Here is a 72,089-nt window from a genome sequence, read left to right on the forward strand (position 1 = left end):
GCTTGGTTAGATGGAGCAAAAAGTAACTAGAGCAAGAATGTATCTTAATTAGTGAACATTTTCTGCTAATTTACTCAGTCCAGAAATTGTTCTTTTTTCCGTCTGTAAGTCAGCATGGTTTATACTACACCCTGCCCGCTAAAACTGAACAAGACTGAACCCAAACCCTGCACGCACAGGAGAAACACTCCCAGACACACTTCCAGCAAGTGAACGCTTTACCAGGGTCATGCTTGGGAACTGTGGGACACCTTAAGGTACAGACAGTTTTTATTTAGTAGCACAGTGGATAAAACCAACAGCATAATCTGCACTCTGTGAATAATTTAGCTGGTGATGATTCTTTGCAACACACGCTGTGTCAGCTACCCATAATCAGCAGAGACAAAAAGTGACTGAAAAGTTGGATCCCTTTAGCTGCAGAACCATGGGGGCAAGGCACAGGAGACAGGCAGTGGCTTGTGCAACTCCAGTGCTGTGGCGTGGAGCCTGAATGTTCCCCAAAGCCAAGGGTCAGGGCCATTTTGGGGATGGTGAGAACGTGAGAGCATAATGGAAAGTCACTAAGATGTTGGAACTGTGCCCTGAGGGTGGACCGTGAGACCTCTTCTTTTCCTCTTTTGATTCCCTGACATGTGCTTGGAATCCCACATCGCACCACCATGTTCCCAGGATGCTGAACAAGAGACCGAGGACTTAGCATTTGCCCTGCTAAGCATTCCTCTTGCCCTGGGCTCAGCCTTCCTTTGTCTCTCATACCCTGATTCCTCTCTTTTGGACGGGGAGTGCAAACCCCGTGCCTCTTCCACCACGGAGTGTCAGAGGCGCAGAGCTTTCCCGTTGACCTCTGCATGGGCTCACAGATGAGTCTGCCTTGTCTTTCAGAGGAGACTTTGGCTCAGACCTTGAGAAACGTGGGGGACCTGAGGGTCAGAATGAACGTGTTCTCCATTATGGATGAACACGAACCATTGGAGGCCAGGACAGAAATCTCCAGGAAGGCGCCGACTGTGCCCAGGGTCCCTGTGTTAAACCTGTGTCCTAAAGAGGTGTTATGAGGAGGGATGGGACTCCTGAGAGGTGGGCATTGTGGTGGGATGTCTGCAGGGTAAAGGACCATGTCTCTGACAATGGAACCTCCAAAACGGAGACATGAGCCTCCAAACCTGTGAGCTCTCACGGCAAATCGCCTCTGGTATTTCGTTACAGTCACAGAAAAGCTGACACGTGCAAAATGACAATGGAGCAAACAGACTATGGCACATGTTTCCTTCACTGCCCCTGAGCGGGAGCAGCACATTTCAGCAGAGTGTCTGTGCCTCCCACCAAAATGCCACCTGTCACACTTACTGTCCCCGGGCCACACAATGACACACTGCTTTGGAGCATGGCTCTGAAAGCAGAGAGGCCTGTGTTTAACCTCATCCTGCTCTTCATGGCTGCGCCAACTGGAGAAGTTAACACAGACTCCGCAGCTTCCTTTCCTTACGGTGTCTTGGCAGCGATGAAGCAACCCGCACAGCCAGGACTGGAGAGTTCAAAGCAGGGAAGGAGTCTCAGGGCGGCAGCACCTGGCCGCGGCCTCAGCTGTGCCCAGCAGCACCTTTCTCCTTACATGGGGGAGCAGTGGCTGACTGGGTGCCTTGTGATGTCCCCCTTTGCATCAAGCTGATTCTCCCTAACTGTCTGTGTTCTCATTTCCGGCAGTGGTGGTTTTATGATGAGGCCTTGACTTACACGAACTCATAGAATATTTTAAAAAGAGGGCTGAAGTGAAAAAAACAGATGGCGGATGAGGTGCCTTCCCCGCACAGCTGCAGGCGCAGCGCTCCCTCCGGCCTGCTCTGCACGTGCCCGCAATCGAAGGGAAACGTGCTTTCCCCATAAAATGAACAGAGCCAGAAATTCACCATCTCAGCACCAACAGCGATCTAAATCCAGGCTGGTGCTAGGTGGATGGTCTCTCTCGTGTTTCTTATTTATTATAAATGATGCAAATTTAGTTCTGTAAGTATAGATATGACAATTAATTATGTAATTGTCATATGGGTTTCATATCTTAAGATTAACAATGGGAACGAACAAACAGGATCACCGACAGCCTTCCAGGAACTTCTAATAAGCCAATCAGGGTTGGGAATGGCTGTAGTCCAAACTCATCACACCAGAGGTCAGGCAGATGGGGAGGCGCAGGTTGGCCCTGTGAGCTTTTGACAGGGGATGTTTGACTGGGAATCCCAGGTAAGCCACCTGCACACTGATCACATCACAGAAATAAAGGCCATTTATGACTATGGGATGGCTGCTCTTTATTATCGTATATCAGGTGTCACCTGCGTTTCATGTCTCTGGCAATGTGACAGAATCCATCTGTCACCTGGCCATGAATCTTAGTCAATTTTCTCTGCCCTTTGGAAACAAGGTCCTACATTGTGAGGAGTGAGCCCGTTTTCTGAGACTGGCTGTGAAATAAATAGGACAACAGTTCAAGGAAAGAAGCTGAGGGTCTCTGCCCGGGGCCTGTTTCACTGCAGTTTTACTGTACCGAAGTGCAGGGGTTCAGGTGCGCAGGGAGGCCGTGGACTGTGCCCAGCCTGGCGTCCAGACAGTCCGGAGAGGAGAGGTTTGTGTGGAGGCTGCCTGGGAAAGCTCTTGCACTTCGGAAAGGCCTGGTAGAGCGTGCCTCCGAGGATGGGCTGCAAGCCAGACAGGCACCGCATTGTGAGGCTTCCAGGCAGTTAACTTCCCACGAGTGACACATAACGACTAGAGATACAAAGGCAAAACTTACCCTGAGTGAGGTACAACTTTTATTTCCCCTTCCGGTCCCCTCCACTCAGAAATGTGCAGAACACGGCTCTTCCTGATCCTCGAAACTCTGTTCAGAGCCTCCTCTCTGTACACACAGGAAAATGGCCAGAGATTCGGGAATCCAAAGACTCAGGAAATGTTCTACAAATGGCTAATTTGAAGGGGGAAATCAGGAGCAAACTAAGAATTATTATGTAGACAGAAAGTGAAATCTGTGTATACAAGAAATGTGTGCTGTGGTCTTGGAAAAAAACAATAAAAGAACCAATGAAATGACTGAAATGATTTTCCTCTCACTTCAGATTTGGTGCTCGCTAAAGGGAGGACTTCCCTTGGGATGAGGACAGTAGTGTAGTGTGCAGGCTTTGAAGAGAGGGAGTGGCCGAGAGCTGTATCCATTCACAGGACACGATGGTGGCCCCACTGGGGGCAGGAAGAGCTCAGGCTGCGTTGGTCCAGGGACGTGGGGTGCACATTTAGGAGGCTCACACGACTCTGGGCAGGAAGAAAACTATAGATTAACCTCTGAGGCTCCTTCACTTTACCAGGCGAGGTGGAGACGGTGTTATTAAGCGAGTTGGGGTAGAATGGAGGGCAGAACATGTTTTTGCTAAGAGCAGACTCAGGATGGGCCGCACCTGGCTGCAAACCTGCAGCGCGTGTGTGGTGATGTGGCCCAGTGGCGGCGGGCTTCACTCTGCAAGGACCGCTGCGTGTTTTTCCACTCCAGTTCCGGCAGGCTGTGCCGTGCATCCTGATGACGATCGGATGGGTGTGGTTGACAGAGGGCAGCCTGAAACCGTGTCCCTGGACAGACCTCGGGCAGGACGCAAAGGAACTTGGGTTGTGAGATCAAAATCACCCCGCTCAACAACATTCCGGGCCCTAAAACCCACACAATTGAAAGTAAACCCCAAGACACGGAATCAAGGAATGCTTGAGCAGAAGGTCCTAGTAAAATACCCAGACAGAGAACGAAGGTGTCAGAGAAAGGGAAAAATTAGGAAAATCCATTAAGGAGATAAAATTTTAGATACTAAAAGCCAATCACTGATCCGAACCATGGCCAGCATTTCCTGTGGGGTAAGTTTTATCTCTTTATGATGGATTTCATTGGGGATAATAGTAACCATTGTGTCATCCTGTCTACCTTTCTACTTGGGTTTGATGCCCAGCACTGCCAAAGCAATGTACACGCACACACACACCCCATCACGTGCAAGAAGTACAGACTTTTCATACGTGAATTCTCAAAGCCGGGCTTGGCAAACATTTTACAATGTAATACATCTGTCAACGAATCTGTAATATTCCCGTGAAGTGTATACGAGACTTCGTTCCCGATCCTCCAGCCTAGACAGAAAAAGCAACAGGTCAATCGTTGTCACAATGAAACCAGTCGTATGTCCCTGTCAACCCCAGGCATCCTAGACTGGCAGGTGCCCTCTCCCTCAGTCTGGCTGCTAGCGTCCCTGGGCCCTGCACCTCTGAGGGGTCTTCTGTTCTAGGTTTCTCTTGTTGGGATTTTGGACTCAGCCTCCACTGCCAAGACTGCTGCTCTTCTCTGGCCAGGAAGCTGGTGTGCTCCTTGAGAAACTTCCTGACCCCCACCCCACCCCGGACTGCAGGCACCATTTTTTCCATATTGAGGGGAACAGGGAAACCTTCACCAGCGGTCACCTGGGACAGGGCTGTTTCTTGCATCAGTGTTGAATTTCTCCTGGTTTAGCAGAAGCTCCGTCTTCTGCAAGCTTCTAGGTCTCCAGCTCCTTTCAGTTCCCTTGCCCCCTCCCGTTCATCAGTAGCACTGGATTTGACCACAGATGGATACGGAGGGAGGGAAGGAGGGAGGAGAAGGGGAGAGAATCCGGGAGGGGAGGCAGAAGACCAGAGAAACTTTCAAGATTTAGAATAAAAGCAATTGCTTCCCTTTGGCGGACAAAGGGCATTAACCTTCAAGGCTGAGTGCTGCTTTCAGCTGCAAATAATTTGTTTTCTCAGGAGAAAAAGATGTTGCTTTATTAGAATCTCTTTTCCCTTTCTTCTTGTGGAAGGTTGTATAATGGGAATCAAAATACATATCTTAATGAATGCTCTCTTAATAAGGGCGCCATGTTTGTTAACTGGCTAAGGTACCTGCACGTTAGTACTAAAAGCAAAGCGAATGCCTTAAAATGTATTAACACATTTATGCCTACTATAAAATGCTGTATTTGTCATTTTATAGTGTAACGTAATATAGAAACCAAAAAAAACGCTATTCATGATTGCTGTCACCATGATTAAGGGTCCGTGTTGTTTTGGTCCAGTAATTTCACTTTTAGAAATTTATGCTACAGGCAGCTCACACAGGTGACACAGATAACATGACAAAGAATGTTCCTTGCAATGTAGTCTACAGGGAAATGTCACATGGGCAGCCTAATGAGGAAGAAAAGGTAGATCTCTAGATGCAGCGCTTCATGGAAAGAAGTTTAATGAATATTTTTCATGGAAAGCAAATTCCAAAGCATTTATTATGTCATGATTCCACTGCGTACAAAAAGTATGTATACTTACATGTGTAGATATATATCTAAAGCCGTATCTCAGATGCTTTTTTAACTGGCTTATGAATGCCATTGGACAAATAAGGAAAACTATGCTTACTTTTATTTTTATGCTGTTTAAAATTTTGATCACAGGGTAAGCCGTGGAAGCCATGTGGGGCCCAGGAGGAGAAAAGCCAGATAGTGCCACCTGTGAGCCTACCAGCACGTGGGCTGAGAATCAAGACCCGCCTCTACCTCCACCCCAACATGGGCAGCCAGCTGGTTCAGAGGATGGGCTGAGATGATAGTAACTGAGGTACAAAAGTGACTGCATGCTGGTATTGTTTGGTTGTTTTTGTAGGCCTGGGGCCGGTGGTCTGAGCATCTACAGGGAGGATAACAGTACGCAGTACAGCAAATATGAGAGCTTCCTTCTGTCTTGTTTTTGAAGTCCAATATTGTTCACATTGTCTTGTTTTGCTTTGATTTGTTTTTTGCTTTAGTCAATGTTCTGCTTTGATTGGCTTTATTCAATTTTGTTTGGTTTGATTTTGCTATGTCTAGTGAAATGCACAATTACTGTGATGATAACAAGATCCACTATGGTGGCCATGGTCAATCTCCTGTTGTCCTGTACCAGTTTCACTACTTTGTTTTGACTGGCTTCATTCTGTTTTTTTTGTGTGTGTGGGGGGGTTATTATCCTTAAAATTAAGAAAATTGATCATAGGCATGTGTAATCTCGCAGTTCACATTAATTAAATAAAACATAATAGTAGTTTTCTTTCGGTCGCATGGCATTACTATACTGGGAGAGACCCCTTTGCCTGCCATGGCTCCGGGGTACAGAACACTTTGTTTTGTGTTAACAGAGGTGACTTCCTTCGTTTTCTTGTGATAAGCTCATGTGACAGGCACTGTGGCTGTGGCTTCCAAACCCTTCAATCTGGTTGCTCTCAGACCCCTCGATCCTTGCCCTCACCCCTAAAGGTCGGCTGTTCCTTCACCTAGCTGTCATTTCTCGCCAGCTAAACCTTTCTAAGAATAAAAGAAATTGCTGAGTAACTTAGAAAAAGATGCCCATGTGGGAAACTAGACAGAATGTGAAACCAGGCTGGATTTGAGCCCCTGTACTCCAGTTCTAGTAAGGCCTGGGGTTATTGTGCAGCAACCCCCACCCTGGTTCCCAGGATCCACCTTGATCACATCTGAGAGGGACAGGCTCCTCCTGGGGCCTCCTTCTGGGGCCCTCCTGAACTAGGGCCCCTCCCCAGCATCACCGAGGAACCTAGCAATCTCACGTGCTGCTCGGTGTCAGACTGGATTCCCACTGTGTAGCCTCCTTTTCCTGGGTTCCTCTCTGGTGCCTGCAGGGTCCAGGCCACCCCTCTACCCAGTTCCTCACCCAGCCTGGGTCCCACCCCAGCCCCCTCATGTCCTGGCTTCCAGGCAGGGCCCTACTGCCTTGTCCTCAAGCCTCCCATCACCAAGGACTCCGTGTCTCTGTGTGTGTGGTGGGGGGTTAATACACAGTCCTAGCTCACCTACCACCCACTGGCCTTCAACTGCTTTATTTCACCCATTTCTAGTATAAACAGGCACTGTGACAGCATGGATGACACCCTGGGAACCACACTGCCCTGTTCTCAAGGAACATTGCTTTCTGGCTCATTGGTGATTAGCAACAACTTCCTCCTCCTGCTCCTCCTCCTCCTCTTTCTCCTCCTTTCTACTTCGTCTGATCCTTTGTCTTTTTTCTTTTTTCTCTCCTCCTCTTTCTCCTTCTTTTCTTCCTCTCTTTTCTCCTAGCTTTTATTTCTCCTACTTGTTCTTGAAGCAGAATTCTGTATTTTTTTAAGTGAAGTCTTACAGAACTCCAAGGAAGAGTGATGCCAGAGTCAGACTGCAAGCCCACTCCTTTCCTTCTCAAGTGCATGCTCTTTTCCGCAGCACTGTGAAGTTCCCCGAAGAAACGCACCCCTAATCGTACACCTTTCCCTCCAGACTCAGTTTCCATGCCTGCGAATGCTCTCCTGGGTCAGGCAGCCATAGCAGACAGCTCTTGCCTTACCTGTCCCCCTCCTCTCTCAGTCACCGGGTGCCCACTACACTCGTGCACCCCTCCCTGCTGAGTCCTGATGTTAGGCTGCTAGACCAGGGTGGGGGTGAAAGGGCTGGACTGATCCTGCCTACAGACCAAAAGATGGAGGGGCTGGGGAAGGGAGAGAACAGAACGAAAGAGACTGCAGATGTGTCAGGCACAGGCGCTGGCTCACCGTGGCCGGTGTGTAATTGCACACTGCAAACAGGAACTGATCAATGCAACTTTTTAAACTGAAAATTAAGAGTAAAATGCTTTATTGAAAGATTCCCATTTTTGATAACACAAATAGAAGAATGCATATTTATTCAATCAAGAACACAGAGATCATGGAAATATGTAACCAGGAGGTCCTGAGAAGATGGCAGATCAGTAAGTAGCAAAGCAAAGAGCCTAAGAGAAACCACAGATGCTAGAATTTACCACCATGAAGAAGGCCGGATGAAAGGAGAGGGATTCTCACCATCAGGAAGAAACTAAGGAAAAAGAAAAGAAAAGAAAAACGTGGACAGAAGGATGGAGGCAGACGTGATGTCATCGGAGCCGGTCGACTTGCAGTCCCACTAAAGTCAGGGGCTGGAGAGCCCAACACCCTCAGTGGGAGGATGCATCGCAACAGAGAACAGAGCTGGTATGGAGACATGCACTAACCAGCCGTGAGTGCTCCGAATTTGGTCTCCCCATGGGAGGAGGGATGGCTGGACAACATATTGGAATTGGGCAGGATGGGCCTGAACCAGGAACCACAGTGGCTTCAGTTGGCTGCTCCCCACCCAGGGCAGATTGGTGGGATCTGCTTGGGCTGGGTCACGCCCCTGGTCAGGACCCATGGCCAGCAATGAAATTGCTCCCAAAGTTGTCCTGAACCGGCTTCATCTGTACAGCATACTCTATTGTGATGAAGGCCCCCACTGGCTGACTGGCTCAGAGGGGAGGGTCCAGCTTACACCACCCTTGCTTGCACCTCAGTGACCAACAGCAAACTGGAGATGGCAGCAATCCCTAGTCAGCATGCTTCAGAAGAACCATAACCAATATGGAAAGGAACTGGGACCTCCACCTTACACCTGTATGTAAGAATGGACTCAGGGAATATGGATCAAGGAGAGGTAAATATAGAAGAGATCAAGGGCAACAAACATGCAATATTGGACATAGCATCAGCTGATATAAAGAAATATCCTTGTGACATTATAGATGAACTCAAAGCTGAAATACTAATACAAGTAAAGCAAGATATAGGAAGATTAATAAAAGAAATACTAGGCACCTCACAAAAAAGACACAGATGAAAGAACAGAAGAACACAGTAAAGGGAGAGAAACTTTCAGTGAAGAATATTTTAAAAACCTAGAATATGTGAACCAGCTTCAAAGAGATTACCAGGAAATTAAAAACTCCATTGAAAGCTGGCAAAATTGTCTGAAAGAAGCTAAAGATAGATTATCAAAACTTGAAGATAGGTTTGCAATGTGTGATCATGAAAGGAAAGATCTCTTAGCAGTAACAATACAAAGGCTAGAAGACAACAAGAGGATCTATCACTTAAGAATAAAAAATGTGAGTGAAGAAGTAGGGGTAAACACAAAGGACATACAAAGACTATTCACAGAAATAATTAAGGAAAACTTCCCAAGCATAGGAAAAAGAAATGATATTCAAATATATGAGGCATACAGAACTCCAGCCAGCTACAACCAAAACAGACCTACACCCAGACATATAATAATCAAGATCCCAGAAATTCATCACAAGAACAGAATATTAAAAGCTGTCAGAGAAAAGAAACAGATCACTTTTAAAGGAAAATCCATCAAAATCATGACAGACTTCTCAACACAAACCATCAAATCAAGAAGATCTTCGAGAAAAGTATTCCAAGTCCTAAAAGAAAATAACCTCCAACCCCGATTGATGTACCCTGAAAGACTGTGTCTCAAAATTAATGGAGAAACAAGATGCTTCCATGACAAAGAGGAACCAGGGGAGTTAGTAACCACCAATCCAACCCTACAAAAAATAATGAAGGACATTCTAGAGAGAGAGAGAAAAAAACAGGATTTCAGAAACATTGTCACTGCCCTCAATGAACAGGGAAGACAGTGGAATGAAGGAGGAAAGTAGACAACCAATGGCAGAAAAATAGCATAGCAGAGATGAGGCAGAGAAGGTTGGCTGTAATCTCTAACATAGATGGCCTTGATACACTAACAAAAAAGAAACACAGGCAGAGTAGATCAGGAGATAGGTCCATAGGGATGCTCTGTGTAGGAAATATAATTAATATGAAAAAGGGTTTATGGACTGAAAGGCAAATATGAGAAAACAATGCTCTATGTGACAGGGAACCTGAGAGAAATAGGGGCAGCTCATCCAGCACCTGCAGATAGGTTGGAAAGACATGACACTTTTGTGCAGTGGAGAACTACTCAGCTATAATGAAGGAACACCTTGAGGCTTTTGTAGATAAAGGTATACAACTTAAGATCAAGCTCAGGGGTAAAAACATTCAGAGCCACTTAAGTAAATAGCAGGTTGCCCCTCTAATCTAAAACCTAAAGGAGTTAGTGGGACCCAAAATGTACAAAGCACCCTGTGAAAGTGAAAGGGGAGGAATTTCTAAAAAAGGAAGGGCAGAGGACATTGTTAACAGTGTATCAGGATTTACAATCCACATTATTCTCACTGCTCTGTTTAGTTTGATTATATTCCATTCTAGTCTGTCTACTTGTACTAGATATGAGGGCACAGATAGCTATTCCAAAAATAGCAGGATATACAATAGTAACCATCCTTAGTTTCTTACTAACTTCATATGAAGCCCTGTATAACTTACACTGTCTTATTATTGACTGATCTTATTTGAATCTGGTTTGTTAGATCACTGTTTTGTCTTGACTGATATTATTCAAATCTGTTATGATTGATAATATCAAGTCTGGGAGTACAGGCAAATACTCTGAAGATGACAAGATTCACTAGGATACCCACTCTGGTTTGACTATTACCTGCTGTTGAAGTCTTACAATGTCTCCAATGTTTTGTTTTTATTAGTATTGTTATGTTTGCTATGCTCAATTATATTGTGCCTGATGATATAGACAATTCTATTGAAGATAACAAGAAACATAATAATCATAATAGATCACCTGGTATTGTGGTTTTATATGTCTTTTTCATTTTGTGTTTTTCTAGGAATTTGTTTTGTTTTTTGTTTTTCCCTCTAATACAGAAAGGATAGGTATACATGTAGAGACTCATGCATGCATAGAACTTCTAAACAGTTTATGAAATTCGGTAATATAATACATGATGAAATGAACAACTACTTTGAAGAAAAAGAGACACTAAGGTACCCAGTGCTGATTCTGTAGTGTCATGATGTGAAATCCAGCAATACTATTATTCTTTGTTCAGAGTGATTTTAGTCTTTTTTTGTTTTGTTGAAATTCGATATATATGAAGGTATGCACAGCTATTTTGAAGAGAATGAGAGACACTATGGCAGCCATTGTTGACTACCCTATGGTCTGGTCTTGAAGACCTAAAATGCCTTCAGCATCCTGTTGTGATCAATTTTATACTATTTTGTTTTGTGTGAATTCATTGTGAAAATATGGACAACTATTTGGAAGAAAACGACACAATATGATAGTGAAGATCTCTGGTTGTCTTGCTTTGAACGCTGTGTCTCTTACATTGTTTTTCTTATGATCTGTTTTGTTCTGTTTAATTTTACCCTCTTTAAAATAAAATTTAAAAAAAAAAAAACCAAATATGTAACCAAATGCAACACAGACGCCGAATGCTGTTCGGGCTCGGTGTGTTTTTTTCTTCTTTACATCCATCTAAATCACACAGAAAAATATAAAATGTGACAGAAAAACTTGCACTGCACTGCTTTTGTCTCATTCAGGACTCTTTCTTCCATTGAAGAGATCTTCTAAGAGGATCTTTTGCAAAAAGGAAGGAGAACAAGAGATGGACGGAGGAGGGTGGTAAAAGGGAGGAGGCCCTCACACTCCTCACCAGGAACGCGCTTGTTATGTGATTGCTATGTACAAAAACATGGACCAATGAAAATTTGAAAAATCTACTACTAGCATTTATGAAGCTCATAAATATAAATATTCCTCCTTCAACACGGTACCTGAACATTTTCTCTTTCTAGGTTTTGACCTTTTTCTAAGAAACTGCTGTTACCCTAAGTGTAGTCCTGTGTTTGGACTACTCTAGCTTTGCAAACAAAGGAAGGCAAAGTGAAAGAGCCAGGTTCCAGTGAATAGTCCTTGTCCCCACGGAATACTTTCAGATGCTCCTGGTAAGCAGTGCCCATAACTGTGAGCCTAGTGAGGGTTACAAAGGTGCGACACCCAGACAGGAGCAGGTGTCCTATCCTCCAAGTTACACTGAGAACAATCGAGAAACTTGGGAGAAAATACCGTAACTAACAGGAGCTCAACCTCGGCATTCAATTTTGAATTTACTTGTGAAGTGTGGTAAACTTCTAGATATGTCCCTAGAGTTAGGAGAGAATTCAATCACCAGACAAACTTATGAACTGTTTCCTCTTCTCTGTGGCTATACAGATGCTGAGTAACTCAGGGCTCTGGTCCCTAAACTTGCGTCGATCTTCACCTACTCGTGGGGTGAAACTCAGGGCAGAATGAATGACAGTGGTCACAGCAACCCGTGACAAGGAAAGCACTAAACCAGACAGAATGATTGTAAGCTCCTCAAGCCTCCAACCCACAGCTCATCAGACGCAGAGCTCGGACTGGCATCTGATACACGCTTGACGGATACAGGTTGGGAAGAATGAATTATGATGGAATAATAAATAACAGGGTTGGAGAATGAATTGTTACTGGAAGGGAACTTTGAAAGACGAATGAGTAAGTAAACAGGATGACAAGAGAAATGTTTTCCCAGTAAATGACCCAAAATTAATGGGGTGGATTCACAGGCACAGTGCTGACCCACGTGATTTGAATGCACTGGTGTTTGTATTGTTTCAATGAAATATAATTCCATGCGTCAGATTTGCTGGGCACTGATGACAGAGAAAGAAGCAAAGCAAACCCAGCTGAAGTTCCTGATGCTCTGTGTTGACACTAAGGGGACTGCGGGTGCTCAGCAAACCCAGATTAGAGGACCTTCAATGTCTAGGTCGGCAGCTTAGATTTCCTGACTCTGATCTGTTTAACACGGGAACTGTTAGTGTACAAACACATAACGAAAGAGCACGAGCATGATCTCTAAGCTAAAGGAAGGACAAGAGAAACACCGGCCCACCGCTGCCGCCCTGCTTTGGAGGGGCAGATTGTGCACTGCCACATCCTGTACCCCACTTCTGCTGACCGACTGATGACGCACTACGAGGCAGCTGCCCAGTGCTCGCTTCCTGTGGGACCTGTGCACCCAAGAGGGTCTTGTGGAGCTTGAGCCAGACTTCTGGGCCCCACAGGCCCACAGAGGACCCACGTCACTCTGTCTCCACTCAGGTATCCCAGCAGGCGTAGAGAGGACAAGGCAAACTCTTCATCGTACTCTATCAGAACCCGTCACTTGATGCAATCTGTCATTTCAGTTCTTAGTTGTTTGTTAGACAGCAAAGATAGGTGAAATCACCAGCTGCTGGAATCACTCTGCAAAGGCTTCTGTTTCTTCACCTCTAAAGTTCTATATCAAAAGAAAAAACTATTTTCCAGATTCCCCGCATAGGCCAACAAAGCAGCGAGCTTTAGTCTGTGACAATTATTTTGAACAAAAATCTGGAGGGAAGCGTTATTCCAAGGACAGGAGTTGATGACCTGCATCTTGCGGCACATCACAGCAGACACCGTGATGGTGGAGGGGCCTTAGGGGCCACGCACCCAGAGGTGCAGGGCTGAGTCCACTCACCCAGTCTCATCCCGATTGTCACCCCTGCGTCTGGCGATAGAGAGCAGGTGGCATATCGGAAATGTTGAGGAAAGACAGGGCAAATCTGGGAAACTTATAGATGGGCCGGATACTGCAGGTGAGTCTGGACTGGCCCCTCAGCTCCCCGGCTTCACCGCTAAGGACAAGTGTGTTTTGAGGGTGACTTTGAGGCCTGCTGTGACCAACAATAGTGCTCTGTCCTAACGTAAAGGTCCAGTGAAAGTCCTGGTGACTATGGCAGAAATATTAATTTGTAGAGCAGAAGTTATTCATAATTGAAGACTTCTTTCCCCATTTCCTAATTCCTAATGGGGTTTCCTTTAAACGGGGTGTGATTCTTTTGTGCTGTGGTTGTTTTGCTTTGGCCTCAAGCATAGTCAGAGTCAGGTGTTTGGATGAGAGGTTTGGGTCCCTCCACATCCACATGAATGAAGGTGATTTCCCTGACATCACTCTTTGTCCCGGCCTCGGCAGCCGAGGGCTTTAAAAAGGCGTCGGGAAGGGAAGTAGACCTGAACCCACGACAGGCACTTCCTTCTAGTCTGCAAGTCTGCTGGGCTCATCAACAAGACAAATTTAGCTTCGCAACAGTGACAGAGTTCTGGTCTGTGGTGCACGACCAGCCAGCGTGTGTGACCAAGAGCGCGGCTGACTGGAAACGAAGGTGTCACCATCGCTTGGCAGCACATGTGGGGTCCCCTCTTCCGCCTCGGGAACGTAGACATGAGAGCTCGTCCTGATGCCACTGGCCTGGCCCTCGGCCAGAGCACAGGAGCGGCTGAGGTGAGCGGTGGCTTGTTTCAGAGCTGCCCCTCTGATGACCAAGAGGCGGAATCCTCGGCAAACACCCAATTCTCCTTCCCAGGGCTTCCGGAAGTCGTAAAATGCTGCCATCTCTGATGCCCTTAACTGTTCAGGAACTGATGGAACTTAGACTCCTCTCCCTCCTGGCTGTGTCCCTCAGGTCTGCCCGGCCTGGCCTCCTGCCTCCTGAGATGAGGGCTTTGCTTTTCCTTCCGGGTCTCCTTTCAAAACTGATGCCACCTAAGCTGGTGCCGAGAAAATCACCCAGCAGTCTTTCAGTGGAGGGTAGTCACTACTTTTTCTGCTGAAAATCGTTCGTGCTTTCCACCTTTGAATCACATTATTTTAGATCTCAAGGAGAATTTTGCTATCAATTATCCTGCACTTTAGTAGTATTTGATTATGATTTGCTTCTGTGGGCATTATAGAATCATGTGATTAAATTTGCTATGGACCCTAAAGAGAGGCACACTTCAGTTATAAAAATATTTCTTCCAGAAACAATAATAGTTCAATGATTTATTTCAGGAAGCTATTATAACATGCTTATTCAACTGGAATCTGAATGCAGTTGAGTTTAAACATATAGTATTTGGGGTCAAATGCACAAGAAATGAACAGGGAGTACTTTGGGGTCACACACAGAAGTCATATTTACATGTATTTTCCATCTTTGCTTATTAGTTCACTTATTACATCTCAAGAAGGAACTTAAGGCAGAAAGCCATGAAATAGTGTATTATTATCTCTTCAAAAAGTTCATTTTTGGACAAGTATCATTTGGATGGGGATTAACTTAATCAGAGATTTTGAATCTTCCCTACTTTAATTTTAATCTCTCTCTCTTTTTTGAAAGTCTGAATCTTTAAAAGACCTAAACCTGTAGTCACAAAGCACCACTTCAAAAAAGGGAGAAAAAAAAAAAAAGAAAACGAAGAAGAGAAAGTTTTTCAAGCTGCCGGCGGCTGTGAGAGAGATAGTGCAGACAGCAGATTTGTGGCAGGGCAGAGCATGAAACCCATCAGCTGATGAGTGAAAATCCCTGGTTTCTAATTAATCGAGGTACACAGGCCAAGGGATGAAGAGGATCAGGGAAATGAAATCAGGAAAAAGATAGCATCAGTCATTTCTGCTGCCCATTGTCATACTCCAGAATCTGGTGTAATGAATCACTCAGGCATTCCACAGATACATTCAAATGGTGAAGAAAATTCATTGTCCGGTGAAGAGCGCCTGATAGAAATCTTCCTCCCCACTTTGTCAGAAGCCTGTGATCAGAAAAGGAAATCCAGACAGCACAACAGGTGTGCTTTTTGCAAGCCTGGTGAAATCTGCAAATGACTCAACTATGGAAGAATGTTTTTGTCCTGTTTTACCCCAAAAATGTGTATGGGGAGGGTTGTGTGAGGGAGCAAAGAGGGGTGAGGCCTAGAGAGACCGAGGAGGAGATGTTTTCCTGCTGCTGCTGAAAATGCGTTTTCCTGCAAAACTGAGGCAGAAAAACAGGGCCAGCGGCGGGAAAGCCAGTCGCGGTTCATGCTGCTGATTGATGTTTCCCTTGAAAGTCAATTAGTTCAACGAAGAAAGCACTGTGCATCATGCCCAGCCTCTGATCAGAAAGCAGAAACCTTAGAATCAAAGTCACACGGCTGTTCTGGGTTCCACAGTTTTTGGGGTCCCTGAGGTCCCCTCAGAGCTGTTTTCACTTGAAATCACGACCACACACCTAAGCCTGCAGGTTTTGTGCAAAGGTTTCCTCCTTCAGTCTGATTCCTACTTCCGTGGGAGAAGCTATTCACCGTCGCCTCCGGACACAGCCTCTGTCCTATGACTCGGAGGCAACCCTGTGACCCAAGCCCAGGAGGAGACCCAAGAGCCATTCAGCATTAGGTGACATGTGAAGATAATTGTTTGCAAATAATCAGGTACTGTATTGAGACATATAAGGGTGGCTGATTTATTTTAAATTTAATTACTATAAGGTTTTACTGTCTATATGATCAATCACCAAGACACTTTGGAGTTGATAGTATTAAAATTGCAACCATAATGAGAATTCTGCTCCATGACGAAAATAGTTTTAATCATGGGTAGATTACAAATACATTTACAGTTACGGTTAGTGAGAATTCTATTATCTACCTTCTCCCGTAAGATGTTAAGACATATTTGCAGGAAACGCAAAAGATCATAGAACTGCGCTGCATCTACAGAGGCGTGAGCGTGGGCTTTTGGAAACCTTAATAATCTCCCAAATTTGTAAGACTGAGGGCAAAGGCCAGGGCTCGGGTGGGGGGCAGCTCGGCTATGGGTGGGCACAAACGCTGCGTCTTTCTGGCTCCTGTTTGCTTTATTTTTTTAGTCAAAATAGATTTTGGGGAGCTCTCCACACAACACCCCCAGGTCAGGTGCTGAGGACCCGTAGCGGAGATCAAGCAGCATGGTTTCTGCTCCAGGGCACTATAGTATGCGTGGCATCGGTGCCTGCCCTAGGTTGGAGATGTTGATGTTTTCAATGAATTTCAATCCAGTTCATTGGAGGACAATGAATCACCCTAAACAGACTTGCCTTCAGTTCTGGTCGCACATTGGAATCACCTGAGAAGATCGCACTCTGTCTGTGTCTCCTCTTCCACCTCTACCTCCAGTCCATCTAAGTCTCCATCTGCATTCCCAATTGTATTTGTATCCCTATCCATATCCATACCCATAACTGCATCTATCTCCATGTTTGTCCAGGCCCGATGCGCAGAGCTTTGATGTAGGGTGGGTCTTAGGCACAAAGATTTTTATAAAGTTCCCCAGAGAACGCTGTTTTGTGCCCAGATCTAAAAACCTGCAGATTGGATTCAATCTGCAGTACCAAAATGAAACAAAAGAAAACAAACCCAGTGGGCCATCCTGCAAGAATGGAATCTAACAGAGCCAGGACTCTGGACATTAAGGAAGAGATTCCTTCCTTCTCTGGAGCCTTTGGGAAACCGTTTTCCTCGGGGTGACTGACTTTTGACTGACTGACTAAATGAGCTGTGTGTGATTTTTATGTAAGAACTTTGTCAGGAACCCAAATGCCTGGTAACTTTTTGAAATGAATATGTAACTTCATATAAAACTTCATGATCACCTTAACTAACTCTGGCTTTATCTTCCTTTCCATTATCAGAAATCACCAGGTTTTTCTTTATTAGTTCCAGACTACCTTGCTCCTGCTTGGAGATGGTAGCTAGATACAATAACTAGTATCTCGGAGTCTCAAATGGATAGGCTGAACAGGCATTTAGGAAGCATAAACATTGGGTCTTCTATGTTTAAACATGGGGGGCTGATATTTTTTAGCTCTTTATCAAGGCCAGGTATTAGTCTTCTATCATGAGTAGCTGGCACAACTTTTCCCCATTCTGTGGTTCGTCCCTTCACTCTGCTGATAATTTCCTTTGCTGTGCAGAAGCCTTTAATATAAGATAATTCCATTTGTTGGTGCTGTTTCTTGCATCACTCGTGTTCCATTTCAAGAAGGCTTTCTTGTGTCTATGTCTTCAAGAATTTCATCTGTTTTATCTTCCAAGAGGATTCAATGTTTCCAACCAAGGTGGATGTAAGCATTATGTACTGTAAACCTGTACCATTAGAAAAAGAAAGAAAGAAAGAAAGAAAGAAAGAAAGAAAGAAAGAAGAAGAAGAAGAAGAAGAAAACAGCAGCTTCTTAGCATTAACATTTACAAATATTACCTGTCAATGAAAATAATTTTTCTGGGCTGGGGGAGATGAGAATGTCACTAGATACAGCTACGACACCGTTAGTCATGAGTTCATAATCATGAATCTGAGAAATGGATACACTCTAGTTTGTTATACCATGTTGTCAACTTTTGTATATGCTTTGAAATTTTCCATAATAAAAAACTAGTAAAGACGAGCTTGAAGCTGATGTAATGAGAAGCTGCCCGCCTCTGCAGCGACCCTCGGCAGGAGGAGTGGCATTTGAGGGAGGAGGGGTCACATTTTCCAGCTGTGGGCCCCGTGGCCTCTGCGTGAATTTGCACGTTGCTCAGTGTAGTGAGAGATACTTGTTTCTGTTTCCTTCTATTTATATATTATTTCTCGAAAGTACACCTGTACACACACAGCTACAAACTAGATGTAGGAATTATAATTTCCTTTTCTCTGACTCATTACTGTTACCTCCCTGTCGGGATTTTCTTCCCAATGGCTCCCTCTCTTCACCCCTAGCCCTTGAGAATATTTTTGCTTTATTTTATTTCCTCTCTGCTCTCAGGAACTGATCACAGAGTCTTTCATCACAAATATCTCTGCACATTTACTTGATCCTCTTACTCAGTCTTTGTTTTCTAGGCCCTCCAGTGTGCGGAAGTGTGTGTGTCCAGATGCACGCACACGTAAACAATTAGCTTTTGCAAAGCTGGTCTGTGACCGGCTCTGAGGTTTGCAGCATCCCTGGGAGCGTGCACACGGCGCCCCACGCCGGCTCCCTGCTTTGTGGAACTCTATGAATAAATTACATTTCCAGGGTCTGCCAGCTTCTAATTCCAGTTTACTGCACTTTGGAACAACATCTTTCCTTCCTGTGTTGCATAATTTTTGTCTTTCCAGGGGTTATTTTCATCTTTCGGTTTGTGTGGCTCACAGACTTCTGCAGGAAGAAATAGCCTCTCCCGAGGCCGAAACTCCTTAGGGTTTATTTTGTAATTAGGTCAAATTATGTGGGTGACGAAACAGCCAGACCTCCTTCCAGGTCTCCCTCTACTCAGTCGGCAGAATTGTTATTTTGCGTACTGCCTGCATCCTAATTTTCAGGAGACAACTATGAGATTAAATGTGATTTTCCTCATAGCACTAAACTAATTTTATTGTAGCAGCTTCGGGTTAAAACACAAAGCATGAGCTGTCACATTTTACAGTGGCAACACAGAATTTTGGAGCCAGATTTGGAGGCCAATCACGGCAACCCCTCGCTGTGGATATTTAATTTATAAAAGGAGTTGGCGAAGGAAACAGAAGCAAAAAGTTGTGGGGAAGGCAAACGGTGGAGAAGGCAGCGCCGCAGCACAGGCCACTGTTTTGACCCGTCACCTTGCAGGAGGAAGGTGCTGGGCCTGGGTTCCGCTCAGGCGAAACTGACCAGAGGCCACAGGTGACCGGTTCCAAAGCCTCCTCCTGAGCCACCCTTCAAATATTTATCACATGTGTACGTATGTTTGCTCGGATTGGGATAAGTCGCGATTTGGGGATTTTGGAAGCTGAGCCCGAGCATCACCTGAGAGCTTGTCTGATTTGGGCTGGGTTCTGGAGCCAAGCACCCCGGAGGCCCCGGGAGAGGGCGAGGACGAGGGAGAGCAGGCGGGAGTGGACAGCCCGGTTGCTGGCTCTAATATCCCCGCACAATTATTTTGTGGACATCCACTCCTTGCCTGCATGGGAGATAGGGCTATAAGTGTATGTTATTTTTTAATTACAAGGGGGGTAGAAAAAATCCTGATGATGGGCTGGAAGGTGCCATTGCATTGTTATTTTTTCCTTTCCCTTCGTTTGCTGATTATGTGAGCCGGGCTCCTTTGCTAGCCGATGATAAGCAGAATTTCCATGTTCTCTGCATAATTAATCCATCTCTGCCTCTCTTCATGCCAACTCGCCCGTTATCGCCGGCACATGCCTGAATTGCAAAAGAATCCGCTCTTCAATTGGAACTTATTGATATTCTAAGAAAAAAAAAGAGAGAGAAGGGGGAAAAAACTGAAAATCCTTAAGTTTAAGCCGCAGATTTTTAAATGGATTAATTTCGCTGCAATCGCAGCCATCTAAGGGGGAAGCAGGCAGAGCAAATTGAAAGCGTCTCCATGTTTGCAGAATTGGGTCCAGAACGCTGAGATGTACTGGCATGGCTCTCTTTTAAAGTCAGGAAATTACCATTCATTTACATCACATGAAATACTTTTTTATGCCAGAAATATTCAAGAGACGTTCTTTAAATGCCTGCTAATGCTTGATAACATTTCTAACTTTCAACGTTTTGCTAGACTTTGATATGACATGATAGGAATGCCTTCCAGTAGAGGATATTATATCTGTTTATCGCATATTAGATTACATCATCTTTTTCTTAATCACTGCCAAGTAGTCTTTAGACAATGAGGTCTGTCATTGGCTGTGCAGGATTTTATGTGCTGATGGAAGTCAAGGTTAGTCGTTTATTTTTCTGGTCTACCTATGAATGAAATGTTTGTTTCTGTTTAATTTTTCTCCTTCAAATCCCAGAGACCTTGGACAATGATGATAACACTGTAATAATCATCATAATAATTCCTCAGGAGTCATTCTTTTGGCTATTATCTTAGGATAAATTCTGATGTTTGAGTGACTTGACTCCTCATTTTAACTTGGGAACAGTTACACGGGAAATCTCCTGACTTAGACAAGGATCAGTAGTTGGACTCTTCCTACGAAACATGCAGTTCAAGAATCACAAAGAGAGAAAGTTCCAGCTTCAGGATTCTTGCGATTTCCAAACAGAATTCATAAATCTTGATTAGTTGTTAATGCTTCCTTGTTTTGATCTTGAAATAGAATGCATGTTAATTTCCTGACTGGTGGCACAGAGCCCTGGCCGGGCCAGGCATCTCCTGCCCACTCGGGTGAGCCGTAGCCGGCCTGGCTCCTGGCTGAGCGGCACAGAGCCTGCAGCTCCTGCCTGCGCCCGGGGCTCACACGCTCTCGGCTGCAAGGGGAGTGGGAAGATCCACCGGGAAACGGATGGGAACGTGGTTGTCAGAAAACATTCACTGTGAAGTCTTCCCTGTACATTTTGAATCCAGTAGAACGTCAAAGGGGAAACAGTCTTAATTTTTAAAATACCAACTCAGTGGGAGGTACATTTCCTAGAAAAAATCAGACACAAGTGAGCCGTGCTATGATTTGGAGAGGCTTGTTTCAGTCACAGAACGGCAGTCTCCCTGACTGCCAGCCACCTTAGCACAGCTCACGGGCAGCAAGTGCAAGATCTGAGCCGTCAGTGAGGACTGCAGTATTCAAAGCGGTTTCTTTCCTCGGAAGTAAGGCAAAATGAATAAAGAGGTAAGCACATTTAGGGTGAAAATGTTTTTATAATCAGGAAAAATAACCGAGAGAGTGATGGTTACTATAAACAGAAGAAGAATTAAATGATACAATTTTAGCTTCCTCTTCTGTGATTCTTAGGCTACATAGCTTAGAAATAGAGAAAACTGCTAGCTTCACATTGAGTAATTTTGTGTAGTCAGCTAAACACTTTAAAGCCATTTTATAAATGAAATGAAAAATGAGCCTTCTTAAAATAGATGTAGCAAAAATATTTCAACCATAAATAACAATTTCACTGACCTTGTATACCCAAGGTCACCTTCACACCTTAAAGGTGTAAATTAAAGAATTTGAAAATTGCAGGTATGTTTGGGGAGGGGAAACTTCTCCAGACTGTTCTGTTTTGCAAAGAAAAATTGTGGTTTAAAATACAAATGTGGCTATGCTGTGTATTTAGTTCTCATTTCCAACATGCTAAATAAGGCAGTTGTATCAACCGGAAATTTATGTTTTTGTAAAAAGTCCATCCTATATTTCTGCTTTGAAATCCCTGCAATATTTTCCATGTGCAGTTAATTGTTGCAACTTGGTTCCCTTAGTCAAACACAATCTGTTTCTGTGAAATATGAATTTTGCTGCTTTTACTTCCCTGTTCTAAATTCGCCGGGTGTCTGACACGGACCGAAGGCATCAGGTTCCTAATTATGACCATATGTGCAGCTGGGGGGCAGAGGAGGCGTGATGGCCAGGGTGTGGGGTGCTGCGTGTCAGGTGCCAGGCGGAATCAAGCAGCGAGCCTAGCTGACTGCGGATGCGATAGGAATTAGCTATTGCTCTGGAAAACTGCGATGCTGACGTGGGCTCACAACTTATAATAGAAACAATTGAATGGGATTCTTTGTCCTTTCTTTTAAATTTAAGGATGAATTGAAAAGTGGAAAACGCTACTACAAATGATTTTCTTGGTGTCAAAAATTGCTAAATGGTCCTCTCCCGTGACGTTAGGAAGATGAGTGACAGCCCTTTATTGGCTCTGCCATGATGGATGGGTCCCTTCCCTGTCTCCCTTCTTCTCCCTTCCCTTTGTCGTTGCATGGGGCTGAACTTTTTGCCACCTCTGAGCTGACTTTGGCTCATCAGATACCACCAGGGCCTCAGAGTGAGGCCCCTGTTCTGCCACCCAGCAGTCACTCATTGCCACCCATCTTCCCTGAGCGGAGGTGTGCGGACACCTGAGGAAGGGGCCTCTCCTTCCATCTCTGCACCCACCTGCTCCTGCCTGGCTTTGCAAAGCTTAAGCTCACTGGGTCCTGAAGAAAACTCAACCCCGGGAACATCCCCCTCTCTGTTCAGGCCTCTCGGTCAGGCGGTTCTTGGGATAAGAGAAACAGCTGGACGTGCTGCCTGTCCAGGTCTCTGGCATGCTGGCTCCTGGGTCCAGCTTCACACACGGTGCTCATCCATGGAAAGGTGGACGCGGAGAATCGTCCAGCCCTCCTCACCCTGGGCTGGGCACCGCCGAGCCTGCCCTAATCTGTGCAGTGCCCTTTGCTTAGCTCCACACCCTCTGGGCACCTGGCTGTCCCTTCACAGGAAGGTGTCCCCAGGTGGGGATCAGCCGTTACCTGCCTTCTACAGGGGCGGTCCAGGCATCGGTGTCTTCAGATGCGCAGGCCACAGTCTCTCCACAAACGCAAGGCTGTGCGCTAAGAGGAAGAGGAGGCACAGGCCCGTCTCACCTCGATGAGAACAGAGGTTAAACCAAGGCTCCTCAGAATCTCCGGAGAGATATTCCACAGCCTTCTGACATCCACTGTTCTTAACAGCCAAAGGCATTTAGGTGTTTTCTTTAAAGCTGTTAAGGAAACAGACTAAAGAAAAGACAGCTGTTGTTTCTAATTCTGAACAATAACTTCTTTGCATAATAATAACGGGGTCTTAACTTACTCATTTGTTATCATTAGAACAATAACACCTTTATCAGAGAGCTGCTGTGATCATGCACACTAGGCAGTGCTGAGTGTGATTCCTCCAGCCCTAGGCAGAGTCACTGCCGTTTGGTCAACGCTGCAGGTGAGACAAATACTAGGAGAGGAAAGGGGGATGAAGGAAGGGCGCGCGCGAGCGTGTGTGCATGTGTGTGTACGTGTGTGAGTGTGTGCATGTTTGGGCATGTGTGTACGTGTGTGCGTGTGTGCTCTGTTTCTTACATGCAGGTATTTCCATTCAAACATTGGACAGAAATAAAAAACTTTCTTCTATTTTTTTCTGTTACTTCAAAACATAGCTCCTGAAATCTTATAAAATAACCCATATTTGATGTAAATCTTATAAAGGGCAGGCTTAGGAAGAAGTGAGCGTGCCTGGATACCGGTGCTCTCATAGTAGAAAATCTTGAGGACCCTGAGCTTTCTGCCTGCGTCCTCTCCCCTGATTTTCAGTTTTTAAACTCTATAGCAGCGGGTTTAGGGTTGAATCCTCAGGAATGAAAACTGTGATTCTGGAGTAAAGTCAGCCTTCATGTTCTGCCAGAGTTGGTTCCTTCGAGGTTATAAGACTCTGTGGATGGTCTCTTCCCAAATGGCAGAATATCTGCAGATAACCCTCGCCTGTCCTCCCAGGGAGCCACATGTGGATTGCTTACAATACCTAACACGGTGCAAACGCTGTGTAGACAGTTGTAGTGTGTTGCTCAGGCCTTGAGGACAAGAAGCAAAGTCTGCACATCTTTGGTGCAGACCTGATTATATTTCCCATGCTTTGAATCTCAGATGTAGAAACCATGAGGCAGGCTCTACAGGTAAATCACTGTTTGAACTAGATGTATTTTTGGTATCTAGGAAAAGAATTATTAAAATATTTTAACATAGTAAATGTAAAAGATGTCTCAATACAGTCAAAAATTAACATGAATTTGTCATTGTATTTCCTAAAATATTGATTTATATTCACTTCATAAAAGTGTATGCTTAACTATTCTTTCTAATAAATCAGAAACAAATGCATTAATTCTGTGTATAGCTTTTCTGTGTTAAAATTTCAATTGAAAAATAAAAATTATATGTCCATATGGTATAAAACACAGCATTTCAAAATAAGTTTGCTTTGTGAAGTGACATATACCTTAATTTTGACATTCTGAGAGGCCGAGGCAGGAGGATTTCAAGTTCAAGCCCAGGCTGGGCAACTGAACAAGACCCTATTTAAAAATAAAGTTAGCTAAATAAAATATACACAGCCTTATTGCCGGGCCTTATTTATCTTTTTGTGTCAAGAATGCTAATATCCACTTTAAAATTTTTAATCATAGAGAATTTTGATCCTAACTATACAGCTCTTGCACTCTGGTCTCCTGACCAATGAAATCTGCTGCTTTCCCCCCCCCATCTGCTCTCAGATTCCTACCTGAGCCCCAGGTAACCCCCGTTCTCTCTACGGTAACCTCCGTGAGTTCAGTTTTTCAGACCTGAGCATGTGTACTGTCATTCTGTGTGCTCAGCTTATTTCACTTCACATAGTAGCCGCTAGTTCATCCGTTTTTATCATACATGACAGATTTCCTCTTGTTTTGTGACTGAGCACAATTCAATCATAGGGCATACCAAATTTTCCTATCCTTTCCAAAGGTGTGTACTGGTTTGCAAATACTTGATTCATATGCAGCACAAGGCATGCTAGAGAAACGATCAGTTGCGATGTCTCTTAATTCTAGGATTATATTACTATTTTTAGAACTGATTCTCCCCTGCTTTATTCCTCAGCTTTCCTTGGTCATGTTTATTATAAATATTGATTACTTTTGTAATCATATTAGAGCCTGCATCTTAAAAATACTATTATCTTAAACATTTGTAAACACACCATGATAGATTCCTAATTTTAAATGCTTATTATAATAAAACAATTATAATATTAATGAAGTTACTTAATGAGTACCTACCATGTGTAAATCTTTGTGCAGATAAAGTATTATTTGCAATCTAATTACAACACAAGGGAGAACGGACAATTTTCATGTCCCATGAGGAGGAAAATTAATTCCCACTTGAGCAATGTTGTTCTTAAATGCTGCACAATTTGCATTTTTCTCCCACCTTACTCTCTGTTTGTCTCTGGATTTTCTTGAATCTCACTTGAAACAGGTGGACCGTGGACCAACATGTACAAATCTCGGTCCATTCAAGGTCATCATTATCACAACAGCACGGTGACAATAAGATTAGATCAACATGGACAAATGAACATATCCAATCTGTGTTGAGAGAGGATGGGGAAATGCTGAAATAGTGAACAGGAATTATGCAAGTAAGACTGTCCTAAAAGGTGCCCGGTGACATAGATCTGGATTTTATAAAGAAGAAAGAGCCATGTCCTGGACCCAGAGCACCAGGAAAATGTGGACACAGACTTTCATTTTGCTGGATGGCAGACTCAATAAATGCAATTTGAAAACTAAAAGTATAACATTAGTCTACAATTTTCTAATACGTGAGAAAAGTAAGCACAGATAACTTTACAGGTGGAAAGGAATCTCGTTATTGCAATTTATTGATATGATGCAAAGTTGAGAAAAAACTATCTTAGGGAAGTATTCCTAGGTGATAGGTTTACACCATGTTGCTCTCATTAAAGAGAAATAAATGTGCATATTTTCAAAGAGAAACATAGCTTTTAAATTGTCATTCCTAAAAATGCACTTACTGAAATGTTTTTTATGAAAACTCACAAAGTTTTGGTGTCTGTTTCACAACCTCTCCAATTGTTTGCTTTAAAAATCCATCGCTCGGGCTGGGATTTGGCTCAGCAGCATAAGCGCCTGTCTTGCAAGTACTAGGTCTTGAGTTCGATCCCCGGTACCAAACAAACAAATAATAAAATCCATTGCTTGTTTCCTTGGTTTCCTTCTGTGTTTTCTGTGATGACTCTTCACAGCACGACCCACGGTATGAGGTCAGGAAGTCGTGATGCTCTCTGGGCTCCAGGTCCCCTTTGTGTGATGGGGATGATAACACAGCGTACCACAAGAGTTCCTCTGTGTCATTCCATACACACACTGGCAAGGACTTCCAGGACAGAACCCAGCTCCACCAAGAATCTACAAATGAATCACAAATTGAAAAGCTTCTGCACAGCAAAGGAAAACCCAACAGAGTAAAGACACAGCCTACAGAATGGGAAAAAAACTATATATATAGTTCAATCAAGGACAAATAAAATGAATAGACACTTCTCAGGAGAAATACAAAAAATACCTGAAAAAAATATTCAACTCTCTGGCCATGAGAGAAATACAAAATAAACAACACTGAGGTTGCATCTGCCCCCACAAAGAACGGCTATCATCAAGAAATCAAATAAAATGCAGAGGAGGCTCCAGGGAGAAAGGAAACCCCTGCATCGTCGGTGAGAATAGTTCGACCACTGTGTGAATCCACGTGGAGATTCCTCAGAACACTGAACTAGAAATCGCACTGTCCCTGCTGTTTCCCTGCCTTCCATGTGTCTTCCGGAAAGAATTATGGACGTCATGTTGCAGTGGCCCGTGCATCCCCGTGTTTAGAGCAGCCTGATCGGTAATAGTGAAGTCTTGGCAATATCCTGCAGGCCCATCAACAGATGAACAGTAAAAAAAAAAAAAAAAAACAACGTGGGATTTACCACAGTGCAGTACTACTGTGCCACAAAGAAGGGTAAACTTTAGTCATTTGTAGGAGGATGGGTGACCTTGAGACCGCAGTGTTAAGTGAAGTAAATCAGACACACGTGTTAAATAGCAGATGACTTCTTTACATGAGAAATCAGAAGTCTAAATAATGTAAAGAGCAAAAAAGAAGACAGAAAGTGGGAACAAGGAGATGGGTCTTCTGTGAACAGGAGGGGGACGAAGCACTGGCAGGGGATGGGAGAGAACACGAGATGTGCCACGCCATGCACCCACCACCCACAGTGGGTATAATCTTACTATGCTGCAAATATGTGCTAATCAGAGATAAAAAGGTTTAAAGAGAATAAACTATAAATACTGGATCTAAAACAAAAAGCAATTATAATGGGATATAGTACAATACAGCACTTAATAAATGTTATCTTTTATTATTCGTTTTATCCTTGAAAAGGCAACTTCTTCCAATAAATGCTTTGGAAGGTATGATGGGGTGTGTGTTCATGAGTGTTCACGGGAGCTTCCTATGTGTCTCATCCATCACAGGATGGAAAACATTTAGATGGTATAATCTGTTCAGAAAGATGTGGTTTTGTATTCCTCGGTTGGAGTCATGATGCCCTGAATGAAGGTAACCTAGCTGTGCTTCGTGGTGAGGTAGTGATTAGCATAATCCTCACAAGAGTGCTGTCTCGGCGTCACCCCCAGTAACATTACGGTCCCACAGCCCTCAATCCCTTTGGTGTCTGTACTCCAGAATATTCAGGCCCTCTTCCCTGAGCCCCAGTGCTGGGGATCCGTTCTGAAGGCTGTGATCCAGATCTGAAGTCCAAGCTGCTCTAACTGCCAGGTAACTTTCCTCCAGCTCTGTCCTAAGGCTCAGTCTCCCAGGCCACTTCTGTGTCTATCAAGTTTTTGGTTTATGTTTGTTTCTCTATCGATCAACTGAATCTCTTCTGTCTTTTATCATGTCAAAGCTCACCCCCAAAGGAATTCAGATTGAAGAAAAACTACATAGTAGCTAACGAGTTGGCACACTTTCAAGGTTTGCAGTGTCTTTTCTTTTTTTTAACTAATGCTAATGCGTATGATGGGTGGAAAATGGAAGCTGTGTACCTCTTTGTTGCCTGATGCCTCTTCTCTAATTGATGGTGCAAGTCTGATCTTTTCCAATTGTAGCTGTATCATCTTTCACTTGCATCATTCAAAGTTATGCCCTGGTGGAAGAGAAAAATCCATGGAAAATTGCAGTACACTGGGAGGTTTCTTTCCACATTTCCTCTTGGCTGTAACTTAGTCACTAAATTGCATCTAGCTGCAAGGGAGGCAAACACGTAGTCTGGCTGTGTGCCCAGGAAGAAAGGGGGAAGAAAGCCAGCCCAGCCAGTCGGAGGCTGCTCCTCGGAGGGTGCAGAATCCGCACTACGTACTGAACACCCTGCTGAAGGGCCTCTCTGAGGTGACTCGCACACATTTTCACATGAATGCAGCGGGCTGCAAAGTACAATAGCACCATAATGCAGTTTTACTTTAAACAGGTTCACTTTGACGTTCGTGTGTGTATAAAATATGTATATAATTATGGAAGTGTTCATATTTATACAAACAGTGCTAATAGTATACATGTTAGGGTTACAGGTATATTTTCTCTTTTTATGTTTCCAATTTCTAATCCATCTACATTAGTGTACATTATTTAACATAAAATTATACTTGCAGATAAAAACACTATTTGGCTTTATTTCTATTAAAAGTTTATCTTTTTAGCTTAGACCTTTTGTTCCATTTGTCCAAATATTTTTGTGTTCTGAGTTACTACCATATACATTTTTATTCACTCTTGCATTTTTTTTTTTTTTTGCTTTCTGTTAGTTCACGCTTGCAGAAATGCTTGGCTGCCTTCTCCTGTGGAGCTGGTGTGTGTGCACAGAATGCCTCTCCCCTTCCCCTCCCTCTCCGCTCCTCCAGTTCTTGGTCTTCTCCCGTCTTCAGATTATCTACCTCCCTGTTTTTATTAGCTACCTTTTATTCTGCTCCTTCATATGTTTGTATTTTGAGTTTCCCATCTAAGAGTAACTGTGTGATATTAAAGTTTGAGTTTTATCTGAGGTTCTCGAAACATGTGGTACATATGTGTAGAGGTCAGTGCTCCGACCACGGAAAGGAGCCGTTTCTGCTCATCACAGCACTCGAGTCTCTAAAGACTTTGTGCTTCCATCTCTGTGTCTCTCACGCTTTCTCCAGGATTAGTACATATTAGGTTCTCAGATAAGATTCACTTGACAAACATGACTCACTCGTGGGACCATGAGGTTAAGCAAAATCAATCAGACACACAAGCTGAAATATCAAGAATCTCATAGAAGAGAAACCCAAGTATAAATAAATTAAAGAGCCCAATAAAAGGTGGGTGGAGGGAACAGGGAGGGAGATCTTTTGCAGATGGAAAGGAGACCAGGAAACAGAGGATGCGGGGAGGGATGGAAAAACCTGCATGAAGCCGTGTTATGCAGCAGCCCCCCGGAGGAATGCAATCAGCGTGAACTACAGACTCACGCTAATAAAAATAAAAACTGAGAAAGAAGAAGAGAAAATGCTGCTGCTATCAAATTAATAACTGATATACTTACTTGTTTCTGTTTATTTAGTCCGAACAAATATACTAATTTACTGTTTCCTAAAGTTTGTTTTCCCTCATTGTTCTAGTTAAGAAACCGTGACAGTGAACACAGTTACCATTTCCTTAACACTAACCGGGCTAACTTTGTGTCCTGCACTGTCCTGGGTACTTTATATTTAGGTGACTAAATAGTAGTACTCACTCTTCTCATTCTCAACTGAAAAGGTGCAGGAAGCGAGGCGAGCTGCCCACCATCAGACAGGAGCTAGCAAAACCAGGGATCCAGCTCCAGCAGCAGCACGCTCCTCACCACAGCCTGCTGCCTCGGACAGCTGTGGGGCTTAGCTGTTCCCTGCCTGTTGCACAAAAGGTTTCGCGTGTCATAGTTTACAGGACAACTGAGCTAGAACATTTGTGGCAATTAAACATGTAAACGCTGAAGTCTAGCGCTGTCCCCTTCTCCACTATTTTGTGGAAACAGAAGTGCCTCAGTGGTTCACAGTACTCCTGTAGAACCTCTGCTGTCTCTGTGACCATCAGTTTCTTTTCTACTTGTGTGGTCGTCTTTTGCTTTTGTTTTCTTTTGTTTTCTTACACTGGGAGTTGAGCCCAGGGCCCTCACAGCCACAGCCCTGTTTCATTTTATTTTTGAGACACAGTACCACAAGGTGGCCCAGGCAGGAGTTGGATCTCAATCCTCCTGCCTTTAGCCTTCTGAAGTCTGGGCTTTTAGCTATGCACCTCCGCATCTAGCAATCACTGTTTAGTTTAGTTTGTCTCTCTAAATTCTTATTAAACTAAATTTAACACTAAACCTTACATTTTCTACATACATAAAAGTCAATTTTCCTAGCACCTAACTTTATGTCTTTAAAACAAATTCGAGTGACTTTTAAGGCTCTTTTGTGGGGTGGGAGAAGGTGGTGCTTGCACTGGAGCCGCAGGCCCCCCACATTCTGCGTATTCTCTGCAGGTCCCCGAGCTCCCCAGCCTCTTCGAAGGTCTGGGCTGCCAGGCCTCCCCATGCTGGGAGTCCCCGAAGGTGGCCGGCACTCGCCCAGAGGACTGAGGTGGACTCAGCAGCTAGCACTTTGCTGCCCAGTGTCTGTCTCGGATGTCAGTTCCCCTAACCTTCATTATGCCTCCTTTCTTAGGCTGAACGTTATTCCCTCTGGTAGAAGATTGGAGTGAACTTGTGCTGCACCCATTTTATGCCACCTAGTTCTGTATTTTGTGATCTGTGAAATGGGCCAATCTCTTCCTGATGGTTCTTGCTCTGGATGTGGGTTAAAGGGCTATTCCTAGAACTTTATTATGATTAGCATCAGCTCTGGTGTTTGTAAGATGCTCACAAATCTCTGAGTTACAATATCCTAAGGACCACCCTTAGTCACTCATACCGCCTTCTGTGTAAATTCCTACGATCTCTTTTAGTACAAAATCTACTTCTAACTAGAGAATTCATGTACCATTAAAATATCTGCAAGAAAAAAGTGTATTTTGGTGCCTGTTACACTGTTTAGGCCTACTCTCTTTTATTTCCTTTAAAACAATTATTATTGCAACCCAATTTATGATGTCCCATTTTGTTTTATTTTTATTTGGGGAAAGGAAGCCATCATGCTACTGTTAAACAGAAGGCAGCAAGCTTATTATTAAGGGACAGAAACGGCTTTCCTTTCTCGTTCTTTCTGTTCTTTCTCTTGTTTCCTTCCTTCCTTCTATCCTGTCTTTCACTTTCTTCTCCCATCTCCATTTCTGTAATTCTGAGGTTCTTTGCCTCTGTGATTTTATAGCTAGAATTCCTCCCACCTAGAATGTCCTGACACTTCGGGAGCTGGCTGTGCTGCTGCAGGTGCTGTGATTTGATCTGAGCTGCCCGTCGCCTGCGTACTTCCTTTAGCGTTTGCCTCTCGGGGAACATGGCGGTAACTGAGTCTTTGTGTCACTGCCATGTGCATGTCCCGCAATGGTTCACACTGGCTGAATAGCTGCAATAAATACCACTTAGGGCTTGTTGCTGACAAGTAGCCAAAAAAACTGGAGTACTTGGCTCCCCAGCTGGAAAACGGGGGAACGCGGGTAACACCAGACACCGGTGGCCGTAGGTCTCGTGGCCGTGGCTGTGGACGGAGCCCCTCACTGCATGACCTGGCTCGATATTTTCAGGCTGTGTCCAGGCGGTATGGCCACTGAAGAATGAATTGGTCAGCAAGAGCAGTCCCCGCTCTCTGCATCTGAGAAGACACTGCCGGCTGCTGCTTGATTGATTTGCCCATCCTGGTGCCAACTTTGCAACTTTGGGGGAAAATATCCCTGTTCTCAGCCAGACAGGATCCTTACCTTTCCCGGGCAGCAAGCAGCTGAAGCAACGTTAGTGGCAGCCCAGTCAAAGCACACGATACAGTAGTTTACTAACTGCGCAGAAATAGTTACATGAGCTATCACTGAAAGATGAGGATGCAGGAATTCCACGAGCACGTGTACTCGAACTGACTCTAATCTTGTCGGAGTGGAGGCCAGCACGTCGAGGTGGCTGGCTTTTGAGCACGTGGTTTCCATGTAGGTTAAATTAAATTGTGTTTTGTCCCCACCATGATGTAAGCATTGTGCTGAAACCCAGCTTACCTAAAATAAACTCCTTATGCTCTATGCGCCTACTATTTTAAACCATCCTACAGTTATAATCCATATTTGGAAATGCCACTACTCTGCTGTTTGGCCAATTAATTTTTCTACTTACTTATTGCTATGCAACAAACTCTCTCAAAATGCAGTGTCTGAAAACAATGGTGGGTGTTTTATGCACAGCTCTGCCATCTGAGGGTCGGTGACTGTGCCTCTTACGTCCTCTGTTTGGCGCTGTTGAGGCCCTGAGTGCGACCCTCTGAGGAATCCCCACTCCTCACTCACCTGTGCCGCGGCTGATGCTGGCTATGAGGTGACCCCTCAGCTGGGGCTGGCGCTACGCTGTGGACATGCCAGCCTGCGGGGAGACCTCGGCTCCCTCACAGCACTGAGGCTGGGATCTGACGGTGACCGTCTGACCATCCCAAGCAAAGAGCCAAGTGAAAGCAGCAGCATCTTGGATAGCTTAGCCTCGGGGTCACTCGGCGTCTCTTCTGCCGCATTCTACACATTGAAACACCTACAAACGGCCTTCGGCTACAAAAGGAAAGGAGATAAACTCCACTTCCTGGGTGAGAGGATGGTAAGGTGTTGAAAGAGGACATACAGATGATAAGCTGAGCACTGCTGTGCCCACCTTCAGAGAATACAACCTGCGACAGGGTACACTCAGTAACGCTCATGAAACTGCAGGATCGTCTGTGTCTTTTCGTCTTCTTCCCAGGGCTCCTTGTCTCTCTTTGCCCCTGTCCTCTGTATCACGGGCCTGATGGCTCCAGTGGATATGAAATGTACGTTTACTATCGTAAGATGCAGGTGAGAAGCAGAGCTGAGAAGGGCTGAAGAGCCTACTTTGGAAAGTTTATATACAACTGATCTTTCATATGAGAGAAATGAATCATTAAGCCAGAAGTTTCTTCTAATAATTACATCTTCATTAGATTTTTTGCCATGTTAATTATAACAGTTTACATTTATTTATTAAATGTGCCTGTGAACCGAATGTAAGGGTATGAATTCAAATGACTTGTTTTGAAATTTCTTCTCTATTATTTTCTCTAAAGAAATGGGTCTCTGTCTTTCCCCTTTCTATTATTTCTATTGTCCCTTTTATCCAAATCACTCTTCGAGCTGAAATTCTAAATAATACAACATTCAGACTTTATTTCCTCATTTATAATCATTGCTATTTTTATTTTAAAAATGCATCTCTACTTTATTAGGCGTGTCTCCCATAAAAGGAAAATTTCTCCTATTATCACGCTTATGAGCTAGTTAACACAACGTATCAGCCATGAACACCAGGAGGACAGAGGACCAGTTATTTTGACTCGGAAATAAAGATCATCACCATGTGACAATGGCCATATCCATCTCAGGATCACAGCATCCTGATAACTGCAGATGCTCGTCTGCTAGACATTGTAATATATATCAGATTTTAATTGATACTATAAAAATGACTTTAAAAGAGATTTTCTTTATCTGGTGGCACAGTGAAGTTTTCTGCAACAATGTACAGCTCTCCTGCTGCAGACTCTTTTCCAGATGTTTCTTCCAGCTGTTGTCCTCCCAAATCCTGCTTGTTTCTGGGGCTTCCACTCCTCCATCCAAGTGTCACAAGAAAGCTCACCAGAAGGTCTCAAAAACAGCTTTTCTCCCAGCTTTCTGGAAGCTTATGCAGAGTTTATGACAATTGTGATGATCACTGGCAGCCCATTCAGCAGCCCACTCGTATTCATTTGTTCATTCATTTTGCAGAAGTGGGGACCAACCCAACGACTTTGTTTTTATTTTTTTTGTGTGTGCGTGTGTGTGTTTCCTTTTTATCGGTACCGGGGATCGAACTCACAACTGCCTGCTTGCAAGGCAGGCGCTTATGCCGCTGAGCTAAACCTCCAGCACCCATAACCCAACAACTTTGTACCTGCTCAGAAAGTGCTCTGCCCTGACCTTCCCAGGCCCTTGCTTAGACTTTACTCCACTCCAGTGCACACAGACTCGCCAACCTCAGCACTCCTGGGAGCCCCCACCTGAGGCAACTGCTCTACCTTTCCGGCTACCCCTGCCAGGCAGCCCTGTGAGCACCCACAGCGGGGGGATGCCCCCCACACAGTCCATGGGCAGTGATGAAGAAGTCTAGGAAGCAGGATTGACGGATATGTTTGAGAAATCATCTGTGTCTTTCTTTCTGAACCCTGAACCAGCACAATGTGCAAAACAATCAGCTGAAACGAAATTTTATTTTTCAAATGATATTGATTATGAAAACAAAAACAAGCAAAACCCAAATGCTGACATGAACAGAAAGGCTGGACCAAGGTGCAGCCAGGGGGCCAGAGCCCCATGAGTCTGGTGGGTCAGTCTGTCCACAGACCTCCTGAGCTGGACGAAGGGTCACACTGTGAAGCAGATACAGGGCCAAGAAAGAGAAAAAGCAAACACTGAACAATCAGGAAAACCTAAAAGAAGGCTCTCAACTTAGGGAAAAAGGAATCAGCAGGCTGCTGTTCAACATTTTTGTGGACAAAGCGTAGGTGGTCCTGGTTTATTAAATGCATGAAATGGCACAACCTTGATGCCTTGCTGAACTACAAAGCACCGTATCTGACATACTTGGAAAGGGCTTAGAGATCAGAGCTATGTTATGGCTTATATCTAGATGTTCCCCCCAAAGCCTCGTGTGCTCACAGGTGTGGCTCTCAAGAGTGACTGGCTGACGACTGTGTGATTTTAGATCATGCGTGAATGATACTGGATTTATTCACTGACTGGTCCTGCATAGTTCTGGGTGTGGCTGAATGAACTTACTAAAAAGAGCACCTTCACCCTGGGTGTAGCACAAACAATGGACTTGTGTCCTGGATGGAGTAAAATGGAAAACGGAAGGAAGTGTCCTGCTGCCCACCTGTCCCTCCTCTGTGATGCTCCTCCGTCACTCTACCCGTCCTTAGAGCCAGCTGACTGTGGACTGAAACCTCTGCAAACTGTGAGATAAAATAAATTTTTCTTTCTTAAACATTTAGGTGTCAGGCATTTTGCCAGCAAGGAGAAAGTAACTAAGACAAGCTACTTCATTAATAACTGATAGAAGGCTCATTGTCTTCATTTGCTAACTTTAAAATAACTCCACTTCAAGTCTTTGAAGTAGTGCATATTTGAAAAGTGAAAAAAAATGAAAAGGTTCTATTTCTATAATTTACATTGTACAATTGTGGGTTCCAAAATACCTGTTTACTGCAGTGCCAGTCATGAAGAATTAATATCACATAATGTAGTCTGAAAATTAGAAGACCCGGGGCTCTGTTTTGGATCACAGCATATTTTTTAAGTAACAGAGGCTAATATGTAAATACTTACCATGTTCCAAGCGTTCTGCTTGTTACCTGTAATTTCATGTTATCTTCACAACAAACTCAGAGGTAGTTATCTCCTGTTCCAAATCAGCATTCCAAGCCTTAGAAGTCTAGGAAGCTCACCCCAGTCCCTCAGATAATAGATGAAAAGTTGTGAGTGCTATTAAATTTGGTGTGACATCAGAACCCACGCATGTGGCTTCTAACTGGATCTCTTTTCTGCAGTGAGAACTCTTAGGGCTGGTCCATAAACTTGTTTTCAATATTTTACAGTCTTAGTCTGAAGAATTTTCAGGTCAAATTTTCTACTGAGGTGTAATGAAATTGTTAAGGACTTTGAACTCAGTAGTGAATAAAATGTTTTGATTCTTTTCACTTGTATTCTATGGAATTTCCTGTCACTAGACACAATGCCTGAAATCCACAAAGAAAGGAAAGGTTTATTTGGATCAGAGTTTCAGGGGATTCGGTTCATGGTTGCCAACTCCAAGGCGGAAACCTCACGGCAAAGGGCCCTGAGAAAAAGAGACGCTTAGCTCGTGGCAGCTCGAAAGCAGTGCCTAGGAACAGCACCAAGGGCACGCCTGAACAGCACCCAGGTTACACTCCATGACCTGTCGATGTCGCTCCTGGCCGGCAGGAAGGACACATGACAAAGTCTGGCAGTGGACAACCTTTTCTTTTATTTTCCTTCTCCGTACAGCCTACCCTGGGATCGCTCCCAGCCGAAGCCTCCTTTGGTCCGCTCCCCGCGGCTCCTTCTGGGCTTCTACTTCCGGGCTTCTCCTTCCCCCCCAGGGGTGGCACCAGTATATATACGGATACAGTGTCCAATCATGTTAAAGTGAGCAAGGCAAGCTGATTGGCTAACATCATCAGTTGCCAGGCAGACTATATTGTTGAGCGGGTTGCTTACGCGGTAAGCAGGAAACTAACGTGCTCGATGGGAGGGGTAATCTACCTCAGGCTTTACTCTTTACTACAGGCCTCACGTCCGCCAAGTGAGGCGACCGGGCTCGGGGCTGCGGCTCCCAACATCTCCCCCTTTTTTATTTTTTATGAATGTGCGCATCGTAGCCCTTCCTGGACTGGGTGCAGAGGCTTATGCCCTATGCGTAGGCCCACCGTAGGTCCTTGGCTTAGACCCTGGTCGGCCGTCCCATGGTCTGCCAAGGCCCTGAGGCCCTTGTCCTTTTTCTAGGGCCAGGCACAAACTGGACGGAACCTGGATGCACACAAGCTTGCACTCATTTCCTCTCCGTAAAGAAATCCCCTCGGAGAGAAATTTAGACCTGGGCAGCATCTAACAGTCCAGCGGCTTACGTGCAGGATGGGGTAGGGCCTGGCTTAGGTTGAGTCGCACCGGGGGAGTACGCTCTTACCCGTCATTGACTCTCCTACCCAGCTATGTCATAATTTTTTAGAGGAGGAGTGTGGGAAGCTCACCACCCCTAGACTCGGTCGTAGGCTAGGCGAGCGAGCCATGCATATGCCTGAGGATCTTCTTGTCCATTTCGGGCTACCGCTATTTCTATTCATCTTGTTGGTTGGTCTGTGATGGATCTCCGGTAGGGCAGGTCTGATCTTCAGTCGAGGGCTTTGTCGCCCGTGTCAGTCTCTCCGGTACCCACAGTGGTTCTCGTCCCGATTCCTGTGGGAAAACACAAACCGCGCCTCGGTTCCAGCTGACCACTGGATCCGGGCCCATCCATTGTCCTGTCAGGACATCTTTCCACTTCACCCACCCTTTATGGTTGGGGGAAGGGTTGCAGTGCTCCACGGCTGGGGAGCAATTATCATTATTTAAATTTAAAAAATTGTGTGTGAATAGTGCCATGGATAATCGTGCCTTTGGGGCCAGGCCTTGGCCTACTCCCCCTTTTTGTTTTTGTAAAATTTCTTTGAGGCTTCTATGAGCCCTCTCAATGATTCCTTGACCTTGGGGATTGTATGGGATACCATGTTTTAATTGAACCTCCATCATTTTGCAGAACTCATTGAAGGCTTTGCCTATATAGGCTGGTCCATTATCAGTTTTTAATATTTTTGGTTTGCCCCATGCGGCCCAAGCCGCCAGGCAATGATTGATCACATTAGACACTTTTTCACCTGTTTCTGCTGTTGCGAATATGACGTGAGAACAGGTGTCTGTGGAAACATGAACATATTTAAGAGTCCCAAACTCCTGTATATGTGTGACGTCCATCTGCCAAACATCACCAGGGATCAAACCTCGAGGGTTTACTCCCATCGGTATGGCAGGTTTGTATGTGGCACAGGAGTCACATAGTCGCACGATATCTCGTGCATCTGCTCTGGAAACATGGAAATGGTTTGCTAGTGTCCTGGCATTGACATGAAACTTATCATGGAAGGCACGGGCTCGCTTGATTGGTGTTAGTAAGGTAAAAATCCATAACGGGCGAGTGGCAGTATCAGCAGCCGCATTCCCCTGTGCCATGGGCCCCGGCAGGGATGTATGTGCTCTTATGTGGGTGGTGAAGACCTTATGGTGTCTGTTCTGAAGCAATGTCTGGATAGACAGGAACAGCCCAGCCACTGTGGAAGTGGATCTAATTAAACCGGCAGTCTCAAGCACTTGCATAGCATTGACCACATACCTAGAATCGGAGACAATATTAATGGCTTCTGAGAACCGTTCAAGAATCATTTTAACGATCTGCAGTTCCACCACCTGAGGCTGATCAGGTTCAAATTGTATGGTAACCGGGGGCTTGCCTAGGATCACATAGGCGCCTATCCCCGTCTTGGAGCCATCTGTGTATATTGTAGTTGCTGGGACTAATGGCTCAGAGGCAGTAACCTTTGGAAAAATTATAGGGTGCTGAGTGACAAATGACAAGATAGGGTCTTTAGGGTATTGATTGTTTATATCTCCATGGAAAACACATCTCAGAATGGCCCATGTATCTATGCAGGCAGCCAGGGTCTTGATCTGGCTGGCGGTATAGGGTACTCGGATGGCTTGTGGTCCTGAGCCAAAATGTTGGACAGCTCTATCATGCGCTTCAAGAGCCAATGAAGCGACTGCCTCCGGGTAATGCTCTATGACTTTTGCAGGTGAGACCTTAGGGTGTATCCACAGTAATGGTCCTTTCTGCCAAATCACCGCTGTGGGCTGTAGACTAGTCTGTAGCAAACAGACATCAAAGGGTCGCCCTGGTTCAATTCTGTGTAAGGTAGCCCCACCTAAGGCTTTTTCCACTCTCTGTAAGGCAGCTCTTGCCTCAGGAGTGAGCCTCCTGTGGGAGGCTATATCTGGGTCTCCCTTTAGAAGGTCGAACAGGGGTTTGAGATCTGAATTTGGTATATGTAAATATGGCCTAATCCAATTAATGTCTCCCAATAGCTTTTGCATGTCATTTAGGGTCCTAACGCCATCCGTCCTAATGGTGACCTTCTGTGGAGAGACTAGCATAGGGGAGATTTTTGCGCCTAAGTAGGTCACCATTTCTCCTCCCTGAATCTTGTCGGGGGCAACATGCAGATTAGCTTGTCTCAGGGCCTCGACCAACTGGCCGAGCATATTATTTAGCATGTCTGGGTCCCTGCCGCTGAGCAAAAGGTCGTCCATGTAATGCACACATCTTATCTTGGGAAAGGATTTCCGTAGGGGGGCCAGTAGGGAATCAAGGTAAATCTGACACATAGTGGGACTGTTGGCCATACCTTGGGGCAGCGTTATCCACTCGTATCTGAGATCAGGGCTTTCTTGGTTAATGGTGGGTAAAGTAAAGGCGAACCTATGAGTGTTTTCTGGATGCAGGGGGATTGAGAAGAAACAGTCTCTAAGATCTATAACATAAACTGGCCAGGACTGAGGGATGGCTGAGAGAGCTGGCAGCCCCCTCTGGACCGCCCCCAGGGACTGCATCTGCGCGTTGACCGCCCTTAGATCATGGAGCAGCCTCCATTTGTCAGACTTTTTCTTAATTATAAAAATGGGGGTGTTCCATGGGGAGGTTGACGGCTTAATGTGTCCTAATCTAAGTTGTGTACTGACTATTTCTGACAAGGCTAATAGCTTCTCCTTAGGCAGGGGCCACTGAGGTACCCAAACCGGATCATTTGACCTCCAGGTGATTTTGATCGAAGTGGGTAGGAGAGCTTCTTCAGCGGCCCCTAAGAAAAACCCAGCCCTTGCCTACCTTTTTTGTTCTCTACTGGTATTGGGGATGTCCGACCCTGTAGGGCATTGCCCAAGCCTTTGCCGGGGGTATATCCCTGGTTCCTGAGTATATCCTTAGCCTGGGGGGAGCAGTTTGACGTAAGCGTGACATCCATCTGAGTGAGGATGTCCCTTCCCCATAGAGACACTGGCAACTGCAACACAAATGGTTGGAAATGGCCCTGATGACCCTCCTCATCGCACCAGAACAGGGTTGAAGCACTAACCTGAGGAGCTGACATCATCCCCAGGCCCTGCAGCGTGTTATCTGCAGTGTTGGTGGGCCAGTTGGAGGGCCAATCCTTTCTAGAGATAATGGAACGGTCAGCTCCTGTGTCTAGGAGCCCTGTTATATTCTTGCCATTGACCTTAAGTGAGAGCATGGGCCTTTTATCAAGTATTATATAGAGTCCCTCGAAGACTTCCCCTGAGGAACCGAAACCTTGACTTTCTCTAATTTTCTGCTTTGAGGGGAATCTCTTGTGGAGACTGGGGAGCAGCAAGAGCTGCGCTATCTTGTCTCCTTTATTGATTACCATAGTACCCACAAGAGATTGAACCATAATTTTAATGTGTCCTGTGTAGTCTGAGTCTATGACCCCCGGGACTACTATGAGACCCCGAAGGGCCGTGGAGGATCTCCCGATCACCAGACCCACGGAATTTTCGGGTAACGGTCCCTTAAAGGTGGTTTCAACCACTCGAACACCCATATCAGGCACTAATATAAGTCTGGAGGCGACACTGAGGTCCACACCTGCTGACCCAGGGGTGGCCCTTGTTGAAGGCTGCCATCCTGAGCTGTCCTGTCTCTGGGGCGGGGGCCCGCCTGTGAAGGGGGCCCCCTCTGGCCATTTTTTGGCCCTCTAGCATCTCGTCCACAAATACGGTTGCCCTGAGCATCAAAGACCGACCTACACTCCTCAGCTTTGTGTGATCCCCTCTTGCATCGCCCACAAACATATGGTTCTTCATTCCTAGGGCGAGGCCTAGCATCTGTATTGTTTGGGCAATGACGTTTAATGTGTCCTGGCTCCCCGCAGGCAAAACACCCTTTAGCCTTACATTCCCCTTCTAACCCGCGAGGTCCCCTCTGCTGTACAGCCGCGGCCAGGAGAGCAGCCACTCCCGAGTTGGAGAGCGGCCCCCCCTATCTCTCTACATATCCTAATCCAGGCGTTGAGGTCCTTGTTCTTATGAGGAGCTATCGCTGCCTTGCACTCCTTTGTACATTGCTCAAAAATCAGCTGCCTTACCAGCGGTCGAGCCACTCCCGGATCAGAAAATATCTTATCGGCAGCATCTTGCATTCGGGCCACAAAGTCAACAAATGGCTCTGTGGTACCCTGAATTATTTTTGAAAGACACAAGGAGGCTGTTCCGGCACCACTTACCTGCTTCCAGGCGCGGAGCCCTATGGCATTGATTTGTTCATAGACAGCGCCGGGGAACTGAGTCTGATCATCAGCGTGCCGACCTTCTCCCATAAGCATTTCCTTGTTCCACCCCCGGTTTCCCCGACTGGCGTTTCTCTCAGCCTGCTCTGCAGAGAACTCTGCGTACCAGGCTCGCCAATCCAGGTAACTACCCGAGGGCAGACACGCCTTTGCCAGCTGAATCCAGTCCGCGGGGGTGAGGGGCCCAGAAGACAGGTTCTCCAGCATGGCAATGGTGTAAGGCGCAGTCGGCCCAAAGGTTGTAACTGCATTTTTAAGTTCTCTAATCTGCTTTATCTCAAAAGGCTCCCATGCATTACGTCCCTGGCCCATAGCTACTTGTACAGGAAATATCCCGTAGGGGCCACTATCTATCCCAGGTGGTGGATGTACCTCATGAGACAAACGTCCCCCCTGCCAAAGCCACCTGTAAAAATACCGACCCGCCGGCGGCGGAGCATAAGACGGCGGCCATGATTGGGCGGAAAATGGGGGCCCGTGCATCACTTCCTGTTCTGGCGAAGAGGAAGGGAGCTCCCGGGCGGCCGCCTCGCGGCGAGGGATCGCCTCCGGGAACACCCCCCAAGGTGGGGCGGAAGGCTTCGCCTCCCTCTCGCGCCGGGGAGCGCTCAGGAGCTCCCTACTCCTCCGCAGACCAAGTTGAGCGGAGCGCAATTCACGGCGCAACGCTGGGAAGGAACCCTGCGACTCCTTATCGAGCGACTTAGGCTCCTGACAGCTGGTCTCTTTGGCCTCCTTGCCATTCAACTTTCCCTCGTCCTCGGAGTCAGACGACTCCGAGGCTAGAGCCCCGTCCTTCTCCTTAGCATCTTTGTTCCCCTTGACGGGCCCCTCTCGGGAGCTCCCCGACTGGGCCTGCTCAAATACCCTGCGTACTTTTGTAAGCTCTTGAGAGCTTTCTCCACAACCACCCTCGCTCTTAGAGTTGCTACCTAGCATGTTTCCCATCTTTTAATATGTTACTTACCGCGTGAGGCCCAAGGAATCCGCCACTTACGCGTGAGCCTGAGGGGAGTCTAAAAGCCCTGTAGGTGCGCGCCACCCAGAGCCCAGGCTTATCCCCAACTCACCTGTCTCGCAGCTCTGTACTGGAGCGTTGTCCGCTGTCACGTCTCGGGGGTGATCAGTCCCCGTGCGGGCCACCAAATGTCGATGTCGCTCCTGGCCGGCAGGAAGGACACACGACAAAGTCTGGCAGTGGACAACCTTTTCTTTTATTTTTCTTCTCCGTACAGCCTGCCCTGGGATCGCTCCCAGCCGAAGCCTCCTTTGGTCCGCTCCCCGCGGCTCCTTCTGGGCTTCTACTTCCGGGCTTCTCCTTCCCCCCCAGGGGTGGCACCAGTATATATACGGATACAGTGTCCAATCATGTTAAAGTGAGCAAGGCAAGCTGATTGGCTAACATCATCAGTTGCCAGGCAGACTATATTGTTGAGCAGGTTGCTTACGCGGTAAGCAGGAAACTAACGTGCTCGATGGGAGGGGTAATCTACCTCAGGCTTTACTCTTTACTACAGGCCTCACGTCCGCCAAGTGAGGCGACCGGGCTCGGGGCTGCGGCTCCCAACAATGACCCACCCAGACACACCCAGAAGTGTGCCCCACTGAGCCCCTCCTGTGACTCACCAGCCAGTCAAGTTGACGCCATCAAACTTAGCTGTTACAAAGACCTGTGGCTTTTTCAGACCTCTCTCTGTGCTCAGCACTGAGAGGAGAAAATATCCAGAAATGCAACATCCAAATAGCATCCAAGCAGAGTAGCCCTTTGTAGAAACCTCGACCTGGGTTAGCTCCATAGAAAGGTCATTCGCCACTAGAGAGGAGAGGGATAGGAAGGAGGCAAAGGGGACTGGAGGAGGGAACAGGTTCCCACTGCTCTCTGCACCCCTGGTTTTCTCCCTGAGGGCTCTCCTACCTAAGGCATTTGGTCCTGTAAAGACCTGGTTCATGTGAATCTTCTGTGATCTGAGGAGAGTTCTAGATCCTGTTTTAGTAGCTTAGTGACAATTTTTAAAATATGTGTGACAAATTATTTTCTATTTAGCTTTGGGCCAGTCCAGTTCTGAGGTATCACAGTTCCACCCAGCTAAAAATTCACACTCAGAATTGTATAAAAACAGGACAAAATAGTTTAGTGGTTGCTTTGTAAAGTGTAAATAGATGTCTCATCCATAAGAAATGTTTCACGTTTTAAAGAAAATTAAAAATATTACCTAGCATGTTAACTGAAAAATTGATTTTTGTATCTTTGTTTACAGCTGTGGCTCCCAAGAATCCTGGGATAAAGAAGGGTAAACTTAGCCCTGCGTTAGTGGCGCAGACTGAGGCTCGGGCTGGCAGGCGACTTTTTTGAATCCCATCTGCAGGGTCCGCGTGGGACTCCGTTCTCTGATTGCTCCACCTGTGTGTAACTGCCTTAGGCAGGTTCCTGGAGGCAGAATCCGAGAGCTGAGTCTTTGCACCTCAAACTCAGTAAGTGCCCTGGGCTGGCCACCACTGTTTCAGAGCCTTGCTCTCAGTTTAAAAGCTTTTAATATTCATGAGCTTTCGTGCTTATTACAGCCCCAGTGTTCATGTTTTTGACTTCTGCTCATAGATTGTACAGATTAAAAATTCAGAATAAGCCACATACACAGTTGCCTGAAACACAGTTGTTGATAGTCCAATAACTAGATATGGACAAAGTCCATTATAGCACTAACAGCAAATCACTTCATTAAGCAAATGAGCTCAGTTCTAGGTGTTGTATAGTTCAAAATAGCTGACTCTGTATTTTTGTTCTTACAATTGCCCACAGTTCTGTACATATTGTGTGGAAAGACACCAGCATTCACCTCTGAATTGTTATAAAATACGATCTTATTCTGTCCCGCATTTCCCACATATTTTCTAGATCCCACATCACCTGTTCTTCCATAAAGACAATGTGCACCTACACACACTGACAGTTAAGTATACACGTGCAGCCCACGCAGACCACAGGCTTTCGTGGCATCTGTGACGTGGAACGACGTGGAAAGTGGCTCATTCATTCCACATGGATCCCAACTGAACCCCCTTGTGACTCATCAGAGGTCCCCGCATTCATCTGTTACCAGCTGTGTTCTGTCAGTCAGTCAATCCGCCTTTACTCCTGAATGAGCCTTTACTCCCTCAGCATACCTGACACCAGACCCCGTCTTCCACGAGGAAGACACAGCCCAGGGCAGCAGGGCCTGGGGGTCTGAATGTCCAAGTGTCCCCAGCTGTAATTAATTTGTATGAAACTTGTACAAAACACTCATTTTTTTTTCATTTAGAAATTTAGAAAATCAAATGATATCTGGTCTCATTAAATTTTGAAGACGAAAATAATTTTAACATAATTTCTAGTTTCCTAAACTAAGTCAAAGCCAGTTCAGAACAGACATACCAGCAAAGTATGTAAGTATAACTCGTGATAAGTGAAATGATTAATAAAATATTTTTCCTGCCAATGGAATAGATTAAGCCAAATGTAACAGGAGCTGTACATAAATTTGAAATAAAGACTCTTAGTGAACATGTAAAGGGGAATTTATTCAGAATGAACACGAGAGACTTAGCTGAAATACATTCCTTTGAGCTCCTCTTCTCGGTTGTTAGAACCCATCCTAATTCTCATGGATGTGATTTCACATACACCTCACTACTGAGCTTAGTTCGTCCTGTTCCCCTGATTAGTCTAATGCAGAACTGAAAATCACAGATTTCTCACAGCAAGCTTTGCAGCCATGCACCTGACTCACCTTTATAATTATACTAGCAAATGTTTTTCAGAATAAAAATTAATTTTGACATGCCTTCTATTATCTAATTAAAACTATTTTATGTTTAGGACAAGGTTTACATTGGCTGTAGAATTTATTGCTACTTTATTTCCTGGAATTTATCAACTGAAATACAGACTTATTTTTTGCATTACCAAAGTTGATTGACAAATGCAAATTTTTCAATAAATGGCTCTTTTTCTATGTATTTACTTATAAGTTGGATTGGTATCCTGTTGTGTGTGTGGGGGGGTGAAAAGTTTGAAGATATTTTAATAAACTATCTCTTAAATGTAATTTTTACCTTTTAGGAAAATATTCACATTTCACAAAGCATTTTCATTAATTTTAAAATGGCTTATACTCCGCAGAATACTCCCTAGTTGACACACAATTTGAATTTTAATGTCCCTACCTGGAATTCCACACAACGTTAGCTGACCCAGATCAGAGGATCTTAAGGGCCCATTGCATTTGTTTTTTTCCCCCCAAAAGCACACAAAGGCAGGAGCCCAGTGTATTAACCGTGAGAGCCTGAACACAGAACACGGGTGTGCATAAGGTTCCGTTTCTAGATTTCCTCCAAGTCGCACCACACCGTGCAGCCATAGAGAGTTTGAAAGGGAACGTGAACTTAGGCTATTTCCACGGTGACTACAGACCCACTGCCTTAAAAGGACGTCCTCCAGGGCTGCAGGACCGGGCTCCTCGGCGGCTGGCAGCCTCCTTCTGCCGAAGTGGAGGTGCAGCTGTCTTTTGCTCAGAGGCTGCAGGAATCCACCCAGACCTCAGACCTCAGGCGCAAGGTGCAGACGCTGGTGACCCGGACTTGTAAGCAGCAAGCCCGGCTCTCCACCCTCCCCAGTTTACTTCAGAAGGGACTGGAAATAACGACCACTTCGTTTACTTCTGGGTTTCCTTCCTTGCTTTAAAAACTTCATTTGTTCCTGGAAAGTGATGGGGCCTGTCATTTACACAGCATCGAGGGAATTTAAACAACATTTTCATGGCACTTTAGAAATGAGAGATCGTTTTTAAATCCTCCAGAAATGAAAGGCGCTTGTTCTATTTTGATCTTTCTGAAAGAAGCATAAGGGGAGATTTATTAACATTAATTTTCCACTGTTGATGCCCTCCGAGGGAGGTGCGGGTACCATTCAGAGGCCTCTGCACCGCCTCACTGGGCACCGGATCTGGAGGGAGCCAGGAACCCCGCTGCCCGCTGTGTGGCAGAGGAGCCGGTCCACGCGGACCAGGCGAGTGGAGCCGGGACTGCAGAGCGGGGCTCAAACCCGCTTAGGGTCACGTGGAAGCACCCTCTGAGGTCCCCTCACATTTCGGATGGGTGAAGAGGACTGAGGAGGTGGAGCGCGCTCCAGAAAGACTTTTCTTTAAGTCTTGAGACATAGATTATGTCGTCCTTTGCTACTTTTGATCATTTAGAGACCCTCTATCTTTTGAAACTGATATTATTCTCAGACACCAAATGCCCATAAACATGAATCCATGGCATATGCGTTTTTAGGGTAGCACACATGGTCCTTTATATTACATAATGGTAACTTCAATGATGCTTTGACCATTAAGAGTTTACATATTTTGCACCTGAAAAAATTATCCCTGAAAAATATATCAGCTATACATCATCTCCTCCAATACTATAAAGGAGCAGCCTTTTAAAACAATGTTGAGTTTTGCCAGCAGGGAATCCCTAATTAAAAAATCAGCATAATATTAATTACTGGCACCATCTGTGCCAAACAATAGGAATATCAATATTTTAATACAATGACTTCATGCATGTCAGTTATCTGCCGCAGGAAATGCAGCGTTTTTGTCGGTGCTGTTTACCTGTCTATTAATTTAAATAGTGGGTGTTCTTACAGAGGTTAAATTTATGAATAAATAAATTAAAATTAAATATAATAAAATATTGAAATAGGTGTTACACGAGTCTGATTTGTTCTCCAAAAATATATCCTGTGTGCACGTGTGGGTACACATCATCTGCACCGTCTGCTGGGTTTACAGGTTGGCTGAGAAGTTCCCTTACACATGGGATGCGTTCTGCAGTTGAAGAGATGGAAAGAATTGGTTGAACTAATTCCTGGCAATGGCCAGAGCACCTAGGACAGGGCAGGCAGGGACTGTCATAAGAAATCATTTTCTATTTAAATTCGGAGCTGTTAAGATAACATTTGCTAATTATGACAACAGAAGGCTCCTCTTTCCTCTGTGCTTGTAAACCACAACTTGTCACCTGGTGTGGTACATCCTTTTATATCCACATTCTCTTCTGACTTCAGTAAATAGTTTTTGAAAAAAGCACTGAACGTTATCACGGGAAGCGGGCCGGCCTCCAGCTGTACCAGTGACCCTCCGGTCAGCTCTTTTTCTTTGTGAAGGACCCCAGCTGCACTGCCCAAGCTCCCACCAGCAGAAGCAGCCTTCCAAGCTTTAGTGCCAATCCTTTTTTGTTTGTTTGTTTGTTTGTTTGTTTGTTTGTTTTGTCTTTTTCATTTTTATCGGTACCAGGGATTGAACTCACGACTGCCTGCTTGCAAGGCAGGCGCTTATGCTGCTGAGCTAAATCCCCAGCCCCTTATCGGTTTTGCTGGGACAAAAATCAGGACTTTCAGTTTTGGGGTCTTTTGCAATTAATCCAATCTGTTCATTAAATAACACCAACTTGCAGTGACCAAATTTCCTCAGTTCACCTTGGTGCGCTCAAAGCTAGAAAAAAGTCTGCAGCCCCCAAGTTCCAACAGTTTCTAAGACGATAAAATTCTCTCCTGGGGAGGAAGAGTTTCTTCATCCCCTTGAGAGGTCCGAGGCCCACCTCCCGATCTCCATTTGTTTTCTGGGGAGACCTTGTACATTTCTTAGGGGGTTTGGGATCTGCGTAGGGGATTGTTCCAGGACTCAGACCCAGCACCCCCCCGAGGGTGACTGTGAGTTGTGTCACTGTGGAACCTGGACATCATTTGAAGACTCCTTCTGTTTCTGAGGGAACCATCCTTGCACAATGGGCACAGTGGCTCCCCCACCAGCTGCCTGGGGTCGGTCGGGGGAGGAGACGGTGAGGTCTGCAGGCCTTTGGATTCCTCATCCATTGAAGAAAGGAAGCTAGGAGGGATGGCAGGCAAGCGTGTTGACCTTTCACGAGAAATATGAATAATCACAAAATGAACTTAAATTCAAATAACAGTGAAGAAATTCCCAGAGCCACCGGTAGTGAGGAGAAGTAAAATTAGGCAGCACAGGGGAAAAACTCCCCCCAAACTGGTGATACACAGAGTGGTCAAAAGTGTGGGGAGACAGGCAAATCACCATGACAGGGGGGAAGGCACCCGGAAGGAGATTTAGAAGATGCTCAACAAACTTAATCGGCCTGGTGTTTAGTTATAAACTTCCCTTAAAAAAGCCGTCCATCCTGAAGTGATCTGTGGCCGCTTGGTAAGTAGATGTAGGTCTCCTTTGTAAACCACCCACCCCTCAAAAACAAAAACAGAAAAAATAACCTGCATTGGTGCAAACTAACAAGTAAATAATAGAGTTCGAAAATAAAGACAGATGTAAACTAGCAAGTCCTCTGTTTCCAGAAATATAAAGGAAACTAGAACCCCAGCGGGAAAAGTAGCTGATGACAGTCCGTGTGGATTTTGACGTAGAAGACCTGTGCTCTCTTGTGTTCTGTTATTATTGAAAAAAGCCTTTGGTGAAATGAAACAAAAGGCTGACATTCTGACATGAACTTTTTAGCAGCAGACAGCCCTAAGAGAAAGGCACGGAACACTCTGCCCATTAGCCTCCCTCAGTAACTCGGCTGTGTGTAAGCCTGGGAGAGCCTGAAGGTGAATTCCATTAGTCATCTCTGTTTTTAGTGATAGAAACCTAAAAAGTTCTCCTTGAGTAGTAAACTTGGCTTTCTTTATGAAATCGATAGCCATGTGGCCAACTATGCAGTTTCTGGGTGGAGGTGAACACCAGAGTCCTGCAGCCCAGCTGGCCACAAGTCTAGGGCCAGGTGAGGAAGCCAGGTAGGCAGTTCCAGAGCCGTGTCCCTAGAGAAACCAGCCAGTCTGCCAGGAGTCTGCAGACAGCACAGGTGGGGAATCACACCTGAAGAACAGGCTAACAGTAGATGATTAAAGAGATTATTATTATTGAAAACATTTCTAAATGGCTGAGGAGATCAAAGAAGCCACAGAAATCTAAATAAAAGAAGATAGCACCAAAAATATTCAACAGATTTGCAAAGAATGGAGCAGAGTCTCTGGGAGCAAAGGCCTCATGGTAGAAATTACGGAGCTCAGGGTTCACTGCTGAATGAAGGTCAGGCCCAGAGGACAGAGAAGGAGCGAGGGGGGGGGCGGGTTTCAGGGAAGGGCCCCAGTGCAGCCCTGAGCAGTACCGAGAGAGGACCTGGGGGTGCTTCAGGGTCGTGGGGGAGGATGTTGAAACCCCAGAGGTTCGCAGGAGTTCCTGACTGTGAGGAGAGAAAGGGAAGGGTCATCCTCGGGAAGCATAGCAGAAAATGTGCGGAATCGGCAGAGCCCCGTTAGATTTCTTAGGTTTAGTTCTGAATAGGAGACAGGGAGGAAAAGTTCTCTCGGACACTCGGCTTGGGCCCCTTCCCATTTTCTGGATTCTGTCTTGATCCTAACTCACAGTCAGAAGGGAACTGACAGTACACCAATCCCTACTGCTCCCACCAGCTGAGTGCTGTTTTTGAAAAGTCCCTCTTCTGAGACACAGGCATGGTGGCATACACCTGTAACCCCAGCACGTCTGAGGATGAGGCAGGCAGGAGGACTGCCGGGAGTTCAAGACCAACCTGAGCTGCAAAGTGAGCCCAAGACCAGACTGAACTCAGAGTACAACTGTCCCAAGTTCCTGGTAGTGCCCCATGTGCGCACTTAGTACTCTCAACACAATATTAGTATAAAGCAAGATTGTATTGGAACAAATTAAATGAGCTGGAGGGATCTGTAATGCATACCACTTAAAAATAACAGTAAAATTGGGTTAAAATTTGCAAAAATCTAAAGGACAGTGAAGACAAATTTTTAACAATATCTTTAAGTTCTTAGCTTCACTGTAGAGACACTAAAATTGAAAATTGTAGGTATAGCACAGTACTGCTTGAAAAAAGATACCATAAAGGTGAAACTAGGGGCTGGGGATTTAGCTCAGCGGCATAAGCACCTGCCTTGCAAGCAGGCAGTCGTGAGTTCAATCCCAGGTACCGATAAAAAGGAAAAGACAAAAAAAAAAAAAAAAAGTGAAACTATCCTAAAGGAAAGGCCTTGTGCTTTTACATAAAATTGCCAAATAATAAAAATTTATATAGTTGAGTTTAAATAAAATACTTACCATGGGTATCTATCTAGCTAACACCCAAAATATTTAAGTTTTTCTCTCCATGAACAGTTTCTATTCATGCATTACGTGAGCATTACTTTCTTTTAGCAAAGTTTCATAGTTCTCATAAAAGTCTCTTACCTCATTAAATAAATGTACTTTTAGGAATTCTGTTATTTCAGAGGTTATTGTAAATGAAAGTGCTTTTTGGTTTTTTTCAGCTGTTCATTGCCAGTGTATAGAAACCCAATCAAGGTTTATGTATTGATCCTACATCCGGTGACTTTCCTGAACTTGCTTGCTGGTTTTATTAGATTTCTTATGGATTATTTGCGATTTGTGTGTGTAGGATCATGTCATCTCCCGAGAGGTTTACTTCTATGATATAGATTTGGAATCTTTCTTTCTTGTCAGATTTCTCAGGCTGGAACTTCAGCTCAGCGCTCAACAGCAACAGTGAAAGACGGTGACTTGGTCATGGTGTTAGGGACACAGCTTGAGGTTTTCGTCATGGAATATGGTCTCAAGCATGTGTTTTTCATGAATGTCCTTTATTAAGTTGGTGCACTGACTTTCAAAAGTAAGGATCTCTCTGCATATTTTAAAAGCAAGACAAGTTGTTAAAAAAAAAAAAAAACCTACTCAACTATTTTAATGGAGTTGACATTAAGATATATATTTTTTTTGTCTTTTCCATTTTTATCGGTACCAGGGATTGAACTCACGACTGCCTGCTTGCAAGGCAGGCGCTTATGCCGCTGAGCTAAATCCCCAGCCCCGACATTAAGATATTTTAACATCTGCAGATTTTGCTGAAGGAGAATTGAGCCATTAACACTTTTAAACATTGCTGACTATATTTCTAGTAGTTACTTTAAGTGTTTAACACATGACCTTGACTTCTCAGGGTCTACTTTAATTACTATCTTAATTAACCAAGATGTGGTCCACTAAAAAAGAGGAAGCCTAGGAAATAAAAAAAAAATTGTGTGATTACTTGGGTTAAAATAATTTCTACTAAATTAAACTCAGATTTGATTTTTTAAAATCCAAGAGTATACAAATCTGAAGAGCATATAATTATAGAAGTCACATCTATTGGTGTATTGAAAAATATATGGAAAATGTAGACCATAAGAGCTAGAAAAACCACCAGTTCTGACCTCCACACTGGGCTTTCCAGAATCCCAGGCTCCTCGCTGTTGGACTGGAACCTGCGGGAACAGGGAGCAGGTGAGTGGAGGACCGGACAGGAGGAAGCGCGGGAAGAAATGAGGAACCCAGGCTGCGCAGCACAACGGGAGGACAGCCGGCCAGGTATGGTCACAGCTGCCCGGTGGTGGTCACCTCTGTGGCTCCCGCTACTGCGAGTGTCGTTGGGTTCTTGCCTCACCTGATTAGGTCCAGAGGCCCGGAGCGCATGTCCTGAGGCTGAACTCCTGCTCTGGGCAGCCTGGGCAGGGGCAGCAGCTCAGGGTTAGGAAGCCAGGTCCCTGTGCTGAGAGGGGCGCTCAGCGTGCCCCCCAGACGATGGGAGCTACGGTGGAGAAGCACAGCTTCAACAAGGAGGAATGGGGAGATGTACGGGAAACAATGCATGAGGATTTCAGGGAGACCCAGACAGTGCTTGCAGGTAGAAACAGTCACCAGTGTGGAAGGGAGGCTTAGATCAAATGGAGTCCAAAACGCTTCAGACCAAAGTGGATTTTTGCATTTCTTTACGATGAAGCATTCATGTATGACTCGTGTATTTCTAGATATGTAAGATTTAAAATTAAATTTAAAAAGAACTTTCTCCTTTAAGAGGGAGAACTGTATGCCCACAGCACTTTTATATTTTCATGGAATAATTGATGAAACCCTTGCTTCAGCAAAATTCAAGGGGGGAGAAATCTTCCCGGGACAGGCGAGATTTCACTGGTGGCTAATCTACTTTTTTTCCCTTGAAATGCGTTGGCTTCATCTACCTTTAGAAGTTCCTTCTGTTGAAAACTCTGGATGATTTTTTTTTCCTCTGAAGCCTGCCAGATACTTTGTAGTCAAATAAATTGTCAGAAAAATTGCTGTATCTAGAGATTTTGCTATGGTAAAAATGTGGCCAAGGCCTTCTGTGAGTTGTTCCTCATTTGGAATCTTCTATAAAATTCACCAAAAATAAAAGTTGTACTATATTATTTTTTAATTAATCATGCTCATAGTTTAGTTTTCTATATGTATAGTGTGTGGGCATGTTTGCACATATGTGTGCAAATACATGTGTGCATATATGTGTGTGAGAGAGAGGGAAGCAGAAAGAGACAGACAGACTCACTCCAACTCTAAACCAGAATAACTATTTATACTCTAAAAGAAACAAACAGGATCTTAAAACTGACTAAAGTGTGTACCTTTACTCCTAACACTTAATATTAATCTAGCACTACAACTCGGATTAATTGGCTACAACGTTCCCTAAGGCAAGTGCTACCGAGGAGGTCTTTCCCGAGGGACATACATATTCATTCTCTTCATCTGATCATTTATCTACCCCTTTACAAATCCATACAGACTCCTCTTTGGCAGTTTCAATGCTAGACAATGAGAATTCAGTGCAAATCAAACACAAAACAGAGGAGAGACCTGCAACGAACCAGGGACTGCACAACATACTGTGACTGCTGCTCGGGTGTCCAGGCAGACCCGGGCGCTGGCCTGGAAGGGAGAGAGTTCCCAGACTGTGTGAAGGTCTGGCAGAGTCATTTGAGTGTGTGCCTTAGTTTTCCCCTACTGTAACCAAAACTGGAACAGCCTACTTCTATGGAGAAAGGGCTCAGTTCGGGAGATCCCAGGTTTGGGTTAGTTGGTCTCATTGCGTTGGACCTAGGTGGGCAGCAAATCATAGCAGGAGACTGTGGCAGAGCTAAACTGCTACCCTGTGCCAGTGGAAAGGCGAGGCTCCCACTGCCCCTTTCAAGACCACACCCCATGACATCTCTTCCTCCACTAGGTGCCGCCTCTTAAATTACCCCTCCCTTCCAACAGCACCAACTTGAGAATCAAACTCTTATCGCATGAAAGTGGGGGACACTTAAGATCCAGACCATAGCTATGCGGCAGGAAACCTGACCGACTCTAAAGGAAGTAAAGAGACCTTAAATAATGGATGGTTAGATAGGCTGCAGTCTCCTGGACATTCTGGAGCAACAAAGCCGGGCACTGTGGGGACATCACTGTCTTTAACTGGTAAGAAAGACTGCTTGACTCATGCGTGACTGCAGAGTGCTGAGAAAGGATCTGTTGGGGGCCCTGTGACATGATGTCTGATATCTATTCGGTTTTCTTCTGGAAACGCTGACCTGAATTCCACTTGCCGAATCATCTCCGTTTCCCCTTCCATATGCTTCATTTTGCAGAACACACGCACACACGCATGCACTTACACACACACACACACACACACACACACACACACACACGCACAGTATTTCTGAGACAGTGCACAGGACCCTGGACCAACCCTGGACCAACCACATGTGCCCATTCCTTTAGCCACAATAATTGATGACTGGTCAGAACATTTGCTTGGGACCCTGTCCAAACTACAGCAACACTTATTCGTTAGTTTAAATGAAAGAAATGCTCACTTTTCCTGTGAGCCCTGAAATCTGAGAGCATGTTGGGTTTGAGCTCCAGGCAACCTCTGGCTCCATTTGATGCTGGATACCAAAGCCAGTATGACAGAAGGTAGAGTAAAGAGATGGAGAAAAACCAACTCTAATTATGTTTTCTGGGCCCTGAGTCCAGTCTTGTAATTTTATGTGAGCCAATAATTTCCCTTCCTGTCCAAATGAATTTCGTTTTTTTGTTTTCTTTTGTTTTTTCTTTCAGTTCTGACCAACAGCCCAATGGGTGCTGTCCCCAAAGGGGAGCAGGGAAGTGGGGGAAGGAGGAGAAAAAGCTAATATTTAATAAGCAACTATTTCCCCCACTAACTAGTAAGATCAGGCTTTAAAACATGTTTTAAATAAAGTGCCAGTAATCCAGGAATCTAAATGGAAAAGTCTCTCTCAGCCCAAAGGCCATCCTAGTTCCAAATCACACGCATTTTCCATCATGCTGTGTTATCAGTCTGGGGTGATTCCAGGCTAGCATTTCCTGAACTGCCTTTCAGGGAACACCCATGTTCCATGACACGTTCATCAATCTTATGTAAAGAAGAATTTCTTCTTATAAACTCTTGATTGTAAGAAAAGTATGCAAACCATTGATGCAATGCACTTATTTTATGTCTCATGTGGTTAAAGGGACCTGACATAAGATCATGCATGGCATGAATTAAAGACAGTTAAAGTTAAGTGATATTTTCAAGCTCATAACATATCAACCTATGGTTTTTATCTGGGGATTTTAGTTTGTTGTTCCAGCTTCTTTGAACTGTTATTCTGCACTTTGCAGATGGCTACGTAGCCAATGAAGAGTAGTACTGAATAAAGAGCTAGACTCTCACAGTTCTTGGTTGCCATCATTAGCATCTTTGGGAAGCAGTGCCTCACACCCAGGACTTAAACATGCAGAGGCCATGGCCCGCCGGCTCTGAGGCAGAGACACCTGGTGGACGCCAGGGCGGAGAGAGCTGCTGAGTTCCTGGTGCCCAGAAAGCAGAGCAAGGCACAGTGCCAGAGAGGAACAGCAAGGAACCAGGAGCTGTACCAGGAGTCACCGCCCCAGGACCCAGCTGGACTCACACAGAGCTGAGCCTTACGGATCTCCCGGGAGACTCGTGCGCCAATCACAGTGGTTCACGTTAGGCTGTGACCACCGCAGTCCTCAAACAAACAAGGAAACTGTAATGATCCCAAGGGAATATGATTGATGATAAATTCCCAGACATAATTATGTTTGTGACTAAATAATTGAATTAACTTTTGGGGAAACTGGTATATGTTAAATATTAAAATATTAATTTAGTATTAGTCTTCTCACTACAATTTACTGTTAGAAATTAGAATTTTATAATATCCTGAAATTAAAGCCAAATATTGGAATATATTTGATGTGCTTCAAATGACGACCTGACTCAGAAACATTGTCCTTTTTATAAAAATGCATAAAAAGGCAAAGAAATGCTCTTTTCAGAGCAAGGAAGGGTCATCTTACATTATGTAATAAAAATAAATAATAATTCTAGTTTATGTAGATATTTTAATTCTCTGTCCTTAATTTTAAAAATTGATTTCATTAAATGTACCTGTGCTCAGTTACAAAATTTTAAATCCTGAATAAGTTCCTTTCAGAAATCATTTCATCGAGGATCACTTCTATCACCTTTCATAGCGTAGACTTGTTTCTTGCGTCTGTTAGTTTGCATGCGGAAGAAAGCACACATGATTTTCCTGGTCCTGCGTGTATAAGGAGGCTGCGGGGGGCATCCTATTCCTCCATCCATTCCCAGGCGCTCAGTCACCTTGCCCTGGTCAAAGAAACTTAGGAGTGTCTTCTGATGTTGATGACCTAAGTGTCATCTTCACAGCTTCAGGTAGAAATAGGTGGACAAAAATGTTGGTTTCTGAAATCTCTGTGCAGTGGTTCAGCTGATCTCGAGGGGCAGGGCTGGGAGGGCCAGGCTCACGGACCTGCAACCCAGGGTCCTGCCTATAGCTCAGCATTGTGCCACCACTGGCTTGAGACTCCAAGTCACTTTTTAAGGTAAAGGCCCCATGGTTTGGGCTTGCAGTGGGCTCTGTAGAACAGGTAACTGACTCTGTTCCTAGAGCAGAGATAGTAAATAAAATGAAAAAATATAAGTCTTGAGATGTGCATTCTAGCAGGAGTGAGAGCAGAAAATGAATACGACAAAATAGAAAGTAATTGGCTGGACAACACATTCTAGGAGAAACATTAGAAATGGGAAACAGGCAGGCAAATACACGAACATGTGTGGAGTTAGAAATTTTAGACAGTGTATTAGTCGGTTGCACATTATTATAATGAAATACCTGATACAACAAACTTTAAAAAGAGAAAAGGTTAATGAGGCTCACAGTTCTGGAGTTGCAAGGACACACTAGCTACCTCAGCTCAGGTCTGCTGAAGTACTCCCAGTTACAGTCAATGGTGGTGGGAGCACTTGCATGTGAAAGAGCTTGCAACACCAAGACTGAAAGGCAAAGAGAGTAACTGCCTGCATTTACTTCCAAGGACATGACCCCAGGATCTTAGCACCACCCTGAGGACCAAACCTCTGACCCCAGTGGATACTAGGACACTTGGACCACACCCATACCCACACCAGAATAGTGACTGGGGAGACTTCAATGAGAGTGTGACACTTGAATGGACCTCTGGAGAACACAGAAGCAGCCAGACTGAGATGTGTTAGCCTTCTGGGCATAGTACCATCTTGTGTAGAAACCCTGGGGCAGAATGGACCTCACAGGGTGAGTGGACCTAGGACCCAGGCAGGAAAGATCCATCAGGGGTGAGCCGTGGCTGAAGATGAGGCGAGAGATGGTGGTGGAGGACTTGCATTTCTTCTAGGTAGGGGGCTGGGAAGTTGAGATTCTTTAGTTCATCACCTAATCATCTTATGCCTTGTGTTAGATCTGCCACACTGAAGAGGTTTTGGGGCCTATTCAAAATTTGGAAATACATAGTTTTCAGTTACATACATAGAGTTTTTTGTTTTGTTTTGTTTTGCATCAGGTTACAGCAAAAAATAACTCATTTTTCTTCTACTTTGACATGTTGATAGCTTCTATTTATAAATCATATCATCAATCTGAATGATGACATTGAGTAACATGATCAGTGACTCATTTTTTCAATCACATAAACTTAGAAACAAACCTGGAATATGTCAGGTGATGAACTGTATATACAGCAATGAAGTACATCTTGTATGTTCATTTTTTTGCTGGAGGTCAGGTATTTCTTTACATTGTGTTTGATTATTTATTAAACCCCTGAAAAACAGAAGTCTTGACATGTCCCAGGCATAGAGAAAGGGGAGAACCAAAATCAGGGGATTTGCTGGGTTTGCTATGATTCTTTCAGTAATTCAAGGTATTCACACCTTGGCTTTGCTTCTTTTGGTTCTCTTCTTCTGATGGTTTTTATAGACTTCAAGAAACACAGAAATAGAAATTCAGAAACATGAAGATACACCATGCAAAATTAAGGGATTAACCACTGGATTGAAAAGTGGCCTGTAGAAAGACGGTGTGAGATAAACCTAGACAATTATCATCCACTTCTCTAGAAAAATTTAGGAGGCTACAAGAAAATTGTCTTCAAGGATGAAACCGTCGTCAGCAGGAGAGTTGGTTAGGAAGCCCAAACTCTCGCTTCCCAAGGAGACAGCAACTCAGCAACAGTGCGGTCAGTTCCCTTTGTGAGAAATCCAGAAACCAACAACAGTTTCCTCCATGTCAGCCCAGCACGAAAGGAAACCAGCTGCCTCCAAGCTGTGTAGTATAAAAATGTGCATCACTCGTCTTCCTACGTGCTGCATGATTGAGGAGCCCCCTGGCTCCCAGCTTTTCCCTGGGAAGGCATAAAGAGGATGCAGACCCTTGTCCAACTTCCAGAGCTTCTTACCCCGAAACCGCGCACTGAGCAGAAAGAGCCAGAGGATGTGGGCTGCTCAGAGGCCACAGTGTCTGCCGCTCGCTTGCCATGATCCTGTACTTGGTTCAGTGAAGAATGTGCAGGGGAGACACAGAAAAACAAAACAAAGCAAACCTTACTGCTTCTTCTTGGCAGGGAACAGAGTTGGAGCCTCCAGCCCACTTCCTGGCTTCTCTGGAGATGCCTGGGTGAAGCAGACACGAGGGTCACTGAGGGTGACCCTGGCTGCCAGGGTCCCCGGAGAACAAACTGGGAGTGGGCACCTGGCACATTCCCCAGGACCCCCCCAAAAGGGGGGTGTCTAGGGGGAATCAAAATGAATGAGAGCTAAGCAGCAGCAGAATCCAGCCTCTCAGAGATCTGGGATCCAGGTCCTGGAAAAGGACACACGGGGAAGAGCAAAGGAGCAGAGGAGACGTGGCCACAGGAACTGAGAAGCCCAAGAGACAGAGCACAGTGCAGGGCAGAAGAACGAAACCGCCAGGCTCTCCGGGGGCCTGGCTCGCAGCTGGGGGGAAGGAAACGCTTTGCAGAAGCGAGGTGAGTGCGGGGGCATCTGCCTGCCAGCGCTGCACCCGGGTAGCTGAGGCAGGAGGGTCAAAAGTGTGAGCCCATGTTGACCAGTTTAGTGAGCTGTAAGGCCCTGCCTCAAAACAGAAGATAAAAAGTGGCCAGTGAAGTGCATACCTCAATCCAAAGGCCCAGAGTTCCGTCCCAGAACGGAGACTAAATAAAGGCGTGCCCAGGTGTTTGTTCTCCTGAAACCTCATTGAAACTGGACATTCTGAGCCACTGTGCTTGTCCAGTTGATTGGCTGAGACATTGTCTGTTCCAGTTCTGACTCCATCTCCTTTACCAGAGAAGTGGACATTTCCCATGTGTTATTAGATGTCGCGCTGGTCCACACACAAATCCCTGGCCGCAGTCTGTCCTTCCCTCTTTTTTTCTAACAAATGACTTGGGTTTTGTTTCTTAAGTAGCTTTTCATGCATTATTAACATTAATCTTTTCGGGCTGGGGATTTAGCTCAGCAGCATAAGCACCTGCCTTGCAAGCAGGCAGTTGCGAGTTCGATCCCTGGTACCGATAAAAATGAAAAAGACAAAAAAAAAAAAAAAAAAAAAAAACCCAAAAAAACATTAATCTTTTCTCTGTTATGTTTGGCAAATGTATGATTTCAGATTTTTAAACTTTATTTATAGCCAGGGGTGGTGGTGCATGCCTGTAATTGCCTTATTTGGGAGGCTGAGGCAGGACAATTGCTGTAAGTTCAAGACCTGCCTGAATTACATAGTGAGACCCTATCTCAAAATAAATAAATAAATGTTTGTTTATAATATCTTTGTAATCATTTAAAAAAGAGAGAAAACCCTGACAATTTGGCTGAAATTTGCTTTTTTTGAAAGCTTTGTTTCAAACTGCCCAGCAATTTGTACACTCTCCAAATGCGTGACAATTGATGAACGATTTGATCGTCTCCTGGTCCTTGTAGCTTCTGGCAATATACACCAAATAAGCCTTCCAGATATGGTATAAAAATGCATAGCCTTGTAGATGCAAAGTCATTCCATGTCTTTAATTTAGAAGTTTATGCTGAAACTCAGCAGCTAGGTGTTTATTCATGCAATAATAAATGGTGTAATGTTATGAACAGACTTGTTGCACCTATTTAAAAAAAGAAAACAAAATGTCCAATGTGACAATTGGTTTACCAGTTACCCACTGATATTACATTTGCTAGAAGGTCACCCATTGATCAGCATGGGAATTTCTGCAAGAACAAATTGGAGATTCCTGGAAAACTGTTGAAAGTTCACAACAGAGAAATGTATAGAACAATGTTTGAATTTCAGAAGGAGATGGCATTGGCTTCATATATGGTGAAGAAACAAAGTAGTATTGATACTGCCCAGTGACACCATAGCAATAAGATGGAGGGCAAATCCTCAACACAAGGGAAGCCAGCAGCGGTCACATTCTGTAATAAATGGAAGGTGGAGTAGATGTTTGCAGATTATGCAGCAACTATGATGTCTCTTGAAACACAAAGCATTGGCCAATGGCTGTGTTTTACTAATCTTAAGCATGCCAGGCATAAATGTGTATGGATTCCCTCAAAACTACAAAAGACACAAAGAAAAGAGGAAAAGATATCCCAATCAAGGAAACAAAATTAATATCTAGAAAATGTTTCCAAACAAACAAAAGGACACAGATTATCTGACAAAGAATTCAAAATAACTTTCATACAAATAATTTTCAACAAGCATAGTGAAAAATATACATGAAAATATAAGAATAAATAATAAGAAATATAAAAGGAGGTAAACAGAAATTTTGAAGCTGAAGAACAGAATAACAAACTGAAATTTCACTCAAGAGATCCAACAGCAGACTTGATCAACCAGAAAAAAGACTCAGTGAGGTTGAAGACAGGTCCTTTGAGGTCACCATCGAGGCAAGCAAAAGAAACAAAACAAGCAAACAGACAGAAAACAGAAGACTAAAGGAAGTTTAAATACTTTGAAAAAACCATCAAATGAACCAACATGTACATAAAAGAAGTCACAAGAAAACCAGAAAGAGGCAGGAAGCTTATGTGCAGAAATTACAGCAAAGCACCTCGACTGTGGGAAATTAATTGACATGTAAGCTCAAGAATTCTGATGCACTCCAATAGATAACCCAAAGAAGTCCACCCTGGGAACATCACAGTCCTATTGTTAAATATCAAAGGCAGAATTTTGAAAGAGAGGGAAGAAAACAATTTCTCATGTACAAGAAAATCCTTCTCCTTGTGTACCTTACAAGCCAGAGGGAGCGGGTGGTACATTCAGAGTGTTAAATGGAAAACAAAAGAAAAAAGGCCTTCCATAGAAGAATACTAGCTCCAGCAACATTGGCAAAATTAAGGAAAAATTAAAACTTTCCCAGGTTAAACAACAGCTTGGGAAGCTCACCAAAACAAAGAAAGGCAACAAGATAAGAAGAAAAACAGACAAGTCAAGACAGACAGAACAGCAGCAAAACTAACAACAGTACATTCTCTTCCATGAGTAATTACCTGTCACTGTAAATTTTTGTTATTTTATATTGTTTTGCCATATGCGTCTGTTACTTGACAGAACTTTAGCATTTTGGGTGCCACATATAACCACTAGTCATTTGAATAAATTCTTCAAGTGCAATGCAACTGGCTGCATCTCAGGGAGAATGATGTTCCTCGGCTTTACATGAAACACATACAGAGCGTGGTGGTTTGCAAAAGACAGAAAAGCTAACTTAAGAGGGTTTAAGAATGAAACATAAGCAAAAGCTAAGCTTTTCCGTAAAATCATAGAAATCATGCCTATGAGAAATCAAATATTTTCTGCAAGAGTAGTTTGACTATAGAAAGTGGATCCAATGAGAAAGACAGGGCCAAAACTTTGAGATATTTGTGCTTTGCTGTAACCAATGGGAAAGAGCCCTAGTAAGGAGCTGCCCCTGATGAGAGAGACCTTTAGAAACAGTGGCCATCAGCTTCAAAATGCAAGTGTTCTTTTTTGTTGTGTGTGCAACTCTATCCTAAATAGGAAGCTATTTAGAACAACTTTCTGTTGGGAACACCAAGAAGAGGCACGTGCGGTCCTGGTGGAGGGTGGTAGATGAAGCACTTGCTACTGGTGTGCTTTGCCTTGCATATGGACAGCTGCGGAAAGAGCATGTCCACTGCAGAAAAACGTTAGCCAAAAACTTAGGATAATCAACATGTGAGGAGCAAAAGGAATATTTTGTCCAAAACACTAAAGAAAGAAATTCGTAAAAGCAGTGAATTTCTGGCTTCATTCTTAGGTGAAGCTTGCTTGCAGAATTAAAGAAACTAACTTATTACCAAGACTCTAACTTCATTGTTAGCTGATGTGACCTTCGACACAGTCATGAGCAGGCCTTCTGCACAGGACACAGTTCCTCAAGTTCCCCTCTCACTGATTTGTGGTTTTCTCCATAGCTACTTCCCATGCTACACCCCCACCACACTTCTCAGAATCTCAGCTCTGTGATTTTTTCCTGACCATAGCCAGTTCCTCTCTACTGAGAGCTTCTTCCCAGCTTGGGTCTGCTGCTGGACAGGCTTGGCTTTGTTACATCTCCTGTGCCTGTCTCTCCCTGATCCAGGGCTAAATGTGAAATTCAACACTCATTTTGTGACAGAGACATTTGTCTTGATTAACTTGGGGGAATTCTTGGTTGGTTGCTTCACATTACCTCTGTTCTTTTCTTACCTTTCTGAGATTATCACTACACTTTTTGTAGTTCCTCCTCAATTCTTGAATACCCCTCTACAGATTTAAAACTTTTTGTTTTTCTCTTTGCCAGTTTTGGAAGTTTCCTGTTGGTGCATCCTCAAGCTGAGAGATTCTTTCTTTAGCTGTGTCTGGTTTGCCAATGAGCCCATCACATGCACTTTTCAGTTCAGTTACAGGATTTTTATCTCTAATGTTTCTCTTTCTTTAGAATTTTCATGTTCTTACATTCTCTGTTCTTGTGTGTTTATATTTTCTACTTTTTCCATTAAAACAATCAGCGTGTTAATTATAAAATAATAACCTCTGATCTATTAACATTCAACATCCTCACAATAACTGACTTTGGTAAACTATACTGTTTTAGCGTTCTTAATTTAGAGAACCTGGTCTCCAGGACCATGAGCTTAACTGATGCTGCTCACAGTTGCTGTTTGTTTTTTTTTTTGTCTTGTCACTTCATTATTCTTGTCTTTGGAACAAGGAGGCTAGAGATCAGAGGTTTCCTTGTCCTGTGTTGAAGGCTAGAGAGTTGTAATTTATTATTTTATTTAAAAAATGTTTTTCTTCAGGACAGTTTCTTTCCTTTTAAATATATAATTTAGAACATCTGATTTCATTCTTCTAAGTTATTCAAAATCTTATTCTTATTTTTGAATGAGATTCGATCACACAATTCTAACAGCTTTTCACTATCAGTGTTGTGAAGACATTGTTCCACTTTATTATAAACTATATTTTTTCACATACTTGCTGTTCCATATTTTTCATTTTCCGAAAGTTTTCTCTATAATTTAAGTCCCAATGAATTTTTACAGTGATACAAAAATTAACCATGTATAAGCTTTTAAATATATAAAGCTTGTATAAGTGTTTTATGACTTATTTTAATAAATGTTTCACACTCTCTGGAAAAAGATACATATCCTACAATTATTAAATGAAGTATTTAAATATGTCAATTAATTCAGGTTGGTTAATTGTATCATTACATTTTTTTCACTCTTTTTGTGTCTGCATATTCTCTGAGTTATTGAGAAAAATGTGCTAAAAATTCCAACCAGGCTTTTGGGTTATCTGTCATTTAATCCTGCCAACATTTACTGATGTGAGCACTGTTAATTGTAACCACCGATTTAACAATTTCTGTTGAATTATTATAAGAAGAATTATTCACCCTTTTTCTTTCACCTATGTTGCACTAGTTAAAATTTCTCTGTAGTGAGAGGATTAGGTCGTTCAGTGTAACAAAAGCTTTTGATCATGGCTTATTTGAATGGTACATCTACTTTCTGCTCACCATGGTTAGATGTAGAAGAAAATGTAGTATCATTGACCTTAAAAACATAGATAAAATTATTATTTATTTGTTACAAGCAAAAATAGTAGGGTATGACTGTTTTAATAAAATTGCAACTTGTCATAGAAATTAGAAGGAAATAAATCAGCATTACACTTGGAATATATTCAGGAAGAATCAAATACATAATGTGGAAATGTTTAAAATATGGGAGTGAGTGTAAGATATTTACATGGGAAAGTGGGTAAAGCAAAGAATATATTATTAATTCTTTGCTGCAGAAGTAAGAGGTTGAATTTTAAAGCTTCATTCAAAATAAGTAACTTGAAGAGAGTTTAACAAAGTAATGACTTTCGTGGATGTGGGTGATTCGTGAAAGCTGTGATCACGTTGGTGGGGCGGAGTTTGCAGACTGTGAAGGAGTCCAGTGGAGTGAGCTTCTGCAGGGAGGACCAGCAGCCCAGAGACTGGTGTCCTTACTCTTCCTGACCCCAGTATCTTGCAGAAATGCAACCAACTGAACTAATTCACTGGCAGTAAAACTTCAGAGAGGTCTTTGATGCTCAGCATCTGTCATTGCACTAGGGAAGAAGCAGAAAGAAGAAGGATGGAGAATTCCAGGGTGTGCAGGGGGTGGGTGGGAGACCCCTATCACGACTTTGAATTTTGGAGAAATATCCTCGCTTATTCCTTCCACGCCACTTTCCAGGAGACTAGGGAAATGAATGTCACTTAGATATAATTTAGACAAAAGTTTTAGAATGCTTCTAAGCAAGGCAAATACAAGAAAAATAGCACTATGTGTTTCTTACTTACGAGGAAAACTTACCAGTAAAAGGTTTCCTCTGAGGAAGTAAAAAGCAAGCTGAGATATCCCAAGTTGAGTTAAAAATAAAACAAAATATGACATGCAAAAACAGAACATAGATGACCAGCTATCAAAAGTGTAAGGATGGGACTGCCAAAACTCAACTAGGAATTGAAGCCACAAGAAAAATCTCTTAGGAAATGAGCAGTGTGTTACAGGGACCACAAAGGCGCATAGAGGCCATGGTAAACACATCAGGTACCACTCAGGACAACAATGTGAAGAAAATGCAGAAATTCCTTTAAAAGATAAAGGTTTACGTCCAAAGTGATGCACATAGAATTACACAAGGATATACAAAGCAGACAACGGGAGTTGCCACACAATAAAACTCAGACCTTGAGGTAGGTTAATAGGTAATGGATTGATCATTGATAGGTAAAATTTTCTTCCAACTTCCAGAAGCTGCTTCTTCTCTTCAGCATTTTAGGTTCACTCTGGCCTATGGTTACTATCCCTCTAATTATCCGGGGTTCTTCTCCTGAACATTATTGACCGCTCTAAAATAGTCTTGTATTAAACCCCACTAGAAATCTTTCTGGTCGATATTATCTCACAAGTCTTTATCTCCAGCTGCAACTTTTCACACAAACCTGAGATTTGCATACAAAACTGCTCACGTATTTCCCCTTAGAAATCCTCCTAGACTGAACTTGTAAAAGTTTCTTCCAACTTCAAGCCTTTGGCTGAGGCCTGCCCCCAGGCTAAGTGATAAGGATCACAGCTCCACTCCGCAGGCCCTCGGCTGGTTCAGGCTCTGCATTCTCCCCTCAGGAGCATGATGGTTCTCTTCAAACCATCTCAAGGATTTCATCATTTCCTGCCTCCGTCAGTGCCGATTCCTTTCTTAAAGTGCACCCCCATGGAAAGTTAACAACACTTGATTTAAAAGGCATTAAAGATGATTTTTAAACACCAGAACAGTATGTGGAAAGCTGGCAAAGACTGGAAAGCTCAGTTTTATAAAATGAAAATCTATGTAATATACAGTACAGGTTCTATGCAATCTCAGTCAAACTTCCTTTTTTAAGAGGTGGAAAAATTCTGAAGTGTACATGGATGGACAGAGCTTAGGCACCTTATAGAGGAAGAACACAGGAATGGGTAAAACTCATGGATAATCAAGTTAGTCTAACTTAAACAAAGTGAACAGTTGACCCAAGTGCAGAGAAATAAACTAGATACATGCCCTGGTCACGAAGTAGGTGTGTATTTACAGACACAGACACATTACCATTAATCCCCCTGAAAACTTTTGCATCTTTGATCTCATCATTCTTACCATTGTCTGAAGCATTTCTGAAAGTCCACTTTCACTGGCTTTACAGGGTGTGCTCAAAAATAGCATCCGTGCTGCCGAGCGCCATCCAACAGAAAGGCAACCTCGCAAAAACACCACAGTGCATCCGTGTCCACCTTGCTCATGGAGCTGATGCCGTGCAACCTCTGACTCGTGCCCAACACCAAAACAGCTGTGAACAGCAGATGCTGTGAATCAGTTCAGGACTTGGAGGCCGCCGCAACTGTGAAGCTGCTTCAGGAAGCGGCTTGAACGGCGGGTGTGTCTGCGGTGAGGGCAAAGCCAAGGAAGGGCATTAGCGCAATGAGTCTTCCACTGCAGTTAATTTGTAATGTGAATATTGACTGCTGGGGTTTTTACACCGCATAAAAACAGATGGAGCCCGCAACCAGACCAATGCCACAAACAACTGGCCAGAGCTGAAAGAAGGCAGCACTGACCGGCAACAGGGTGCACCTGGGGCTGGGCAGGCCCTTGGACACCAGTGGATTCAACCAGGAAGGAAAAACAGACAAAACGCCGAGGTGCAGAGAGGGGCCCCAAGGCGGCCTTCTTCTAAGGCTAAGACCAGACTTTTGGGGGCAGCCAGCTTTCTGGGGGCTCCTGCAGACGCGGGGAACAGCAGCGTGTGTCTAGGCAGAAGCCAGGCGCTCTGACCCAAGCACACCGGCCGTGGGGGGGAAACTCGATTTCCCCTTGGGTCAGCGTTTACTGCTGTGGAATTCGTGTGAGGGTCAGAGTCCTCAGCAGAGGTTCTGTTACCCTGGGAGCACTGCAGTCAGCGTCTGGGCCCCTATAAACCCTTACATAGTGGTCCCCAACCTTTAAAGGACAGTTTTTATGTTCAATAGCTTTGCGGGGGGAAAGACAACAAATGAACTTTAAACATCAAAATGAGTTGCATTTGGCCCAGGTGTTCCCCTCCTTGGTGTCCTCCTCAAAGAATTAAAAGCACCACACCACTGGCATACACGCACACCCATGTGTATAGTGGTGCAACTCGCAGCAGCTAAATATTGGAAACAGCCCCAATACCCATCAACTGATGAATGGAGAAAGATGCAGGATTTTTACATGGAGTACTACTCTGTCATAAAAGAGATGGGCTCAAGACATTTCTAGATAAATGACCACGCCTTTAGGCTACACTCTTAAGTGAAATAAATCAGACACACAGGCAAACACCACATTGTTTCTCTGATGTGAGAAACTAAAAGTGTAAATAAGGACTAAAACATGTAATAGGTCCTGTGAAATACAAAGAAAATGTTTGAGAGGGGAGGGGAACAAGAAAGAGGGGCAGGGAAAACGGAAGAAGGGAAAAGTAAAAACTATGAGAAAAGAAGGAAACATGGAGACAAAGCTTTTATAAATGGGGAGAGGAAGAGGGGTTCAAAGGAGGGGAGGGGAACGGGAAAAAGAATCACGATATAGCATATGCAGGTGTAAATTCTCTACCATGAATGTGACCACTATGCATATCTAAAATGAACAGTAAAATCTGTTTAAATAAAATGAAACCCAGAAAAGTGAAAAAAAAATAATTGCAGGTGGCTTAAAGTTCTAGCCATGGGAGAAAGGATATTTTAACTAAGACTTCAGAAAAGTAATAACCATAAGGGAAAGATTGACAAATTACGTACATTAAAATGAAGGTCACCTGTTTATCAGAAGTTCCTAGAAAGTCCCTTAGAGTATGTAAAGAAAACTAAGGATGAATTTCTAAACAAAACTGAATTAACATCTCACATAAGAAGAACTAAGAAATGCAGTCAGTATATATATAAACTATTCATAATCTCCTGTCAGTGAAGTGAAAATTAAAAGCATAATGTGCTATCATTTTGCATATTTTATGTAGACTACAAGGAAATAAATGTCTAAGAATAACAAGACTCTTGAGGAAAAGAAAAATGGCAACATTGGCCCTGGACGTGTAAAAGCTCTATGGAGACTTAGGGCAACTGTTTGTCAGGAACTTTAATCCTATGCTGTGACCCGGCAACTTCTTAGCCAGAGATATAGCTGCCGCGTGTCAGAGGAGACGTATGGAAGAAGGCTCCTCACAGCCTGTGCACTGTGGTGTCCGTGTAAGGAAAACCCGTGTTTCCCACAGGGTGAAGCAGGTACTGTGACACGTCAAGGCAGGAAGGAGCCGAGGTAGGGGGAGAGACGGGAAAAGCTTGGGAAGGGACCCAGAGTTTGGAAGGTGATAGCCCTCCTGGGTCAACCAAGGCGCTGATGCTTTTCTCCTCCATATCGTGAGTGTACCAATGTGCCCTCTGCTTCCCTGCGCTCTGGCTTTCAAAATGAAAAGACTACATAGTAAAAACCATGATGCGTCCAGCTGATCACCACACAGCAACTAAGTTTATTTCTTAAAAAAGTAAAGCAGCCTTTAAAAATTCTAGATTTTATGTAAAATATATAAATTTGAAGATCATAGAAGAATGTGATGACAAGAAGTGTCCTGATCACCACGGGTTTCGATCGCTAGAGAAGCAGTCTAGCAGTGGGGTGTGCAGGGAAACGCCTCGGGATAGACAGAGCAGAGACAGATTCCGTGACTCGGAGTTTCCCGTGATGCGGGGAGCTGAATTATTTTGGGAGGAGGGGTTCAAAACATGGTTGAAGAGCTCTCATTTCACTGCATATACCAGAAAAAAGAATCTAGGTACATTTTAAATGTCAAATTGTGTTTGAAACACAAGTAAATAGAAGCCAGAGCTTTATGAAATGTGTAGGCATTTCTTACATTAACGTGATGAATTACTCATGACATTTTCATCGATAAACATCTCCAATTTATCTGTGTAAAATAATAGAGACAAAATGAGAAAAGTTATCTGAGGAGAATAAATATTTATATATGTATGTGAAGAAATTTTAAAAATTATACAGGAATTACCTTCAAGGCCCATATATTTAATAGATTTTCATATGGAAATCTAGAAAAATACCAATATATCCACAGTGTAGTCAATACTAAAGTGGTAATCATGTGGACAAAGGACACCTCACACTCAATGGTCACAGTTTTTAAGAATCTAAAAGCCAAGTAAGTATATGAAGAAGTCTCCAGTCTTATCAATTTTCTCAGTAACTAAAAAGACTCAAATTAATAAATTAATAGCATGATACTCATCAGCATGGCCCATCACAAAATGTGTATGTAAGCCCTGCTGATATCATTGGGGAAATTACTTAGTGAATTGTATCAGGCTGGCTAAAATAATTTCTCACTAGTTACCAAGCAATGTATCAGCTAGGAGAAATAGTAATCCCCTCGAGGACAAGATACCTACCACTGTACTTATAATAGCACGGTATTGGAGTCTAAATAGCCAGTAATAAGAAAAGGGACGAATATCCCCTTGATGTGGTGCTATTTTAACTGAAAACTGACAATACACTGTGGAAACATAAAGACTGTGAGTTCTGTGATCCTAGATGACCACACACAAATGCAGAAATACGTGTATGCCGATACAAGGGTTAGAGTACAGACTGGAGAGAAATAATAAACCAGCGTGCTCACAATAACATAGTAAGGTGGTGACGCTCTGGGCTTCTTTTCCATTTTTCAATCATCTCCTTTCTAGGATTCTTTGACCTTCATACTTAAGTATAAAGGCACCGCTGATCTCCGTGATCAATTCTCCAAGTCTGCGTGTACTGTTTGGATGCACTTGTGAGAGTAGAATGCTCCACAGAATGTTTTCTTGTGAGTATAAGGAATAAATATCATCACACTTCTTGTATAACCTTGAGCTGACAAATTTAAGAATACTTTTAAAAAAAAATAGAGGATGCCCGGTGATAACCTACTTGAACACAACCTTTAAATCTCACATGTCAAATGATCCCGGTTTAATGATCATCCAAAGTCATTTTCTAAGAGCCTGTGAGAAGCTGCACAATAAATGTCACAGGAACGCGAGATCGTGGCCGCTATGGGAACCGCACAGCAATGAAGGCCACATTTGGCGAGTGAGGGGGGTTTGATGGAAGTGTTTCCAGTGCCGGTTTGCTCCTCAGAGAGCACAGAGCCGAATCTGCATCCCAGAAACGTTAAGCTGTAAATGATTTAAGTTTATGTCCCCAGAGAAGGGAGAGCTGCGGGGAGAGAAGCCGCGGTGGCATCATGGCCCTGAGACCTGCTGATGGATCATCAGCATTGCTGCGTTTGCCAGGCTGAGTGCTGTCCCTCACCAGGACGCTGGCTGCCCGTATGCCACGACGTCTCCAAAGTGCTCTGTGGGAGAAGAGAGACACTTGGGGACCCGCAGAACGTAAAGGAGATGACGGCTGTCCTGCTGGGTCACCTGTAGTGCCCAAGCAGGGTCATCTTCATGACTTTGGAGGTAGAAGGACTTGGTGCTGGAAAGTCAGACCCGCAGAGATCTGACCCTGTGCCATACTGGCCTCCTGCCAAGGTACTCCGAAGGGTTTGCCCATTCCTCCCACAGGCTGAGGGACCACCATGGCCACTGCCGGTATGGTACCCTGATTCCCATCTTTCCTCTGCGGAGGTAAGCAAACAGAAAAAGAGAAGCTGATTTTTAACATCTTCTTTCTCTACCACGGAGAGAAAAGGCAAGTCTACCTCCATCTAGGTTGAAAAACAGCACCCAGGAAGACAAATGAAAAAGAAACACATTTTGTTACGTGTGTGCTAGAACTTATAAAATACGTGTGACTTTAAGAGCTCCGTTTTACACTAGGACACTTGAGGTGTTGTCTGTAACTGTGCATCTACACCTTCCCTTCAGGATGTTTATAGGTTCTTCAAGACACTGAGGGAACCATTACATATTTTTAAATTCTTTAAAACTCCTTTGGATTACAACATGCAAAGAATACCATAGTGAGAGCTATGAAAATGCCATGTTTCTCTATGATTAAAATAAGATGTAATTGATGTGCAGCCCCTCAGATTTAACAAACTTAAACTTGAAGCTCCTCTTTGCCTCTTTAGAGCCTGAAATGAGTCATCTTCAGAGCCAGCACCACCTGCTGTGAAACTGGCACCTTGCTTAAGAATTTTGCCATAGGCCCCATCAGTGATATAGAAATTGACTTCTGAGCTGAACATTTTATTAAAAATTAAAAGGAGAATAAATCTGAATACCACCTCAATTACATTTCTACACAGCTATAGTATTTCTGCAATAAAATTAGTATTTTAAAGTCCACACAACCCATAATTTTACACTCATTCACTTTACTTTTTGCTCTCATGTTAACTATTTAGTAAACTACTTACAACTCAAACTGTTTATTTTACTTCATTTGCACACAGATTTAGAATATCCGTGGTGACAGAGAAGCTGGTTCAGAGATGCGTGAGCTCTGAAGAGCTTGTTTCCCTCCGAAACCAAAATTATCCTAAAACTTTAACCATTTTATCCTCAAGATTCCGTGAGATCTTTCTTGGGCAGGCATTATTCTTTCTCAGGGAATAAGATGGAAATTCAATGTGACATTTCTTGGCATTTCACTTCAAATTTACCACTAATATCTGTAGAAATTGAAATGAATTTGATGTGCTTCAAAATGGAACACATTACCCGCCGTGAAGAATGTTTCTACTCTAGAGATAACAATAAAACAAGGACTTAGAATGTAAAAACTTCGTGGCAAAAGCTACTTGAAAGCAATGAGCTTATTAATTTTTTTCTTCCCATATGCTTGGTCTATCTTATTATGACTTTTATTCGAATTCAACCTGGGCTGTGTTTTAAAAAGACCTTCAGGCTCCCTTCTTTTAAAAGGTTTCAGAGAAATTTTAAGGAGGGACCTGAAAGAGGAGATGGTTTTAAATAATGGGCATGAAATAGGAGAGTGTTTTTAGAGCTAAGTAGAGTACGGAAAATTTCAGTGTTAAACACAGGAGCCGGAAACACTGTGGTTGGCTTCAATCCTTTCTAACAAGGATGATGGAATTCATTGTTAGTGTGACCCTCTGATGCGCTCTCTCCCTCGCAGGGTACCTGACCTTCACTCTCCCAGCCTGAGGCATCCCTCGCTCTGGTCTGTGTGTGCAGACAGAAAAAAGCGGCAGAAACCTCCAAAGACAAAGGCAGGTGTGGGGGTTGCATCCAGCCAGAGACTCAGACCAAAAGTAAGAAGACATCAAACTTCTCTCCGTAAGCAACGCTGCAGATTGTCTTCCCACTTAGACACTGACAGCCAGACCCGTCGGGCTTCCCGCGCAGAGGGGCACTGCTGACTGCAGTTCGGGCTCCGCTGAAGTTTGGAGAAAGGAGGTCAGAAGAGAAAGCCCAGCCCTTCCGACTCTGGAGCTTCATGGACTGAGCAAGGAGAAAGGAGCCGGGATGCAAAGGAGCTCCCGTGGGGTCCACGGGTGTTTTCCGCCTCTGGGCTGCTTAGGAGAGTGAGGCTGAGGCGGAGGGAAGC

General features: G+C 44.1%; 1 long non-coding RNA gene across 2 annotated transcripts; it reads left to right on the forward strand.

The window, feature by feature from the left end:
• Window positions 1–18,817: 18,817 nt before the first annotated feature.
• On the forward strand, window positions 18,818–55,318 carry LOC134477950 (uncharacterized). Of its 2 annotated transcripts, XR_010050287.1 has the most exons (4): window positions 18,818–21,261; window positions 51,494–51,627; window positions 53,332–53,532; window positions 54,745–55,318. It is a non-coding gene; the product is annotated as an uncharacterized LOC134477950 (long non-coding RNA). The 2 variants fall into 2 exon arrangements; XR_010050288.1 differs by lacking the exon at window positions 53,332–53,532.
• Window positions 55,319–72,089: the final 16,771 nt, after the last annotated feature.

Source organism: Cavia porcellus, unplaced genomic scaffold (genome assembly GCF_034190915.1).
Source record: "Cavia porcellus strain 051 isolate PalLab524CR breed Dunkin Hartley unplaced genomic scaffold, mCavPor4.1 scaffold_10, whole genome shotgun sequence".
Taxonomy (NCBI): Eukaryota; Metazoa; Chordata; class Mammalia; order Rodentia; family Caviidae; genus Cavia; species Cavia porcellus.